The sequence below is a fragment of the Bos javanicus genome, chromosome 19 (genome assembly GCF_032452875.1).
Source record: "Bos javanicus breed banteng chromosome 19, ARS-OSU_banteng_1.0, whole genome shotgun sequence".
NCBI lineage: Eukaryota > Metazoa > Chordata > Mammalia > Artiodactyla > Bovidae > Bos > Bos javanicus.
Window position 1 is genome coordinate 17,096,248 of NC_083886.1, and position 71,589 is coordinate 17,167,836.

Genomic DNA, 71,589 nt, shown 5'->3' on the forward strand with positions numbered 1-71,589 from the left:
TCAATCCCTGGTCTGGGAAGATCCTGCATGCCGCGGGGCAACTAAGCCCAAGGGCTGCAACTACGGAAGCCTGCGTGCCCTAGAGCCCATGCTCCACAACAAGAGGAGCCCCTGCAATGATAAGCCCATTTATCACACGGTAACTAGAGAGCAGCCCCTACTCAGAGCAATTAGAGAAAACGCCTGTGAGCAGCAATGAAGACCCAGCACAGCCTAGGGTAAAATGATCTCAATAAATAAATAAATAACATTAAAAATTTTTTTTTAAAGAGTGACAGAGCTGGGATAAAGTCCAGGTTACCCATTTCCTCTCTTTTCATGATGTCATTGTGGGCAAGGGAGGACTGGGCAAGAGGAGGCAGGATGCTCAGCACCATCTACCTGCTGTATCACATCCGGATCTAAAGGATCCATCTGTTGAAGGTGGATGGAGGCAGAAGAGATTGATGACAGAGTCCTTTAACCTAACACAGGCTGGTTAAACGTGTCGCATCCTACTGAATCACCTGTTTGGGGGTGGTGGGAGAAATCTCTGGTTGAGATCGGTTCCAGCTGGGAACAGTGGGGGCAGGATGGATCCCAGATCAGCAGAGGGGGAACAGTGTCTATTCTCCACACCTGCCCCTTCTCCACAATCAATTCTTGGGCCATTTTAGATAAATCTAGGTTTTCTTTGACTCTGCAGCTGGGGAGTTGGGGCTGAGTGGGGCCCTTTGGTGAAAGAGATGCCGTCTACTTACCATGACAGGTTTCTCTTTTTAACCAGCTGTTTGGGGACAAGAGCCAAGTCAGTTGGCTCTTCTGGTAGGGTGAAGATCTTATTTTCAGGACCCTATGACAGTGAATAATGAGGGCTAGATCATGCTTACATGCTTAATTGGGAACTGTTTTCCTTTAATATCTTACATCATACTATAGTTTTTTTCCTGTTGACGTGGGTCAGAGAAATTTGTTTATGGTGCAACCAATTGTGTTCTCCTCATTAGCATGAAGAATAAGTCCATGTTTTATTTCGTTTTCTTAATTTATTTTCAAAAGTGTCAACACTACTCAGAACAGTGTGACAAGTGTGGTAGGGAGTTATAAATCATTTAGTCAAGACTTTCCTTTACAATACAATTCTATATAGTTGTGCAGACATGCTAGTGATCTTTAATTTTTGACTCTGCTCTTTTCTTTTTATGTTCCTATTGACTTTATTCCAGGAAAGGCACATTAAACTCCTAGGGTCTATTAAATTATTTTTTTTCTGATAAATATTTTAGATGCTAACTTTGAGAGTAGTTTAAGCAGTAACATTTTCACTAAGACATCTCGGAAAATTTTACAAGCTTATTACAATATTCCAAGAGCGTTTTATAATGAAAGCTTTTTAAAAGGCTTTTGATTAGTCCATGACATGTTTTATTTATTTATGCAAGTTAGTACCATAACCAATGAAATTTATTGTTAAAGTGTAAAGTGTATAGCTTATTTTTTTTTACTAAGATTTTGACAATTGTATTTTTTTTTTCATGAAATTGAATAGAGAGCCAAGGTCAATGAAAACATAGTTTAGTCAGAAAATAATGTATTATATTGTTAGCACCAGGCTTTGGTGATGTGGAGGACATAAAAGACAGTGTTTGAGGCTAATAAACCAAAAAGGAAGACAGTCTCCAAAAATGGAAATATTTTCTTTTCTTTTTTTTTCTTTTATATAGTAGTAGTATTTGGGGGCTTCCTTTGTGGCTCAGTTGGTAAAGAATCCACCTGCAATGTGGGAGACCTGGGTTCGATCCCTGGGTTGGGAAGTTCCCCTGGGGAAGGGAAAGGCTACCCACTCCATTGTTCTGGCCTAGAGAATTCCATGGTCCATGGGGTCACAAAGAGTCAGACAGAACTGAACGACTCTCACTTTCTTACTTAGTAGTAGTTAGACTAGTAAGTCGGAGATGGCAATGGCACCCCACTCCAGTACTCTTGCCTGGAAAATCCCATGGGTGGAGGAGCCTGGTAGGCTGCAGTCCATGGGGTCGCTAGAGTCAGACACGACTGAGCGACTTCACTTTCTCTTTTCACTTTCATGCATTGGAGAAGGAAATGGCAACCCACTCCAGTGTTCTTGCCTGGAGAATCCCAGGGGCAGCGGAGCCTGGTGGGCTGCCGTCTATGGGGTCGCACAGAGTCGGACACAACTGAAGCAACTTAGCAGCAGCAGCAGGAGCCTGATGAGTCACTTAGAACAACAATGATTGTGGGAAGAAAATGCATCCTTCTGATTTGTTTGGACAATGCCTTTAAGTCAAAGACTTTGGAACGAGGAAACCGTAACAATGGGATTTTGGAAAATCATGTTCCAAACCAGGGCAGAGGAGACCCAAAGAGGGCAGTGGGAGGTTCCAGGGAACAAACCAATGGATGGCCATCCAATATGAGGCCAAAATATCGCAGGAGGGCTGAGAGGGGCAGGGCAGCCTTCAAGGCCTATAACTTGTGCAGTCTCTGCTACTGCATACTTGAAATGTTTAGTTTTTAAACAAGGGATTCCCTCATTTTATTTTGCACTGGACCCTGCAGATTATGTGAACATCCTGGTCAGGGATGCAGGCTTGGTGGAACACATGGGCTACAGACTTTTTCTAGGGCTAGCAGTCAAGCCCTGACTTCAGATGCTCCCATGTGAACTTGGCTCTTGAAACTCACCCACCCCTGAAAAAGTTGAGCCAGCCAGCCAGAGTTAAGAGAGAGGACTTTGCCAATTTGCAATCAGAGCATTGCAAAGAGCAGTTGTAAGATGTATTAGACAAACCAAGCAGGGAGGGAGGAAACACGGAATACTCTCAGAAACCATAGACAATGAATGGGGCTCTGTGCTGCAAGCTTTCTCTAGCATTTCCATGTTAAAAAGATCCTAGCACAGAGGCATTGGGAACCCAGTTTTAAGGATAATAGCCCAGAGGTTCAGGAAGATGATCAGAACCAACGGTTCTAGTGTTAACACAAGTTCATGTGCCCAACGCATAGTGAGGCCAAATAAACTGAAACTTTGGAGTTTTGAGCAGAAAAAGGTTTATTGCAAGGCCTTGCTAGGAGACAAGGTGGCTTGTACCCTCAAAAGCCAGGTAGGTGGTGGGAGGGAGGTTCAGAGGGAGGGGATGTATGTATACTTATGGCTGATTCATGTTGATGTTTGGCAGAATCTAACAGTGTTGTTAAGCGATTATCCTTCAATTAAAAATAAACACATTAAAAAAAAAAAAAAAAGCCTGGAGCTCCCCGAAAGGTTTTGGCAAAGCACTTTTAAAAGCAGATGAGGATACCTGTTTTAGAAAGTGTATTTTCTTCACTTAACAAAATGCCATCTATATTGCTTGTTAAATCACTGAACTCTCCTTAAGCTGTGGTCTTTCTGATTGTTCCTTTTATTAGCTCAGCTTCTCAAGATACTCTGGAGTATGAGGTAGAATTTCTGTGTCAGATTCAAAATGCTGTACACATTTTAAAGAAAAATCCCCTAATTTACTTATTCCACATTCCACCTTTTAAATGAATAAAGTGATTATTATGCCTAAGTGTGAATAATGTTTAAAAAAAATAAAAAGCAGGTGAGGTGGCGGAGGGGTGCAGCTTACAACTTGTGCACAGCTTGTGCACAATTCTCGGATTGGCTGATGATGAGGAAACAGGGCGGAGTCAGGGGTTAACTTTGTCAGTCCTTGGGCTGCAGTCCATGGGGTCGCTGAGGGCAAATAGGCTCCAGGAGGCCTGGGCCTATGTGCTCCTGGTCAGCACGTAATTAACATCTTCCATTAGGTGAAGCGGTGGGAGAGAGTTCACATCTGCAAAACAACTCAGGAAATCTGCATCAAATACTATTATCAAAGTACGTCAGAAAGGAGCTAAAGCAGAGGACAAGGGGGAAGGCCCCATAGGCTCCTGCTCAGTTACGCTAGTAAGTGGTGACCTGGATTAAAATGCAGGTGTCTGGACCCCAAGTCCAGTGCTTTCCCCACTACTCCAGAGGACAGAGGGGAAGGCCAGGGGACCCAGATGTCCAGACTCTTCAGGCCAGAACATCCCAGGCCCAGCTCCACCTCTGAGCTGAATACACTGTCTGTGACCAAATCAGTTCACTCCAGACACCAGGAGGCCAGACCAGGCAACAGGGGTGTCTCTTTGGGTGGCCAGCTCTCAGCTGAGCCTGGGAGCCAGGCCTCAAGGGTGCTGATGGAAAAGTGTCCCTGCCTGGGCTCCCCTGGGCTCCCAGGGCTGTGGTCCCAAGATGCAGTGGGAAAAGGGCAGTGGCTGAGGTGAGGCCCGGGCTGTCCAGCCACTGCCCCAGGGGAGAGGGCTCCTCAGGGGACTTTCCTACCAGCCTGTGGATGGGAGGCCTTGGTGGTTCGGGGGGGACATATTTTGGGGTCAGACTGTCGCCACTTCCTGCCCCTGCATCCTTGCTGTGTGGGGTGCAAAGGCTGGGGCTTTTTCCCACCAGTCCCCTGCAGAGGGGGCACCGTGCCCTGGCCTCCAGGTGTGCCACGGGAATCCTGCAGCACTTTCTGCTATCTTAGGGGTCCCTATTGGGTCCCGCTTCTCTCTCTGAACACAGCCCAGCTCTGTAGTCCTGAGCATAAAGCCAGAAATCACAGAGGAAGAGCCCCGTCTGCGAGTTAAGGCGGGGCTGTCTTCAGGGGTCCTGGTGTGGCAGCTCCCTTGTCCTCGACTTCTGGCTCCTCATCTGTAATGTGAGATGAGATGTGTGTGTGTGTGTGTGTGTGTGTGTGTGTGTGTTAGTAGCTTAGCCATGTCCGACTCTTTGGTACCCCAGGGACATGGCTCCTCTGTCCTTGGAATTCTCCAGGCAAGAATACTGGAGTGGGTTGCTATGCTCTCCTCCAGGGGATCTTCCCAACCCAGATATTGAACCCAAGGCTCCTGCATTGCAGGCAGATTCTTTACCATCTGAGTTACCAAGGAACCCAGTGAGATGCGATGGTTCACCCCAGTTGTCCTGGTAGTCCTCCTGAGGGCCGGCTGATTTGGCTCACACTTGACCCCTGAATACTCACAGGAACTTTACAAAGCGCATATTTTGGGTTCAGGGCATGACAGCTTAACAACCACAAAACTGAGGTGACAAAACATTCAAAATCCAAGTCTAGGTCTTGCCTACCAGGCCTCTGAGCTTCTGGTTTTGTGGGAGCTTTCTAAATTTTAGATGGGCCTGGCTCCTAGGGTGAGTGGTGGGTGCTTGACTCCACAGACTATAGCCCACCAGGCTCCTCTGTCCATGAGATTCTTCTGGCAAGAATACTGGAGCTGGGTACCATTTCCTCCTCCAGGGGATCTTTCCAACCCAGGAATCAAACCTGGGTCTCCTGCATTGGCAGGTGAATTCTTTACCACTGAGCCACAGGGGAAGCAGCTCCTAGGGTGGGTGGGATCCAAATCCTTAGAGGCTGCGATGAGCCCTGCTAAGCTCTGTTTCCCTTGATCGTCATCAGAAAGGGCAGGGGGACTGCCCCAGCAGTTCCCTCAGCTGTTATGGCCTGTTAAGGCCTGATCCAAAAGGCTACTGTTCCATGTCGGATGGAAGAGGGGGCTGTTTAGGATGTAGCTTGTGGCTGGGGCTCTGTTTGCACTTGGAGACCGAGAACATCATTTAATGCCAAACCAGAGAGGGTCTCAGTAGCCATCCAGTGAGGCTAGCAGTAGGGCTGGATTATCTGGAGAGCCCTCTCCTGATACTCCAATGACCTTGAACTCAGAATACAATGGTCCACGGTGAGGTTCAAGCAAGTGTCTTTTGATAAAAGCTTCCTGAGTCATCCTAATATGAATCGCATTTCCAGGGAAAGAGTCACTGATTTAGGCCAACCTCCCCAAGTGGCCCAGTGGTAAAGAGTCCACCTGCCAAGCAGAAGACATGGGTTCAATCCCTGAGTCGGGAAGATCCCCTGGAGAAAGGAATGGCAACCCACTCCAGTATTCTTGCCTGGGAAATCCCATGGACAGAGGAGCCTGGTGGCTACACTCTAATGAGTTGCAGAGAGTTGGACACAACTTAGTGACTACACAACAACCCCACATTTAACTTATTTTTCAACAGTGTTTTCCCCTTTAATATAGTAAATAGGTTACTTCTCCAATGGAAAAAAAGTTATAAAATTGGTTTGATCAAGCATTATCTTATAAATTTTCTTACTAAGAATACAATTAATCTACAATTGTAAATAACTTATTTCAATTCACCATTATATCAAAATTAAAAAGACAAGACCAGTAGTTTTTTTTTTTCAAAATTATATATTTTTATTAAGGCATTTTTCCCTCTATGACTTTTCCCACATTCACTAATCTCAAATATATCTGTTAAAAATTTGTTTACGTAAAGAACTGAAATACATCATTTTGTGTATTGGTTAGTATTTCTATTGTGTCTTTTAAAAATCCTTTACATGCCCACATTATCCATGTTCGATTATAAATCTATTCTAATCAGACAGTGAGACTGTGCTTGTCTAAATCTCTTTGTAGCAGAATTGGTTAGTGATGCTAGTTATCAAAAAGTTATCTCTCTATATACAGAAAACCATATCATTTTTATCAGCTCAGTAGACCACAGAGCTTTCCACAAATAGCTCTGGGCCCCAAGGCCAGTCTGACTATTGGTTAATGCAAATAAGCATAGAAAATGGAGAACATAGGCAAAACACTCTCCGACATAAATCACAGCAGGATCCTCTATGACCCACCCCCTAGAATATTGGAAATAAAAGCAAAACTAAACAAATGGGATCTAATTAAAATTAAAAGCTTCTGCACAACAAAAGAAACTATAAGCAAGGTGAAAAGGCAGCCTTCAGAATGGGAGAAAATAATAGCAAATGAAGCAACTGACAAACAACTAATCTCAAAAATATACAAGCGACTCCTGCAGCTCAAGTCCAGAAAAATAAACGACCCAATCAAAAAATGGGCCAAAGAACTAAAAAGACCAGTAGTCTTGAAAGAAGATAAAAATTAAGTAGAAACAGCATAGGAATGGAAAGAAAGATAAAGCTCACCAAAGATAAATAAAAATGACTGTTACCAAAGTCCAACAAAGGAGCCAGCATAGTGTGTTAAGAGTGTGGGCTCTAGTACCACACTCTTATTAAGGTATATATACAGTGTTATGTATGTATAACATAGAATGTATAACAATGCCACATTTTAGGTGGGAGAACTAAGGCCCAGAATGGGGAAGTGACCTGCCCCAAATTTCACAGAAAACCAACGGCAGAGCCCAGAAACCCTGTCTCCTGATTTTTGACCCTTTTTCTGCAGAAGAACCACACCTCCTTACCTGTCACAATTCCTGGATTCTTTCTTTTTTTTAGATTTTTAAAAATAAATTTAATTAGAGGACAACAATATTGTCTTAGTTTCTGCTCTACATCACCATGAATCAGCCATAGGTACATACATATGTCCCCTCCCTCTTGCACCTCCCTCTCAGCTCCCATCTCATTCCACCCCTTTGGCGGCAGTTTAGTCAATAAATCGTGTCCGACTCTTGCAACCCCATGGACTGTAGCCTGCCAGATTCCTCTGTCCATGGGATTCTTCAGGCAAGAATACTGGAGTGGGTTGCCATTTCCTTCTCCAGGGGATCTTCCCGACCCAGGGATTGGACCCAGTTCTCCTGTTTTGCAGGTGGATTCTTTACCAACTGAGCCACGAGGGAAGCCCCTCCCACCCCTTCAGTTGTCATGTAGCACTGGGTTTGAGCTCCGTGATAAATATAGCAGATTCCCATGGCTATCTATGGAGAAGGCAATGGCACCCCACTCCAGTACTCTTGCCTGGAAAATGCCATGGACAGAGGAGCCTGGTAGGCTGCAGTCTGTGGGGTCGTGAAGAGTCAGATACGACTGAGCGACTTCACTTTCACTTTTCACTTTCATGCATTGGAGAAGGAAATGGCAACCCACTCCAGTGTTCTTGCCTGGAGAATCTGAGGGACCGGGGAGCCTGGTGGGCTGTCGTCCACTGGGTCGCACAGAGTCGGACACGACTGAAGCGACTTAGCAGCAGCAGCAGCATGGCTATCTATACATATGGTAGTGTATATGTTTCAATGTTACTCTTTCAATTCGTCCCTCCCTTCTCCTGGGCTCTTTCAAACCCCCTGGTCCTACCACCTTCTTCCATTCATTGAGTCCTGCAGGTTCCGGCACAGGCCCTCCGTGCAAACCACAAACCTGGCCTCATCCCAGGCCTGAGCAAAAGATGACTTAAGGCTTCCTTAAATCATGACTTAAGTCATGACTTCCTCCGCTGACAACAGGCCCAGGTCCCAAGGCTCGAGCCCAGGAAACAGGGGCTTGTGAATATGGCCCAGGTCCTCCAGGCTCCATTTCCAGACTCTCCCTGCAGGCCCATTTCCTTCCCCACTGCCAGATGCATCCGCTCCACGTCATCCGTTAGCAAGTCATCCAACAATTATTCAATTTTCCTTAAGGGATACGCCACGTTTAATTCTCAAACAAGCCTGTGAGCAAATGGCATTATTTCAAGATGAGGCTGAGAGGTTAAGAAAGGAAAAGAAGTCACACAGATGGTGTACAGAGGAGCTGGGGCTGGGGCCAGGCAGAGCCCACTCTCATAACCACACACAGCATGCTATCCAACCCCCACCCCCCCACCCCCACTCTGGTAAATTCCACCTTCATCCTTCCAGGCCCAGTCGAGATGCCACATTGCACCCCAGTGAGCGCCTCCTTCCCCCATCCTGGACACATGCAGAGCCTGGTCTGCATATTACAGCAGCCCTGACCATCGGTACCCACTTGTTGGTTGGCATATCTGTTTCCCTTTCGAGACCCTGGCTATGTGGTCAACTCTCCTTTCTCGCCTGACTGCCTGAGTACCAAGCAGGCCCTCAGAAGATGTTTGCTGAGTGACTGAGTGAGTAAGTGAATAGATGAATGAATCAGCACATCAGAAATTGGGATCTGTCACCAGCATCCCACGTGTGGAATGGTGCCCATCAACACACTCGGGAAGTGGTCCGATTGCGTGCGCTACGGGGTCCAGAGAGTACAAACCAGCAAAGGGTTTGGGCCAGAGCTGTTCACCCTAATATTGCCACTTGCTCCCCGTAGGACTCCCTTCACCTCCAGGGCATCAGCTACTCGTCTGCGGCAGGGGGATGACAAGAGTCACTGTGAGTCCACCCTGGACGGGGTGCTGGGGCATGAAATGGGAACCATGACAGAGGCACTCCTGCCCTTCAGGAGCTTCCAGACAAGAGAGGGGTGTGGACCACCAGGCAATTCCTAGAGTGCAAGGTGGCTGCTGTGGGAAGTGAGCCTGCTTCATGCTGTCACTCAGTGGTGGGGTGGGGTCGGGGGCAGCCTGCACAGGGTCTGCCAGATAAAACTGGAACAAGCATCTCAGGCAGACGGGGCAGTGAGTTCCCAGCGTATGTGGGGCTAGAGCTCTGGGGACCACATCGTCCAGGACTGTGTAAGCTGAGCCAAGACATTTGGACCTCACTTCTGAACAATGGGTTGAGTGGCTGTCACTCAGGAGCTCCATGGCTGTGGACACAAATTGAAAAGCTGGTACATGGATGGACCTGGAGACTGTCATCCTGAGTAAAGTAAGTCAGACAGAGAAAGAAAAATATCATATGACATCCCTTATGTGAGGAATCTGGAAAGAAATGATACAAATGAATTTATCTACAAAACAGAAACAGGCTCATAGGCACAAAGAATAAACTTATGGCTGCCAGCAGGAAAGGATGGGGAGAAGAGATACTAGGCAATTTGGGATGGACTATACACACAGCTATATTTTAAATGGATAACCATCAAGGATCTACTGCCTAGCACAGGGAACTCTGCTCAATGTTACGTGGCAACTGGGATAGGAGGGGAGGCTGGGGCAGAATGGATACATGTATATGTACAGTTGCTATCCAACGGGACAGGTCCCTTTGCTGTCTACCTGAAACTATCACAGCATTGTTAATTGGCTACTCCAATATAGAATAAAAAGTTAAAAAAAAAAACCTAGTGACCATCTCTGCTGTGTCATTCTTTGGGCATCCCCGGGTCGCGGCTGCTACAAGAGACGCTTGATGCCTCGTTCGCTTTGTCCCTGAGAGCTGGTTCACACAGGCCTTAAAAGCACAAAGGGGCTGAATGTTAGAGAGACGCTGGGGGACAAGGGAACCCAGGCAGAGGGTAAGAGATGCTGGAAAGCACAAGAAAGCGTTTTCAGTTCAAGGGTTTTAAGTGCTGGGGGCACTGTGGCTGGGCTTGTGCTTACGGGAAGCAGCTGGGTGCAGACGTGGGGATACTGCTCCTGGAGGGGACACTGAGTTCCTGGGCACCCAGTAACCCAGGATTAGAAAGAAACCAGGATGCGGGTCTGGATAGGGAAGTGGTGCCACTGCCTGGGTCCTATAAGGAAGCCCCAGGTGGTCCAGGACTGAGGGACAGAGAGGGAGGGGGGTGTGGTTTTATTGAGCCTCTACAATGTGTCAGGCCCCGGGGTAAGCACTTCCCTGTACTCTGCAGCTTGCAGGACACGAGGTCTATTCTCAACCACTGACCACAGCTCCCAGGATGTGCCTCCTGCAGTGAGCTATAAGCCCCAGGGGGCAGGCCTGGTATCCGTCTTGTGCCTGCTGTGTCCCCAAGACCTGACATATTTTAGGTACTCTACGGTGATTTTTTTTTAATCTTAAACTTTTAATTTTGTATTGGAACATAGCCATTTAACACTGTTGTGATAGTTTCAGGTGGACAGCAAAGGGGCTTGTCCCTACATGTACATGTATCCATTCTCCCCCAAACTCCCCTCCCATCCAGGCTGCCTGCCACATAACATTGAGCAGAATTTCACATGCTCTCCAGTAGGTCCTTGTTGATTATCCATTTTAAATAGATCAATGTGTACAGGACCACCCCAAACTCCATAACTATCCCTTCTCCCCGCCCTTCACCCCAGGCAATCCTAAGTTCATCCTCCAAGCCTCCGCAGTGATTTTGGATGATCCAACTTTCTTTTCCTCTCTCCTCCTTCCTGCCTTTCTTAGTTTTCTCTCTCGCTTCCTTTCTTCCTCCTGTGTTCCAAGACAAGTTGAGCCATCTCATTGAATCCTTTAAAGAGCCCGAAGTTAGGTTATGGTTGGGGAGTTTATTTTGAAAACAACAAAGAGTTTTACCAGACCTGTTAGGCAGTAGATTTGAAGAAGGAAGGAATTAAGGCTCGGAAGTGTTAAGTTACTTACCCAAAGTCACACAGCTAAAAAGGAGTGGGGCTGAAATCTGACCCAGTTTCTTCTGAGGCCAAACACACTTCCTCCCTGAATGAGAGAACTCAGAAAATTTGGCCCCAGACATGGACAATGGGAGGCCAGGATTCCCACAGGTGTGTGATGTCAGGCAAACGACACCTCCCACCATTGGTTTCTACCGGGTCTGAAGAATCAGGCTGAAAAGTAACTAGAGAGGTGGGATGCAGGGCCAGGCTCCAGTGCCCCCAGGCCAGCAGGGTTTAGGCAAGAACCTGGGGAGGAGGGAGGAGGTGATCTTAAGATGAACTCACACCATTTGAGCTCTGTCTGACCTCTACCCATCCTCAGTAAATTGGTCCCCACTTCACCAAAGATGACTAATAAGAAAACCTTTCTACAGGCACACTGTTAGTTTTTAAACTTCTAACTAAGAAAAGGGTCGTTCTCATGAGAAACTGATTCAATGCTGATGCTGCAGACCATTTCTTATCTCTCCATCATCTATGCAGTTCTGACCCATCTCATTCAAGGCCGTGAATTTTTTATTGAGTTATTACTTGGCCTGTATTTTGTGTCAGGCCTGGGCAAGAAGAGATGGCATTGGGGTTGGGGAGGTATCGTGTGGGATGCTAGATTTCCGTGTGGTAGGCACCTCAGGCGGTACCTTTTACTGCTGCAGGAGCTGGGAAACGGGGAGGCGTGACTAAGTCTTTCTGTCTTCTCTTTTCCTGTCCTGGGTTTGCGGTGGCCACAATGAGGGGGAGGAGGGGAAGTGAACTGCTGGAGGGGCAGCCCCGTCCTTGTCTCGAGTGGGCTGGGCAGCAAACCCAGAGGAGGGGAGAATGAAAAATTTCCTGGGTGGCCACCTGGCTCCTCACTGTGTCCCAAGTGAGTCTAAAGGATCTGTGGTTACCTTTGGCCAACTGACGACGTCCCTTTATCTCCTTCCTCTTTGAGACCCACTAAAGTGACAGTCAAGGAATAAAAAAGGATCAGTCTGTGAGGGCACAGGGAATAGGAGAGCGACTACAGTGTCTTCGAGATTTCAGCTGCTTTAAGTACTTTTTGGGTAGCAAGAAGCAGCTGGTCAATGAAAGAACTGATGGAGCAAGGCAACCATTAGCTCTGGTCCTTCATGAAAGTGTGTTCTCAGAGGTGGCTGCATGTGGTGGTCAGATGGCCAGACGCTTCGGGGTCCACCATTCCATCTGTGCAGTGAGGTCTCAGTATAACCTTGGCAAAGTCAGTTTCTTCCTTCTGAGACTCATTTTTTCCCATCAGTAATAGGAAGAGACCTTACTGAATTCTTATCTGCTGGTGCCTGAACTACCTTGAGTTTCCCATTCCCGCCCCCCAACATGTACAGGCACATTTGTTTTGATGCCACTTCTGAAATGGAGTGAAGGTATTTTTGCATTTTTTTTCCTCTCCCAGGACACTTTTCAAGCCACCTGCTGCAGGTGGTCTTCAAGGGGAATTTCATCTCTGACATGCCAGGACTCCCACCCAGGTGTTAGGATGAAGAATACATGGAATGGAGGGGTTGTGAGGATGTAAGACCTTCATGTGGAAGAGCCAGGCACAGAGGGGCTTCAAAGGGAGCCAAAGGACTCTTGGCTGGGGATGGCAGAAGGGGCTTTAAAGAGACGCTGGTGTTTGCAATGGGTAGAAAATTCACAGAGGGAGACAACGAGGAGGGCCCTGTGGGTGGAGCTTACAGTGGCAGCAACTCCTGGAGATAAGAAAGCATGTGACATCTGCAGAGAGTTGCAAATATTGTAACTACAGGAATCCATGGAGACATCCCCTGAGTTACAAATGGCCAGGTCAGCAGTTTGCACTTCAGCCTACTGACCATGGGAAACTGTCAAGTTGGCATCGTGATTTTTTGAATAATTAATTAGTTCATTAACTTGACTGTAATGGGGCTTAGTTGCAACACCCAGGATCTTCGTTGTGGCCTATGGACTCTCTAGTTAGTTGCAGTGCATGGGCTCAGTTGCTCCACAGCATGTGGGATCTTAGTTTTCTGATCAAGGATTGAACCCTGATCTTCTTAACCACTGGACCACCAGGGAAGTCCCAGCCTTGTGACTTTTAAAAAATTTATTTATTTTTAATTGAAAGATAATTGCTTTACGGTATTATATTGGTTTCTACCAAACATCGACATGAATCAGCCATAGGTTTACCCATGTCCCCTCCCACTTGAACCTCCCCCCGACCTCCCTCCCCATCCCACCCCTCCAGGTTGTTACAGAGCCCTGGTTTGAGTTCCCTGAGTCACACAGCAAATTCCCATTGGCTATCTATTTTACATATGGTAATGTACGTTTCATGTTACTCTCTGTACATTCCCCCCTCTCCTTCCTCCCCCCACCCCCACCCCCGTGTCCATAAGTCTATTCTCTGTGTCTGTGTTTCCATTGCTGCTCTGCAAGTAGGCTCATCAGTACCATCTTTCTAGATTCCATATATATACGTCAGTATACGATATTTGCTTTTCTCTTTCTGACTTACTTCACTCCGTATAATAGGCTCTAGGTTCATCTGCCTCGTTAGGACTGACTCAAATGTGTTCCTTCTTATCAACCTTGTGATTTTAATACACAGATATGGGCCAGCTACCTTTCTTGAGCACCTAGTATGTGCTACTTATTCCATGCATCTGCACTGTACACCAAGTCTTCAAGACCTGGCCACTCGGTCGCTGGGCAGTCACATATCTCTCTGGCCATTTCCTCACTGTCCTTCATGCCTAGCTGTGTTTACACAAGCTCCTTCCTCTATGGACAGGCCCCTTTCCACTTAACAGCCTTCCTGCTGGAGACTTTGCTTGAAGAACATTCCTCTGGGAGGCCTCTCTGCTGTGGGCAGTTCCCAGGCCTCCCCTGCGCCCTCCACATGGCACATGCCCTACTGTTCTTGCACCAACTGGCTTTTCCTTACTTATCTGTGAGTCAAAGGGCAATGACTTTCATTTTCTTGTTAGCTGTCTTCCCTGAGGCTACCCAAGGACCGAGAACAGGGCAGGCTGTTGAAAATATTGTGATTGGGAGAATAGAATTTGCAGCTATCTGGGCCAGGCCCTTGACATAAAACATAGCAGATCTTATTTTTTAAATTTACTTATTTTTTAAAATTACTTATTAGTACTTATTCGGCTTTGTTGGGTCTTAGTTGCAGCACAGGGGATTTTTAATCTTCATTGAGGCGTGTAAATTCTTAGCTGTGGCATGCGGGGTCAGATTCCCTGATCAGGGATCAAACCCGTGCCCCTGGAACTGGGAGCACAGAGTGTTAGCCACTGGACCACCAGGGAAGTCCTAGCAGATCTTACTTAATGCTCCTGCACACCCGTGAGACTTGAGTTGCTCTTCCCATTTTGCATGAGAGATGTGACTTAGGTGAGTTTATGCATCCGCTGATTTGCAGATGTGGTATTTAAACCCAAGTGTGTCTCCTCTGTGCTGCTGCAGAGCTCCTCTGCTCCGTCATGTTCCTGGGACAGTGACTCCATTGATGGATGAAAAGACATGAGGTCAGAGGAGACAGAGGCCACTTCCTCTCATTCAATGTTCTCTAGGCCCTACTCAGCTGGGACAGCTTCTACTCGGCCTCTCAAGATCCTTATCTGCACCTGTGCCTGGGGAATTTTTCCTATACCTCTCACACCTCCCAGGAGAGTTGGAGAAAGGCGTTTTCCACGTGGTCACTGGACGTGAGTAACTGTGGCTTCCCCACCTCTGCACCGGGGGTTGGAAAACCCCACCCAGGTCTTCTGATAAAAGCCCTGGGCCCTGAAGGATAGACCAGAGGAGAACTCTTTGCTTCACCAGACTCACTGAGACCCTTGCTGTGAGGTCTGAGCCGGACAACCTGAGATGAAGCTCATCATCGCCGCACTGGTGTGCCTGCTGCTGGCCGGGATGTGGTTACAGGATGTGGACGCCAAGAGCAGTGAGTTTGACTGGAGTCACTTAGGGGAGGGCGGAGACTCAGACGGGCACTCTGGGGTTGCAGGGTGGGGGAACAGGTTCACCTTGAGCTCCCTGCCTCCATCGCCACTCCTTCGGGAAGAATTCTCCCCGAAGAGGAGGAAGGGAGGTCTTGGATGGGGGCAGGGGGCCAGCAAAAGAAACGTGAATCTGGAGTCCACACTGACCACTGAGCAGCTCGCTTCAGTCAAAGGAGGTCTGCTTCGTCTAGACCCTGCAGCCTGATGGATGGAAGTGGTGAGGTCATTTAGGCCAGCTGGAGGCCTGAGGTCCAGAGGAGGGACTGATAGGGGTCTTGCCTCCACCAGGCAGAATCTGAGGTCAGGACAGATTGGCTAACCTTGGGCAAGTCACTTGACCTCCCAAACTCTGGTTTTGCCATCAGTAAATTGGGATTTGATTATGCCTACCCTCTAAAGCTGGTGAGAGAATACTGACCTAACGACAGACAAATGACATAGGCTTTGCAAGCAGTCAAACTAGGAGGTCCGAAATGCAAGTCCTTTGAGGGGGTTGCAAACCGGCAGAGTGGAACTTGGGGGTCAGAGCTGTGAGCAGGGTAGAGGACCTTCTGGAGTGGCTGGGGGTGGGGGAAAGCTTGGCGGTTCCCAGAAGCTCTTTCCTGATCACTTCTTCAAGTTTAAGCTCCTAGCAGTCTCTAATCCTGCCCCAAATAGCAGACTGCAGTTGAATCAGACTCACCAGGGCCCCAGGGCCCTTGAACCCAAATGTGGGGGCAGAACCATGCACTAGCGGGGGGATGTCATAGCTAGAAGAACCTTTAGAAATCAGTTTTAAAAGTCTTGTTTTACAGCTGGGAGGTCTGGAGTTCAGAGGAAAGGCTCATCTTGATCAAAGCCACACAGCTGTTTTGTCGGAGCCTGGGATCTGAACCCCAGTGTCCTGATTCTGCCTGAATACAGAACGAGGTGGCTGATGACACACTAGGGTCCTTTGGATGTGGCCCCAAAGCCTGAGCCTGTCCTGGAAGCGTTTTTTTCCCCCTCCATCCTGGGTGAGAGGAACTCAGAATGGGTTGAGAAATAAATGCAAGCCATTCTTGTGCTTCTCTTCTAGTGCATGTGCCATCCTCCAATTGCTGTTTCAGAACGGTGAAGGGAAAAATTTCTCCGAAGAAAATCCAGTGTTACAAGAACATCAGCTCCACCTGCTCCTACAACGACCGTCTGATGTAAGAAATGTATCCTCTTCCGTCCCTAACTTGATTCTCCAGAGAACAGAAACTGGCCCACCTGGGATTAGAGCAGCAGACGCTAGATGGCGATGTTCCACTAGATAAAGGTTGTTTTTTTTTTTAACCACGCCATCGAGCCTGCCAAAACCTTGGGTGCAGAGCCAAGAGTGGACTCTAGGGGGAGCACCTGTGCTCCCGCAGTGACATGGGTTTCTTAAAGCTCCAAGGCGCCAAGTATTGTATCTTAATATTTTATGCCCAGAGCTTAAAAGCTCCAGGCACCACTGTGTGATGGTACGAGTGAGGGAGGTCTCAATTAGTTCCTGTCTCTAGATTTGCCATCCTATAACCTTGGGTGACTCCGGGCAGATAACTTTTCTGAACCTGATTATCTGAGTAGCTCTCGGCACTCCTGAGCTGTGAAGTGGCATAATCACGATAGTTGCATCACAGGGTCCTTACCAAGCTCCAAGGAGGTATCTTACGCTTGACACGCAGTGTCTGTGAGACATGAGACACTTTCAAGTGTATTATCTCACTCAGCTAACTCTCCTGGGGCACGCATTTTCATCATCATGAAAACTGAGGTTCAGGGAATTAAAGAAATTTGTCTAAGGTCGTGCAGATAATTAAAGGCAGAACTAATCTATGGTTTTTGGACAACAGCCAAGTTTGGGAGGTGGACAGATCAGAGAAGAAACACATGCGCACACACACATACCCCCAAAGCAATGATTGCTGCTAAGTCGCTTCAGTCGTGTCCAACTCTGTGCGACCCCATAGACAGCAGCCCACCAGGCTCCCCCGTCCCTGGGATTCTCCAGGCAAGAACACTGGAGTGGGTTGCCATTTCCTTCTCCAATGCATGAAAGTGAAAAGTGAAAGTGGAGTCGCTTAGTCGTGTCCGACTCCTAGCGACCCCATGGACTGCAGCCTACCAGGCTCCTCCGTCCATGGGATTTTCCAGGCAAGAGTACTGGAGTGGGGTGCCATTGCCTTCTCCGAAGCAATGATTAGGGGGTTGCAAATGGATACAGACACATGAAAAGATGGAGCAGGTGAACTCTCAGAGATATTCCAGGAGAGGATTTGTTCCCATGCTAAGAAGTTGCCTACAGCCTTTGCTGTTCCCTGATACACTGAATCCACCAAAAGGGTCCAGGAAATGTGATTTAAAGAACTACCACCCCACCCCCGCTGAAGCTGGGGTGTTCCTCCCAGTGTCCACATCATAGATCTTATGGAACACTTCATTCTACAGGAGAACAGCTCAGGGGTGCCCAGGAGCGATGTGGGGGTCATGGGGTGGGGCATGATGTGTGTGTGGCACCCAGGGCTGACTCAGGTGACTCAGTCCCTCTTCTATTCTCTGCCCACAGATTCAAGCTGACTGGAGGCCTACAGTCTTGTGTCTTGCAAAAAGATTTATGGGTTCAGGCTTATTTAAAGAGGATAAACCTCTGCCAGTGAAAGGAAATGTGAGCTGATCCCTTCTCATCCTGGACTCAGGACACCACGTGGCTTCACTTGTCTAACTTCACACCAGTCCTTCTTCCCCCATCTTCACCCGGTCACGCCAAAGGGTCTGCTGGGTTCTAATAAGCTATGTTGTTGCACTTTATATATTTAAATTCTAGAATCTTTAAGTTCTGTCCCCCACCCCCTCTGCGCCTCTTAGACCCCACAGGGATTTCAAGGTGCAAAGTTGATTGACATTGAGGGGCTGGGCCCAGGGGGTGGAGAGGAGGGAAGCAGGTTGGAATTGGTGCCCTGGGAACTGACTTCTTTTATTATTATTTAATTTTTGTTGGAGTATAGATGCTTTACAATGTTGTAGTAGTTTCTACTGTACAGCAAGGTGAATTCTTGACACTGTGGAACTGACTTCTTGTCAATAGAAGCCAATAAATGACTCAACACAACTCTGCTGACTGTCTTTGTCCTGGGGGAATAAACGTTGATTTGGGTTGTGATGTAGATGCTCTGCAGGGCTGGGTCCCCATTTGCATGCTCTCCGCCCCTGCCCTGCCCTGCCCAGAGGGTTTGGAGGCTATTGTTATCCAAAAGTCACAGCTGCCCTAGCTGGGGGGGGGGGGGGGGGAGGGGAGGCAGGCGGCGGGGAGGGCATGCAGGGGGGTTGCCATCTGCCTGTTGCTAGCCCTGCTGTAGAGAGGAGGTGGCTAAGGGCTGGAGAGATTGACACCTACAGGCCTGAGGACACGTAGCAAGTCAGGAGCAAATCTGGCCTTAGAGCTCAGGGTCCCTGCTGTGGTCAAGTCATGTCCTACTGCTTGCTAACTGCTAAGTCGCTTCAGTCGTGTCCGACTCTGTGCGACCCTATAGACGGCAGCCCACCAGGCTCCCCCGTCCCTGGGACTCTTCAGGCAAGAATACCGGAGTGGATCGCCATTTCCTTCTCCAATGCATGAAAGTGAAAAGTGAAAGTGAAGTCGCTTAGTCGTGTCAGACTCTTAGCGATCTCATGGACTACAGCCTGCCAGGCTCCTCCGCCCATGGGATTTTCCAGACCATGGTACTGGAGTGGGGTGCCATTGCCTTCTCCGTCGAATATGCCTTTGTTGTTCAGTTGCTGGCGATGCTCTTGGCAAGTGCCCGTTTGTAGTTGACACTGGTCTCCCTAGTGTCCCTAGAGTCGCAGGTTACACACGTTGGAGCATGTGATTGCCCCTTTTAAAGGGACAGGGCCCCTTCTTCCTCTTTGTCCCCTGGGGGTTCACCTGTTTCTTCTCGAGACTACCTCCCTCCTCTGGATGACCTCTGCTGGCATCTCCATCAGACATGGACTCACCTGCCTGGACCCTCCCCAGAAAAGATCCTGCTAATTAACTCTCCAGGCCCTGTCCAGTGGACACAGGGTCCCTCTGCCATGCTGTGCCAGGCAGTCACTTGGCACATGGGGACTTGGAAAAGAGTTCTACCCTGGAAGGCAGTGTAAGCAACTTTTGGCAGAAAAGAGCTCTCTTCAGGAGGCCACTTTTGTCTTGTCACTGTCCTTAAACCAGGCATCCCATGCTCTATCATCTCCAGCCTTAGCACACCTTTCAAATCTTTTGATCATACAATAGGTTACCTAACTTGTTGCTTTTTCCATAGATCAGAGAAGTAGAAATAAAGAGTAAGTAACAGATAACCAGATCTCTTCCCCAGTTCTTCTCATTCCTTCAGGCATCTCGAGATTCGATGTCAAAAGATAGCATCTAAAAAAAGATCATGAGCAGTCGACAAGCATTGCACACCATGGGGGATGGTGAGGACTCTGACTGCCATCCCATCCCAATGATTAATTGAGATGACTTTCCTGTTTCCCTTTAGAAGCTTTCATGGCTGAGCAGAATCTTCCGAGATGGTTTTGGGGGGGACCCTGAGTCCACCATCTCCCCAGATTGCTGGCATGCTGATTAAAGGCAATTTTCCTTTCTGTCAACACTTGAGAGTTTGGTTTTGTAGGCAGCCTTTGTAGGCAGCCCTTTCATAGTGGCTCACAGTCTCAGGTTTCATGGTGATGGGATTAGTTTCTGGATTGTCTTTAACCAATCATTCTGACTCAGAGTCCTTCCTGGTTCAGCCAAGATGGATGCCAGCGAGAAGGATTCTGGGAGGTGGTCGGACACGTGGTGTCACTTTTTGACATTTCCTGAACTGACTCCATGGACGTGAGTCTGAGTGAACTCCGGGAGTTGGTGATGGACAGGGAGGCCTGGCGTGCTGTGATTCATGGGATCGTAAAGAGTCGGACACGACTGAGCGACTGATCTGATCTGAACTCTCCCAGTTGGTGGTGGCTTATTAGTTTTGTGTTCCTTACTGCAAATGGTTACTATGGTGCCTGGCCAGGGTGGGCGGTTTCAGTCAGTGTGCTTCCCCTAACACCCTCTAGCCAACCCTGTCCTGCCCTTGGGTCCTGCTCCAGACTACTCTTCTAGCATCTCCCACCCTCCGCCCTCCCCATTGCTCCAAGGCCTTCAGAGCTGAGTCCAAACTCCCATCTTGACATTCCAATTCCTCTGTAAGCACGTCTCAACCTTCCTTTCCAAAGATCTGCGGCTTTTCCTTTCTGAATCCTACATGCCAACTATCTAGGGGTGTTCGCTGCAAGCCCTCTCCCCTCTTTTCCATCCGGCATCTCTTCCACAGCAGTCTCTGCTCTGCCAGTGCTACACCATCCTCCAAGGCCCATTGTCTCCAAGTCCCACGTTAGATATCAAATCCGATACTAATCAGGGCTGTGTCATCTATTTCCCCCTGGGACTCTAGTATACTTAATGGCTGCATTACTCCCGGGTGGAGGACTACTCAGAGCTGGGAGGCAGGGGCGCAAGGAGACCCGTTGGAAGCTGATGCTGGGGACGGGAGCCATTGTTCTAGAATATCCTGAGCTGGTGAGCCAGACCCTCTGTGACATACAGATGAGCCCAGTTAAGTCACACAGTCAGGGAGGGTCTGGCTACACCTGTTAAGTAGCGCGCCTCAAAGCGCCCCCTACTGGATGGGAGTTATCCATGAAGAAAACACTACTGCTGTATTGGAGATTTTATTTATTTATTTATCTGGCTGCACTGGGTCTTAGGTGCACTGTGCAGGATCTTTAGTTGCAGCATCTGAAATGCTTAGCTGTGGAATCTGGCATCTGGTTCCCTGAGCAGTGATCGAAACCAGGACCCCTGTGTTGGGAGTATGGAGTCTTAGCCAATGGATCACCAGGAAAACCGCTGCATTTGAGGTTTTAAACAAAGTGTATTTTCTGCAAAAAAGTCAGTGGTCCTAAAACTGTACACATCTTTCCATAATAACTTCCCTGTTGGCTCAGGCAGTAAAGAATCTGCCTGCTAATGCAGGAGACCTGGATTTGATTCCTGGATCAGGAAGATCTCCTGGAGAAGGGAATGGCTTACCCATTCCAGTATTCTTGCCTGGAGAATTTCATGGGCAGAGGCGCCTACAGTTCATGGGGAGGCAAAGAGTTGGACATGACAGAGTGACTAACACTTCCACGCTTTTCCATAATAATATATTAAGCAATACCTCACACTCACCAGGCACTGTCCTTCTTAGATTGCAATGGCCCTTCAAAGCCATGGCTCTCTAGGCATGTTCACTCCCCACTGGGGAGGTAAGCAGGAGGGAGACCCACTGCCCATAGCTTACAGGAGAAGGAGTTGGGGCTCCTGACAGGAATCAAGTGGCTCAAGACCTTACTTTAAAAAAAGAGATCACCAATATTCAAAATAAGTCCTCAACCAGCCACAATCCAAATAATACTAAATATTATTTAAGACATGGTATATTTTGTATCATGAAACCAAAAGGACTCCATTTGAAAATTAAGGTCAAATTAGTCCAGGGTAGGGACAGGAGGCCCTGGGGACTGGGGAACATTTCTCATCCTCTGGTTTGGTCTTAGTGTGGCCAGAAGAGTTCAAGTCTTCAGGGTATGATTTTTTAAAAACACATTTAATATTTGAATATTTAAATATTTAAAATATTTATTTATTTGGCTGTATCGGATATTTGTTTCCCCATGAGGGATATTTCATTGTAGTGCACAGACTCTCTAATTGTATTGCACAGGCTCAGTAATTGTGGCCTGTGGGGTTAGTTGCTCTGTGGCATGTGGATGTGGGATCTTAGTTCCCGGACCAGGGATTGAACCCATGTCTCCTGCATCGCAAAGCAGATTCTTAACCACTGGACCACAAGGGAAGTCCCGGGTGTGAGTTTTTGATCCAGGCTTTTCACATAATTCTCCTTTGGGTTGGCACTGGTTGGTTCTGAAGCTGTGGATGAGGGTGGGCTGGCAGGGTCAGGTGACATGCTGGAGGGCTTTATCTCAGGGATGACTCCTTAGACGCTAAAACCTGTCAGGCCCACCTGCTACAGGGGAGGGGTCCTCTCTGGGACAGGAAGTCAGAGGGGAGTAGTAGGGAGAGACCCTCTGGAGGTGGTCACTGTGCTTGCCAACTGCCCTCCCCCCAGGAGAAGCTGGCCAGGCATCCACCACAGTAACCACAGAAGTGTGAGCTGACACCCATTCAGGGAGCAGGATGTGGGGTGTTACCAGCCCTCTCTGGGCCTGTCCCTGGTGTAATAATAGGAAGTTTTGGATTACATAGTCTGGTTGGATCTTATCCCCTGAGTGTAATGCCTCAAATTTGTCTGATGTCTGTCTGGTGAGGCAGAACTTTGAGGGGATAGAGAAGAGGATGTGGAGTGGGGGAGGGGTAAGATAAGGTGGGAGTGGAGGGGAGCAGAATTTTTCTACTTACATGACAGCTTCCCGGGGACCCTGGCTGCTGACAATGCGATCGCTCTTCAGCTTCTGAGAGGGAATCTTCTGAGGTTTCTTTAACCAAGAGGAACCTGCTGTTTCTTATGGTTAAATGGGAAACAGCAGGTGACCAGGACATGGAGCGTGTCTAGAAATAAAAGTCACAAAGAAAAAGCATTGGAGGAGATGCCAGGTTGTTCTTAGCTTGAATGCGGCAGGGGAAGGCGAGCACAGAGGTAGAAGTGGGTCTCATCCACCCCAGGTCCAGTGCTCCTGCCCACTGCCCTGAAGGTGGGGTAAGGCCAGGAACACGTGCCTCAAGATTTCTGAGGTTGATCCGCATGGAGGGGACACATCATTGCTGATTGAGGAAGGTCGGTGTGACGGGACTTGGATATGGACTCCAACCTACAGGGTTTGGAAAGAGTCATTGTATCTAGATGCCAAGTTATGTCTGACTCTTTTGCCACCCCATGAACTATAACCCACCCAGCTTCTCTGTCCATGGGATTTCCCACACAAGAATACTTGAGTGGGTTGCCATTTCCTTCTCCAGGGGTTCTTCCCAACCCATGAATCCTACCCGCATTCCTACAGTCACAGGTGGATTCTTTACCATCTGAGCCACCCGGGAAGCCCTTGGGAAGATTAGCTGGCATCAAAAAACAGGCCTTGGATTTGGAGTGGGCAGTGTAGGCTTTATTCTGGCTCTGCCGTGGCCTGGAGGTGGGAGGGGGCAGGCAGGATGTCTGCCGTCCCCAGCATGGGCTCTCGCTTCTGTCTCCAGAATTAGAAGTTGAAACCTTGAGGGTCCCTGGTGCTCTGATAGGGTGGGAAGTGAAGGGCTTTGTTTTAGGCTTTCCTAGAAGACGAGAAACTGAGAGTGAGAGAGGAAGGGAAGAGGGAAGAGAGATTGAGCTGACCTGGCTGAGTCAGCACCTGGGTGCTGAAGGCATCTGCTGGGAGCCGCAGACCCAGAGATGCTGTGGAGACCTTCCTGTGGGAAGGGGCGGATGCCAACGTCACCCTGAAAGCTATTGGTTTCTGATTTTGTCTCAGCCCTGCGGTAGCTCTGGCTGCCCTGCCTGCCTGTGTAAGTAGCAGAGAGGATGGGGTAGCAGGGATCGCAGAGGGATGTTTGCCTGGCTGGGGTCATGGTCAAGTCAAGATGGAAAGGGTCTTGAGTCTGCTAAGCTGGAGACTGAGCTGCCAAATTGTTTTCCAGGAAATGCAAGATGGAAGTTGTGAAAGATGTAGCCGGGTAGGCACTGCCTCCGCCTTAGCTGCTCAGACCGCAGAAAGGAAGATGGAACACGTATGTGCTGGCAATAGCCCTAGGAAGTGACCCTAGGAGCTGCTGTCTCCAAATGAAACGGGAAACCATAGAAAATACCTCTGGTGCTAGGGACTTTCCCCTATTACGTATTTAGTCCTGACAAGGTAAGTACCATTTATAGATGCGGACACTGAGGAGCAGAGAGCTTAAGTAACTTGCCCAAAGAGTCATGGGGAGTAAGAGGTGAGGTTGGGAGAAACAGCTGTAAGTTTACATATAATCACCAAGAGTTTCATGTCACTGATGTCTTTTTCCAAGATAAGTGCTAAGTAGAAGTCTCTTGGGCGTGCTCAGTTGCTCAGTCATATCCGACTCTTTGCGACCCCACCGACTATAGCCCGCCAGGATCCTCTGTCCGTGGGATTTTCCAGGCAAGAGTACTAGAGTGGGTTGCCAGCAGGAAATGTGGATTCAATCCCTGGGTTGGGAAGATCCCCTGGAGGAGGACATCTCATACTGGAGAAAAATTAAAGCTGGCCCCTGGTGACTGGGCTCCTCCCATCACATATAGGTGCTCCCTTCTCCTGCTCAGACCTAAAGGGATATGGTTTGAAAACCACTGATTTGTCTAGGTCCCTTGTTTTCAGGAAGGTTTGTTGATGGGAGAGGATGGGGAACAGAGCAAAGATGTTGGCTCCTTGCTCCTGAACCTAGCTCCCTCCTGCAAGGAGTCTGAGCTAGGAATTTGGGAGTTGGGTGAGCGGGTGGGGAGTTCCAAAAGGCACGGTGGCAAAGAGGGAAGAGCTTGGACTCTAATGGAAAACCTAGCAAGTCTCTTAGCCTGGATATTTCTATCCCCACGCTCACTCCTGCCTCCCAGATTTTGCTTACCTTTTGTACCTGCTCGGAATAGTCTCCCGTCCAACCTCCGTTCTTGCGAGTCTTTCTACTCTAGCAAAACAAGCCCAGTGACGTTAAAGGAAATGAAACAAACAGCTAAGATTAGTGAAAGGAAATGAAACAAAGAGCTAAGATTAGCAGAGGAAGGTGGTTCTTTGACAAGCCTATGATGAAGATGAAAGTCTCCTGAGGCTGATCAGGAGAAAAGGAAAAAACAGCAGCACCAGTAGGGGCGGTTCCTCCAGAGTCCACAGATCCCAGGAGGAAAATAAGAACCTTCTGCCAGTAACTTTAGTTTCGATGAAGTGGATGGATTTCTTAAAATCTGACTTACCAGATTGCAAGAAAAAAATGTTTAATTCTTAAACTATTTAAAAAGTTGAGTAATGAAAAATTTTCCACAAAACATCCTCCAGTCTCGGAAAGCTTTAACAACTCTTTCTCCAAGCATTCCAAGAGTTACTGATTCCTGTCTTACACAATTGCTTCCAGAGAATATCAAACGTGTGCGCTCTTCAACTCATTTTGTGAGTCTTGGACATAAAAGTGTGTCAGGAATTACGTGAGAAAAGATTGCAAGCTTGTCCTGGCAGACACACATTCCATTTCTAATATTCCATCCTCTTCTCTGGCCCAGAAAGTCAGCCTGTGTGGATCGCATCAAAGAGCTTGCAGGTCTCCTGGCTTCAGATTGGGTTTGGACACGGGAGCCCTTCAGGGTGCTGGCGAGAGGGAGTCATTAGGGTGAAGAACTGATTTCTCTGCCGCCTTCCTGTACCTCTCCCTGGATGCAACCCTTGATCAATGGTTTTCCCTTTCTCTCCAGGTGACCCTCTCCACTCTCTTCATCCGTGTTTGGGAGAGCTACATTGTCCTTGTGCCTTTGGGTCCAGGGGTGGTCACCATGCTGTTACTAGCCTCAAAGAACCAAGCAGCTTTATGGTTTCGCCACACTCAGCCAAACATTCGATTGCATTTTTATTATTAAACTCTCCTCAAATCATTCCAACATCAGTGTCATTCACTTCTTCCTGACTGACATAGTTTTGGGTACCAGAAGTGGCTCCTGGCAACAGAACGTCCAAATAGGATTCTGGAACTGGGTTGCTCATATATTTTAGGAGTATAATAATGGCATGTGCTGGCATCATGATTACTTAAATTATCTCCAATAGTAGGATGGCAGACTGAGTTGTATCAAGCCCTCCAGGTGATTCTTAATGGGCACTAAAATTCGAGAACCAGACGACTACAGCATATCCCATGGCCATCCCTGATCTACAGACAATAGATACTAGAGGGCTCTTAAGGACACTGCCCTTCTCTCATGGCCCCATCAAGGCATCTCTTAATCCGTATAGTCAAAGCTATGGTTTTTCCAGTAGTCGTGTAGGGATGTGAGAGTTGGACCATAAAGAAGACTGAGTGCCAAAGGATTGATGCTTTTGAATTGTGGTGCTGGAGAAGACTCTTGAGAGTCCTGTGGACCGCAACAAGAACAAAGCAGTCAGTCCTAAAGGAAATCAACCCTGAATATTGATGGGAAGGACTGATGCTGAAGCTGAAGCTCCAATCCTTTGGCCACCTGGTATGAAGAGCCGACTCACTGGAAAAGACCCTGATGCTGGGAAATAGTGAAGGCAAAAGGAGAAGGGAGTGGAAGAGGATGAGACGGTTGGATGGCATCACTGACTCAATGGACATGAAATTGAGCAAACCCCAGGAGATGGTGAAGGACAGGGAAGCCTGGTGTGCTGCAATCCATCGGGTTGCAAAGAGTCAGACATGACTGAGCGACTGAACAACAACAGAGGAAGTGTCCTCTGGCCTTCTCATAGAGTGCAGTTAGGGATGGCTGGGTAGCTTGCACATAATAGATACTTTTCAATAGCTCCACTTCCCGGAGCCTTTGGACACCTTCCTAATGTCCCAGGGAGTTCTGGTATTTCAACTTCATCAACTGCAGGCTTCTTTTGAAGTCTAGATTCCAATCAGCCAATGTAGCTAAACAGTCGTCACTCCCAACTACTTGTGCTAATGCACTGAATTGTGAATTCTGGAAAAGCACATTCATACCAATGAATTTGACAAACTGAGTCTTATATGTTAATGTCCTCTTACAGTGTAGTGCTCCACATGCCCCGCCCCCAATCTTTCCTCCAAATTGAGTGACTGGGGGGACTTTCATACCCTTCCAGCAGGAACTCCTGTCTGTCCTTCCCTCTGTTTCAGGACCTATTATCTTAGAATACGTTTAGGAACCTGGGGTCTGGAGTCAGCCAGACAGGGACCTAAATCCTGTATTCACTATTTACTTTTTATGTGGTTTGGAGCAAATTGTTTACCTTTCTGAGCCTCTAAGAGGAACTGGTTGTTAATTATTACATCATTGTGATGCTTCAAGAATCTAATAAATAATGAATGCGTGGTAAGTGCTCAGTCCAGTGCCAATAATTTTTATTTAAAAATTTTTAAAAATTTTTCATTAAAGTATAGTTGATTTATAATGTATAGTTTCTGGTACACAGCAAAGTAATTCAATTATACAGATATATAATACATATAATATGAAAAAGAATATGTAATTATTTTTATATTCTTTCCCATTATGATTTATTTCATGATATGGACTATAGTTCCTTGTATTATATAGTAGGAGCTTGTGTTTATTTATTTTATATATAGCACTACTAATTTCACTATTAATTTACTAGAAATTTTTATCTACTAATTTCACACTCTTATCTCTCCCATATCTTTTCCCTTTTTGTAACAATAAGCGTGTTTTCTGTGTTGGTGAATCTGTTTCTATTCTGTAAGTTCATCAGCACCATATTGTCGATTCCACATATGTGATAGCATATGGCATGTTTTTCTCTTTCGGAATCATTGCATTTAGTATGACAATCTCTAGGCACATCCATGTTGCTGCAAATGGCATTGTTTTATTCTTTTTTACGGCTGAGTGATATTCCATTGGGTGTGTGTATATATATATATATGTGTGTGTGTGTATACTTGCCACATCTTTATCCATTCTTCTGTCGATGGCCATTTAAGTTGCTTCCAAGTCTTGGCTACTGAAAATAGCACTGCTATGAACATTGGGGTGCATGTATCTTTTCAAATTGGGGTTTATTCCAGCTACATGACCAGGAGTGGGATTGCTGGATCATATGGCAACTCTTATTTTTATTTCTTTAAGGAACCTCCATAGTGTTCACCACAGTGGCCATATAATTTACATATCCCCCAACAGTGTAAGGAGGGCTCCCTTTTCTCCATACCCTCTTCAGTATTTGTTATTTGTAGAATTTTTAATGATGGCCATTCTGACCAGTGTGAGTTGATACCTCCTTGTAGCTTTGATTAGCGTTTCTCTAATGATTAGTGATTTCAGTGTTGACCACCTGGTGATAATCATGTGTGGAGTCTTCTCTTGTGTTGTTGGAAGAGGGTGTTTGTTATTACCAGTGTGTTCTCTTGGTAAAACTCTATTAGCCTTTGCCCTGCTTCATTCCATACTCCAAGGCCAAATTTGCCTGTTACTCCAGCTGTTTCTTGACTTCCTACTTTTGCATTCCAGTCCCCTATAATGAAAAGGACATCTTTTTTGGGTGTTAGTTCTAAAAGGTCTTGTAGGTCTTCATAGAACCATTAAACTTCAGCTTCTTCAGCATTACTGGTTGGGGCATAGGCTTGGATTACCGTGATAATGAATGATTTGCCTTGGAAGCGAACAGAGATCATTCTGTCGTTTTTGAGATTGCATCCAAGTACTGCATTTTGAACTCTTTTGTTGACCATGATAACTGCTCCATTTCTTCTAAGGGATTCCTGCCCACAGTAGTAAATATAATGGTCATTTGAGTAAAATTCACCCATTCCAGTCCATTTTAGTTTGCTGATTCCTAGAATGTTGACGTTTACTCTTGCCATCTCCTGTTTGACCACTTCCAATTTGCCTTGATTCATGGACCTGACATTCCAGGTTCCTATGCAATATTGCTCTTTACAGCATCAGACCTTGCTTCTATCACCAGTCACATCCACAACTGGGTATTTTTTTTGCTTTGGCTCCATCCCTTCATTCTTTCTGGAGTTATTTCTCCACTGATCTCCAGTAGCATATTGGGCACTTACCGACCTGGGGAGTTCCTCTTTCAGTATCCTATCATTTTGCCTTTTCATATTGTTCATGGGGTTCTCAAGGCAAGAATACTGAAGTGGTTTGCCATTCCCTTCTCCAGTGGACCACATTCTGTCAGACCTCTCCACCATGACCTGCCCATCTTGGGTGGCCCCTCAGGGCATGGCTTAGTTTCATTTAGTTAGACAAGGCTGTGGTCCGTGTGAATAGAAAACTACTGTGATTATGGTTTCAGTGTGCCTGCCCTCTGATGCCCTCTCACAACACTTACTGTCTCACTTGGGTTTCTGTTACCTTGGACGAGGGGTATTTCCTCACCACTACCCCTCCTGACCTTGAACGTGGAGTAGCTCCTCTAGGCCTTCCTGTTCCCACTCAGCCGCCACTCCTTGGACTTGGGGTTGCTCCTCTCAGCCACTGCCCCTGACCTCGGGAGTATGGTAGCTTCTCTCCCAGCCACCCCTGACCACAGGGGTGGTGTAGCTTGTCTCGGCTACTGTCCCTGACCTCTGGCATGGGGTCAAAGATGGAGAAGCTCTATACAGTCAGCAAAACAAGACCGGGAGCTGACTGTGGCTCAGATCATGAACTCCTTAATGTGAAATTTAGACTTAAATTGAAGAAAGTAGGGAAAACCACTAGACCATTCAGTTCAGTTCAGTTCAGTTGCTCAGTCATGTCCGACTCTTTGTGACCCCATGAATTGCAGCATGCCAGGCCTCCCTGTCCATCACCAACTCCAGGAGTTCACTCAAACTCATGTCCATCGAGTCGGTGATGCCATCCAGCCACCTCATCCTCTGTCGCCCCCTTCTCCTCCTGCCCCCAATCCCTCCTAGCATCAGAGTCTAATCCAGTGAGTCAACTCTTCACATGAGGTGGCCAAAGTACTGGAGTTTCACCTTTAGCATCATTCCTTCCAAAGAACACCCAGGACTGATCTCCTTTAGAATGGACTGGTTGGATCTCCTTGCAGTCCAAGGGACTCTCAAGAGTCTTCTCCAACACCACAGTTCAAAAGCATCAATTCTTAGGCACTCAGCTTTCTTCACAGTCCAACTCTCACATCCGTACATGACCACTGGAAAAACCATAGCCTTGACTAGACAGACCTTTGTTGGCAAAGTAATGTCTCTGCTTTTGAATATGCTATCTAGGTTGGTCATAACTTTTCTTCCAAGGAGTAAGTGTCCTTTAATTTCATGCGGATGTGACTGGTGATAGAAGCAAGGTCCGATGCTGTAAAGAGCAATATTGCATAGGAACCTGGAATGTTAGGTCCATGAATCAAGGCAAATTGGAAGTGGTCAAACAGGAGATGGCAAGAGTGAACGTCAACATTCTAGGAATCAGAGAACTAAAATGGACTGGAATGGGTGAATTTAACTCAAATGACCATTATATCTACTACCGTGGGCAAGAATCCCTTAGAAGAAATGGAGTAGCCATCATGGTCAACAAAAAAGTCCGAAATGCAGTACTTGGATGCATTCTCAAAAATGACAGATTGATCACTGTTCATTTCCAAGGCAAACCATTCAATATCTCGGTAATCCAAGTCTATGCCCCAACCAGTAATGCTGAAGAAGCTGAAGTTGAATGGTTCTATGAAGACCTAGAAGACCTTTTAGAACTAATACCCAATAAAGATGTCCTTTTCATTATAGGGGACTGGAATGCAAAAGTAGGAAGTCAAGAAACACCTGGAGTAACAGGCAAATTTGGCCTTGGAATACAGAATGAAGCAGGGCAAAGGCTAATAGAGTTTTGCCAAGAGAACGCACTGGTCATAGCAAACACTCTCTTCCAACAACACAAGAGAAGACTCTACACATGGACATCACCAGGTGGTTAACACCGAAATCAGATTGATTATATTCTTTGCAGCCAAAGATGGAGAAGCTCTATACAGTTAGCCAAAACAAGACTGGGAGCTTACTGTGGCTCAGATCGTGAACTCCTTATTGCCAAAATCAGCTGAAATTGAAGAAAGTAGGGAAAACCACTAGACCATACAGGTATGACCTAAATCAAACCCCTTATGATTATACAGTAGAAGTGAGAAATAGATTTAAGGGACTAGATCTGATAGATAGAGTGCCTAATGAACTATGGATGGAGGTTCATGACACTGTACAGGAGACAGGGATCAAGACCATCCCCATGGAAAAACACCATTTAGGTATGACCTAAATCAAATCCCTTATGATTATACAGTGGAAGTGAGAAATAGATTTAAGGGACTAGATCTGATAGATAAAATGCCTGTTGAACTATGGACGGAGGTTCGTGACATTGTACAGGAGATAGGGATCAAGACCATCCCCATGGAAAAGAAATGCAAAAAAGCAAAATGGCTGTCTGAGGAGGCCTTACAAATAGCTGTGGAAAGAAGAGAAGCAAAAAGCAAAGGAGAAAAGCAAAGATATAAGCATCTGAATGCGGAGTTCCAAAGAACAGCAAGGAGAGATAAGAAAGCCTTCCTCAGCGACCAATGCAAAGAAATAGAGGAAAACAACAGAATGGGAAAGACTAGAGATCTCTTCAAGAAAATTAGAGATACCAAGGGAACATTTCATGCAAAGATGGGCTCGATAAAGGACAGAAATGGTATGGACCTAACAGAAGCAGAAGATACTAAGAAGAGGTGGCAAGAATACATAGAAGAACTATACAAAAAAGATCTTCAGGACCCAGATAATCACGATGGTGTGATCACTCACCTAGAGTCAGACATCTTGGAATGTGAAGTCAAGTGGGCCTTAGAAAGCATCACTACGAACAAAGCTAGTGGAGGTGATGGAATCCCAGTTGAGCTATTTCTAATCCTAAAAGATGATGCTGTGAAAGTGCTGCACTCAATATGCCAGCAAATTTGGAAAACTCAGCAGTGGCCACAGGACTGGAAAAGGTCAGTCTTCATTCCAATCCCAAAGAAAAGCAATGCCAAAGAATCCTCAAACTACTGCACAATTGCAATACTCATCTCACACGCTAGTAAAGTAACGCTCAAAATTCTCCAAGCCAGGCTTCAACAGTACGTGAACCATGAACTTCCAGATGTTCAAGCTGGTTTTAGAAAAGGCAGAGGAACCAGAGATCAAGTTGCCAACATCTGCTGGATCATGGAAAAAGCAAGAGAGTTCCAGAAAAACATCTATTTCTGCTTTATTGACTATGCCAAAGCCTTTGACTGTGTGGATCACAATCAACTGTAGAAAATTCTGAAAGAGATGGGAATACCAGACCACCTGATCTGCCTCTTGAGAAATTTGTATGCAGGTCAGGAAGCAACAGTTAGAATTGGACATGGAACAACAGACTGGTTCCAAATAGGAAAAGGAGTATGTCAAGGCTGTATATTGTCACCCTGCTTATTTAACTTCTATGAAGAGTACATCGTGAGAAACGCTGGGTTGGAAGAAACACAGCTGGAATCAAGATTTTCGGGAGAAATATGAATAACCTAAGATATGCAGATGACACCACCCTTATGGCAGAAAGTGAAGAGGAACTAAAAAGTCTCTTGATGAAAGTGAAAGAGGAGAGTGAAAACGTTGGCTTAAAGCACAACATTCAGAAAACTAAGATCATGGCATCTGGTTCCATCACTTAATGGGAAATAGATGGGGAAACAGTGGGAACAGTGTCAGACTTTATTTTTCTGGGCTCCAACATCACTGCAGATGGTGATTGCAGCCATGAAATTAAAAGATGCTTACTCCTTGGAAGGAAAGTTATAACCATGAAAGTTATGACCTAGATAGCATATTGAAAAGCACAGACATTACTTTGCCAACAAACGTCCATCTAGTCAAGGCTATGGTTTTTCCAGTGGTCATGTATGGATGTGAGAGTTGGACTGTGAAGAAAGCTGAGTGCTGAAGAATTGATTCTTTTGAACTGTGGTGTTGGAGAAGACTCTTGAGAGTCCCTTGGACTGCAAGGAGATCCAACCAGTCCATTCTAAAGGAGATCAGCCCTGGGTGTTCATTGGAAAGACTGATGCTAAACTGAAACTGCAATCTTTGGTCTCATGCAAAGAGCTGAGTCCCTGATGCTAGGAGGGATTGGGGGCAGGAGGAGAAGGGGACAACAGAGGATGAGATGGCTGGATGGCATCACCGACTCGATGAACATGAGTTTGAGTGAACTCAGGGAGTTGGTGATGGGCAGGGAGGCCTGGCGTGCTGCGATTCATGGGGTCGCAAAGAGTTGGACACGACTGAGTGATTGAACTGAACTGAACTGAATGATTAATGATGGTGAGCATCTTTTCATGTGCCTATTTGGTCATCTGGATGTCCTCTTTGGAGGCACTAACTGGCATTCTCTGCCTCTCAGTCTGGGTATCTCCATAGAATGGCCAGATTACAGAGGAAGGGAACATTGACATTGTGACTGGGGAGAAGGAAGTCCATCCACCACCCCTGAACACGATGCAGGTCAACTTTCCTCCCTTCTTTCTTCACACCACCTTCTCTACTATTTCTGTCTTGACTTATAATATCTCATCCACCTACAACTTTCATCTTTCTTTCTTTTTTTTTTTAAATGAGCAATGCTTTTATTTATTTTTGGCTGTGCCGGGTCTTCGTTGCCACACAAGCTTTTCTCTAGCTGTAGTGCGTGGGGGCTACTCTCGAGTTGTAGCGTGTGTTTCTCATTGCAGTGGCTTCTCTTGCTGCAGAGCACAGGCTCTAGAGCAACTGGCTCAGTACTTGTGGGGCTCAGGCTTAGCTGCTTCGAGGCATGTGGGATCTTACTGGACCAAGGATTGAACCTGTGTCTCTTGAATTAGCAGGTGGATTCTTTACCACTGAGCCACCAGGAAAGCCCCCAACATTTGTGTTTCTGTCTGACCCATATAGGAATTACTTGAGGTCTGGCTTATGCTGTATCTGGCTTCACAGATTTCGTAGGGGATCAAATCTTGCTCTGAGATGGATGGCTGATGACCTTCCAGGTCAAACTCTCCTACATCTGCTCTAGAAAACAGATTTCTTGTCATGTTCTCGACCAGCATATTGTCAAAATGAATACTTACCAAGGATCCAGGGAGCCTAAAAAGACATAGTGGGAAGATTATCGTGTAATTGATCTTTCTAGCCAGACAGGGGTAAAGCAGGATTGTCATAGGCAAGCTGAGGTGTGCAGTCTCCCTACCCACTGGGCTGTTAGTTTTAACCCGTCATTGCTTTGCTAATTGAGGTGCTTATAGTGTTTAGTTTTTGCTGCCTTCTTTTTGGGAGAACTCCTAGGATAAATACTTGATGCTGTCCCTTCCCATGACTAAATAAAAAGCGCAGGCAGGAAAGACTTCATATTTGGCACACTCTCGTGCTGTGAACAAAGAACGGGAAATTTTTCTGTCCACAGGCTGGTGGAGCCAAGTTTGGTTCAGTAACAAATTCTCCTCCCCGTTCAATGTAATCCCAATTATTAATACAATCAAAACAAGAATTTTGTGGAGACTGATAAGCTAATTCTGAACTTTTAGAGGAGAAGTTAAAAAAAAAAACAAAACAAAAATAGTTAAGACAACTTTGAAGAAGAACAAATTTGTTGGGCTTACACTCCCAGATATTAACAGTTTTTAGAAAGCATTAGTCATTATGACATAGTACCATTGCTCTAAGAATGGATGAATGTGCCAAGGGAACAGATTAGAGTGCAGAAATAGAACCATATGTATACTGATGTTGAATATATATATATCAGAGTTTGCCCTCTGGAGTAGCTAAAGAAAAAATACGCTTTTGAATAACTGATCAATCCATTATTCAGTGTGCTGAATCAATTTGATATTTATAAGGAAGAATAAAATCTTGATCCCTAACTTTCAGCACACTGGGAAAAAAAAATATATACGTATAAAATCATGTTCAGGTAGATTGTAGCTCTAAATGTGAATGACAAAAATAATGCTTTTTGAAGACAACATAAGAGAATATCGTTGTGACATCTGTTTTGAAAAAGTTTGCTTACACAGAAAACAAAAGCATTCACCATAAAGGAACATGTTGATAAATGGACTGTTTTAAAATCAGGAAGCTGTATCATCAAAAGATAGTGAAAAAGAAAATCACAGATTATGAGAAGATGTTTCAGTTCACATGTTTGTCAAAAGATTCCGATACAGAGTGTAGAAAATGCTTCCACAATTTCATAATAAAAAGACAGGTAATCTAAAAATAGACAAGATCTACCAAGTCTATCAAAAATGGGTATAGGATATGATGAACTGGACCTTCATAAAAAAGATACCCAATAAACATTTAGCAAGATGTTCAAGCTTATCTGTCATGAGTAAAACACAATGGAATGCCCAGCTAAATTAAACCATGATTTTATGGAATTATACACATAATCAGAATGGCTAGATTAAGAAGAATGGCAGTACCAAGTGTTGCAATATCAGACATGAACTGACTCAAACTCTCATACATTGCGGGTGGGAGTGAATGTAAATTGGTGAAACAGATTTGGAAAATATTTAAGCCATATCTGGAAAAGTGTTTGATGGCTGAGTATATGCTTAATATATGCATATCCTGTCAACCATGTATGTATTTCTGTCTTTTTTATTTCTGTCTTTCTTATCTATATATCCATATTTATTTCTATCTATCTATCTATCTGCCATCTACCTGCAAAACTGTAAGTTCACACTGATAACTTTTAATTGCAGTCCAACCCCACAGAGTTTTTCTAGCCTCCAGCATTCTATATTTCTCCATAGAAGCTTCTCCAACAGTAAAGGAGTTGGCTTCCACTATCTTCAATACATCTACTTATTTGCTAAGTCCTTCTTCAGGTCACCATTCTCTTAAGTACACGGCTAACTCAGTCCTGGTGCTATGGATCCTAACTTGTGGACTGCTCTCCTGAACCCAGTCCTACCGAACATGCTGGCTGAGTGCTCCACAGTCTTGGCTCAGCCCTGGTCCCAAAGAACTTACTGGGATACCTGATCCTGGTCCCAGCTTCAGTCTTGGTAAACACACCAATGGAATGCCCAGCTAAATCCCTGGCCCTGAGCTAGTGAACTTGCCTGGAGAAATCCAGGCATCGCCTGGAGGAAGGAGAACAAATATTGAAGGTAAAAAACAATGAATCAATAAGATAGAGCTTGAGATGAAAACGTCTGTCCAGGTAGCTCCTTTGAGAAGTGACCCCAGGGATGAGGACTGAGAGGCAGCCCAGTGAGATGGAAAAGGAGACAGCAACACAAGTATGCATAATTAAGGTCAGAATAGTGGGCGATGAGGACAGCTTCTCCTGGAAATACTCGATGAGTGTACAGAATAGCTCCCAGAATCAACTGCTGGAAGGAAGAGTGGCAGAAGCTTTTAAACATCTGCTCTGTACTTCCCTGGTGGTACAGAGGATAAGAATCCACCTGCCAATGCAGGGGACACAGGTTCAATCCCTGATCCAGGAAGATCCCACGTGCCGCAGGGCAACTAAGCCCATGTGCCACAACTACTGAGCCCAAGCTCTAGAGCCCAGGAGCCACAGCCACTGAACCCATGTGCTGTAACTACTGAAGCCCTCGCGCCTAGAGCCTGTGTTCTGCAACAAGAGACGTCACTGCAATGAGAAGTCCGTGCACTGAAATGAAGAGCAGGCCCAGTTCACCACAACCAGAGAAAGCCCACATGCAGCAAAGAAGACCCAGCACAACCAAAAATAGACTAATTAATTAATTAAAAAAATCTGCTCCACTCTTCACAGGTGGAAAGTTGTCACCCACGGCGTTTGTTCCCCTGAACTGTGAGCATCACACAAATGTGTAGGCTGAGCCAGCTCCTGACCTGAGATGGCATCCAAGGAGAAGCCGGTGGACAGGAAGCAAGAAGCGAAGAGACACAGAGCAGATGTTGAGAGAGTGAAGTGAATCCAGGCCTGCAGCAAGCTGCCTGCCCGAGGCATGGATGAAATCAGTAGTGAACCCAACAGGATGCTCGTCAGCTTCATGTGACCTCACCAGTTCTTTGCCCCCAGCTGACAAAGAAATGAGTTGTGTTCACAGAAATGAACCCATTAGTAGAAGGATGTGGATTTTCAAAACACAACTATTCCAGTTGAGGCACATAAAGCATCAATACCTTAAATAAGGTGACATATCACTTACCACATTTATGTTTCATGTCATTAACAAAGTTCATTGTGATTTGAAATACGGCGACACAATCCCGAAGTGCCTCTGGGGAAGTGACACTTGGGGAAGACAAATGGACTGTGTCTTCTGCTGTAGCCTGGTGACAGTTTAAGATGAGTCTCATGCCTTTGGAATTTAGGACTTGTGTCCAGGGAGTTCATGAAACCCTGGGCCCAGATCTTTGGAGCCAGCTTGACTTTGAGACTGCGAAAGTGCGTGGTTAAGAATCAGATGGAGCCTTTCTGGTTGGAAAGCACTCTTTTTACCCAGCTGACATTTAGATGCCTTACTTTAGACACCTGGGGTTTCGGTGTGCTACCTTGGGCTTCCGTGGAAAGCTTATTTTCAGACAGGTGATATATCTGACTTGGGAGTTTTTGCCACTAGGCTGGGCTCATGGTTGGCTCGGTGGTTTTAATTCTTGGCACTTTCTTCCTGACCCTTCCCTAGCCAACAGGCATGACCAACTTCCCAAGAGATATGGCTCCTACGGTAGGAAGTTTATGAGGTCATCTCCCAGATCCTTTTACTTCCTGCCTGTGATACAGAGCTACTTTCACTTTTATATGGAGCATCTTAGTGCCAGAGAGAGAAACTGACTTCCTGTAAGTGACTCAGAGAGTCAGAACCAGTTCTGGGATCAGAACCCAGGTCTCTTGCGTTGCCACGCTTCCATGTTTGTACTGGAATCAGGGCATCTCTCCAACCTGTGACAGGCTCCACAGACCTGGATAAGCTGGACAAGAGTTGTCTTCCTTCAGGAGGGGTCTTGGTGTTTGTGCCTCAGTACAGTGGGCCTCATGTCTGAAAAAGGAGCCAACTGTGGTGGCTCAGATGGTAAAAAATCCACCTGCAATGCGGGAGACCTGGGTTTGATCCCTGGGTTGGGAAGATTCCCTGGAGAAGGGAACGGCTAACCACTCTGGTATCCTTGCCTAGAGAATTCCATGGACAGAGGAGCCTGGCAGGCTACAGTCTACGGGGTTGCAAAGAGTTGCACATGACTGAGGGACTTTCACTCACTCACTCATGCTCATGAAGTACAAGAGAATCTTGACCTTAAGAGGCTGTTAAGGAAAGGAGATTCCATGCCTTCAAAAGGATTTTGCAAATTCTTGGGACTGGGGTTGAGGGTATAGTGATGGAGATGAATTCATTCTGTATCACAAAGGTAACAGCCCTGTGGATAGTCGATTTGCAAGATCATAAAAGAAGGGTCTATGTTTTGCTCAATTACTCTCTTCTTCTATAGCATTTAACATATCACTCTATCTGGCCCATTCTTCCTCACCTCATCCCACTCGCACCGTGCACCATTTATAGTCCCACCATTTCTCTGCTCCATGGCAGCAGTCTGCTCTCAGACCTTCCCTCTCATGCTCCATCTTGTATTCAAACACGAAGTTATTCTTCCTGATGCTCACCTCTGCATGTGAGATTTTCCTTCTCTCCTATTTCAGAACTCAGTGCATCTCTATTATCTGCTGAAGTTCTAATCTGAAATTCAAGAGCCACTACAATCTGGCTCCAAACTGAATTTCTAAAACCTCAACTCCTCTGTTTTCCTAGAGCCCAGCCAGTTGGGATTCCTTCCTCTGGCCCACTCCCCTCACCTCCCTCCTCTATCAGCTCTGAAGAATCCTTTCCTTTTCCATCACATTCAAATCTCTCATGAACTGTCTGGTTGAAGACTTATATCCAAGGAATAGTCTTAAGTGGATCTCTGGGCTATAGGCATCTAGTTTCCTCTTGGATTCGATTTCATTCCTGGGATGTTATTCTAGGTTTGAGAATGAACGAAACAGAGAAAACCTGGGGTTGTGGGAAAATGGTTAAAGACTGTTGCAAGAGATCAAGAGAGAGACCAGGCAGAGGTCAATGCGCAGAGAAAAGAATTGGGAACCTAGATGCTATTACGGGCGAGTGACTCAGGGACTGGAGCCAGAAGACTGGAACAGCTTGGTCATTCTAGGTTCTCCCTAATCCTAAATTGAGTCCAAAAGATGTATTAGAGGATGGCTTTTACACTCCAAATTGTCATTCCTCACTACCATTTTCTCCCTCCCCACCAAATGTTATCCCATGAAAAATAAGACCAAGTAGCTTGAAATTATATGTATTTTTTTATTTGAAAATTCCATAGTCATGTAATAACATTACTTTCCATCACAATACTACATAGCACACATCCACTTACAGGAGCACTGATTTCCTAAGATTCCAAAAGTGTTTCACTCTGATAATCAGTGGAAGGACCTCACCATCCTACATGCAGTAGGATGGGAAATAGCACCATCTTGCTATGAACTTAATCAAGCTCACAGGAAACTCATCACCAGATGTTGTATCTTATATTCATTAGGATTTATGGCAGATAAAGTAAAACAACAATAACTTAAACATAATTAAATATCATTTAAGAAACTACGTGTTTAAATTATTTAAAAAAAAAACAACTCTTTTTGGCCATTATAATACAATAATACATCTGGGGAAGGTTGGGAAGAAATAAATAAGATTTTCCAAGACTCTGTCTCTCAGTCTAGGTATGAAGGTTCAAGGCTTCGGTGTTCGGGACTTTTGGTCCAGGAGCCTTATGGATGTCTGGACCCACTTCTGCTTGGGGTCAGCACAGACATCCCTGTCCGCTTTGGTCTTGAAGCTGTGGGGAAAAGAGGGCAGAGTTAAATGGAGTGTCTTGAGAATTTTTCCCAGGAGTTTGATCCATTGGCCCCTAAAGCTGATTAGCCCTTGCTCCCTGGTTGAGGAGCCTGAATGGGGACAGGAAGAAGGGGAAATAGGAGGAAGAAACTTCTTTTCCAGAAAAGAAGTTCTGCTGTTACTGCCCCAGGGGAAGCCCTCCAGACCCTTGGCTAAAGGAACTTGGATGATCTGACCAAACTCCTAGAAGAGGAGCCCGGAGTGTGTATATTTTCCTTCTTGTGGGTTCAGTTTGTCTATGGAGTAAAGGGTCCTTTGGCTTAGGTGTTTCATTTATCTGACTCATTTGGACGCATAGAAGTCAGATAGAGCTTTTGGCTGTGGGTGCCAGGGCATGGTCCACTTACATCACAGCTTCCTGGGGACACTGGCTGTTGGTGATTCTCGTGTAGCTGTCCAGCTTCTTGAAGGGGATCTTCCCATTGATCACACTAAAGCAGCAGGTGATTGGGGTAGAAACTGAATCTGAAAAACATTTTGCAAAGAACCAAAGAGTTATGATGTGTTGTAAGTACACATGTGTCAGAGAAAATAAAGAAGATAGGAGATAAAGCTAGTGCTTGAATTCTAGCTAGGACCCACCACTCCCACGTTCAGAGCCTTAGTCCAGATCCCGCAGGTAAAATGGTACCTGTGAGTCAGTTTCTTCTACTGAACTGTGGGGTCTCTCATTGTTGACTGTAAATGGGGAAATCTTGAGTAACAAGATTAATCCTTGTAGTGTGATTTCAGAGAGTCTGTTGATCCAAAACCTCTGAACCTGGGAAGATACTTTCTAAGAACTTGCTTCCCAGCTCTGTCTCCATGGGCTTAGAGCCAACCTATGTCACATGCTGAGATAGATGCCTATGGGTCTTTATCCTTCACAGCCACCATTCTGGAAGTTACGCTGGACCATAATCCAACATTGGAAGCCTCCAGCAAGAATTTCTTCCTCTCTACCATTGCCTGAAATGTCTTTTTCATCCACAATGAGAAATGGTCCTTCCTTCTCTGCCCCATCCAAATACAAGATGAGGATTGTTGAGAGTGCATTTAGTGTGCCGAAGGTCAGGCAAGATAATGGAGCCTGGCCCCAGGGGCCTGAGCTTCTAGCTCTGGTCCTGCCTCTGACCAGCTGTGAGGTGCCAGCTCTTAATTCTTCTCTTGCTTTCACCTTCTCCATCTTTGCAATGGAAGCTATGCAGCAAGCATGGGGTGACTTATGCCCGGGGTTAATAGCTGGGGTAATGAAAGCGTTAAGGCTTAAGAAGAGAGGAGCCTTACCTGGCTGAGCGAGCACCTGGGTGCCGAAGGTGGCTGCCACGAGCAGCAGACACAGAATCCCAGCGGAGACCTTCATGTTGGAGGGTGAGCACGGGGGCTTCAGCCTGAGAGTTGGCGGTTGCTGAGTTGGTCTCAGTCTGTGGAAATCTGGCTCCTGTGGCTGATCTGCCTGCCTTTTATAGGGAGCAGAGTGCATGGGTAGGGTGATGTTTAAGGAAGGACCGAAGAAGCCCCTGAATGTGCTGAGTAAGCACCAGATCTTGGTGGTGATTTCCGAACACTGAGAAAAGGAAGTTGTACAGTTTCCATCATCTGTTTGGGCTGTGGGGCAGAGGTGGAAGGATATGTGTCCATGCCAGTAAAATGTACAAAGTGACATCATTAGACTATTAAGAGCTCTGATTTCTTTGAAACGGAACATGATCTATTGGAAAGGAAGAATGGAAGCTGAGTTCCTAGTGGGATGGAAAGAATCAATGGCCTGGGGCCTCCTCAGGGTCCAGGAGGTCGGGGAAGGGGCCCTAAGTCTTTGCCTGGGCTCTTTGTCTGTCTCTGGTCTCTGCCATCCTAAACCAGCTATGCTCCTTTAGAATCTCACACAGGTAGCTTGATAGAATCTTGGCAGAATGGTAAATCCAGGCATCTTCAAGTTTTCAGGCTCTGGAATGTTCTGTTGTGAAGCCTAAGAACTGGACAACACATACTGATCTTATAGGGTTGTTGTTGTTTTAGTCGCCAAGTCCTGTCTGACTCTTTGTGACACCATGGACTGTAGCCCATCAGGCTCCTCTGTCCATGGAATTTCCCAGGCAAGAATACTGGAGTGGGCTGACATTTCCTTCTCCAAGGGATTTTCCAGACCCAGAAATCAAACCTGCATCTCGGGCATTGGCAGGTAGATTCTTTACTACTGAGCCACCAGGGAAGCCTACAATCTTGCCGAGTGGTGATTTTCAAATATTTTATCAGACACTAAAGTTTCTCTCCAAGTGAAATGATACAAAGAAGTCCAGTATTTCATGCAGATTCAGATAGAACAGGTCTGTTTGAAAAATGCCTTTTACTTTTGGTGTCCAGTGTTTTGCCCACTTAAAAAAGTGGGTTGTTTGTTGCCTTACAATTGACTTTGAAAAGTTCTTTTTACATTTTGCATTCAAATCCTTTACCAGATATGTGCATTGCAAATATTTTCTCCACAGGCTGTAGCTTATTTTCTTAACAACAGTTTTCACAGAGCAAAAGTTTTAAATTTTAATAAAGTTCAATTTATCAATTTTTTCTTTCATAGATGTTGCTTTTGGTATTCTAGCTAAAATCTCTTCATCAAATCCAAGTTTGCATGTTGCCTTTTCAATGAACATTTCCAGACTTTTCACTAATCATTCAATATTCCCCAATAATCTTGAATGCTAAATATTCCATAAGGGCCCATATATAAAGTCACCATAATTAAGTGAAGCCTTTCTCTACAGTTGGAAATTATACCATTTTCACTTTTTCACAATCATAAACAACAATTATGAGAAAACTGATGCAACATAATCATTACTGTCTCCAATTCTATAGCTAAAATATTAATAAATCAAGTTATATGGCTATTATTAAGGCTCTTAATCAAATTACAGCATTATTACATTGCTGGAAGATTTCCATCTTCATTAAAATGTGAGTTTATTGTTCTTAAAAATATTTGACAATTGCTAAGAAAAAGATATTTATCTTGTTAAAGGGTAAAACTAAGCAATGGAATCGTGGTTTCCTTCGTGGTGTTGACATCATGCAGGAGCCTTTTTAGAGGCAGACATGTTCTTTATCTTAACTCAGAGGAGTGCTTAAGCAGTTGTCTATTTAAAATTCATGAAATTGTACACTTAAAATGTCTGCACTTTATTGTACATAAATTAAATTTCCACATAAAGTAAATAAAAGGCACAGCACTATTTTGCTTACATTCTAATGTATTTGTTGTCTTTAGCGAGAGAGTTAATTATTTTTTTCTTGTGATTAACTCATTCATGTTTCTATAACATATGGCCTTTTATTGTCCTTACTGATTCCAAAGAGACTTTAGAACATTTATCTCATGCATTTTCCTTTTATTATACTGTGCAAACTTGTAAGAGTAGAGAAATTGCAGAACATGGGATAAATCACTGTCATCAGAATTTCTTCTGACCAGAAGGGAACTTGAGTTCTTCCAGACAGTCCTCTTGCCAGATGTACCTTGTAGCCCTGATCTCTGTGGGAGTGTGTTGTCTAAGAGGTCATTTGCACACATTTTTTTTGTTTAGAAATAAAGTCACTGTCTCAGAGAATACTTTCAGGGCCCTGTTAATTTCTCCTCTGAGCTGCCATCATCTGGAAAGTACATCCATAAGCAGATGACACAAACGGTAGCAAAAATGATATTGTTGAGAATCAACAAGCATTAGTCAAATGAAGGGAATTAAGGGTCAAGTAACTCAATTCTAATCCTGATGGAGCCAATAACGAGCCAGTGACCTGCCCAGTGTGACCATGGATAAATCTGGATTCTTAAATTCATTGTCCTTGTCTATAGAAGAGAAGGGTTTGACAAGTTCAGGGATGACAAAGAGTTTTCAATAATTTGTTAACTTAATAGATTGATGGCAGATAAACAGAAAGGTTTGTTGGAAGAAAAAAAAAAAGAACCAAACAAAAGCTCCAGTGAGGCCTTACTTTGGGTTATTGAATGCAATGCTGTGATTGATTAGTGATGTCTGCCAAGGATGCAGCAATAGGAAGTGGTACTACCTGTGTAACACAGATGTCGTTCCTGGATTCAATCATATTTAAGCTCTTCTGTAACTTAATTATCTATGTTTGGGAAGTATCCACTGGGAGACTAAGAAGCTAGCATGCCAAGAGAACTGGCAGAGAAATGTGCTTAGCTGTCAGCCCTAGGAGAAGGCGAATAGCGTGGTGGGTAAAAGTCTGGATCTGGAAACAAGGAATACTAGTTAATATCTGTGCCAGAGATTCTTTACTCACCTATTGTTTACTTATGTGGAAATGGGGTTTATTGTCAATATTAAGTGAAAAGTAAAATAAAGTAAAGTGACGTCACTCAGTCGTGTCCGACTCTTTGCCACCCCGTGGACTATGGCCCACCAGGCTCCTCTGTCCATAGGATTCTCCAGGCAAGGATACTGGAGTGGGTTGCCATTTCCTGTTCCAGGGGATCTCTCTGATCCAGGGATTGAACTCACGTCTCCTGCACTGCAGGTGGATTTTTTTACTGCTGAGCCAATGGGGAAGCCCTCAGTAACATATGACGAATGATCAATAAGTTAGCTGTTATTAATAGTCAAGTAAGAAAGGTATTGTGTCTAAAACGCGCTAGAAAGGGACCCACAGTGCGGTCCCTGGTCTCTTGTATTAGTTCTTCCTAAAATTGTTTCCAACTAAGATACGTGGTAGAAATAGACCGCCAGGAATGTCTGGATTGTAGATGAAGGGGGAAAAAAAAGAGACTCCCAGAGGAAGAGAAGTGTGGTCCTGGGATCCTGCCATGAATCAGATGCATGGAGTGTTGCGGGGCCCACAGTGGAGATGGGGGTCAGACTCCAGGGCTGACATACCAGGAAGCACCGAGGTCTTAATTCTTCAAGGAGCTCAGAGACCTCAAGTGGTGAGTCACTTTGATTATGCAATTTCCCTCTATTGTTTTGTCCTCAACCTGAATTCTAGAAATCCCAACATAAAAAGTTAAAACGAAACTTTAGGCCATGCAAGTTCAGCAGCTGTTCTTTCCAGTAGCATGGTCATGCTGTTGTTTAAGGAAGTGGTAACCCTGCCTTCTCTCTTTTCTCCTCAGCATCCTCCCAATGTGCATCTTCCTTAAGCAGTTTTGACAGCTCACTTAGGGCTCAGTGGCTGTGAAGGGGCACTGGAGATCAGAAACAACCTCTGTTAATCAGATCAGATCAGATCAGATCAGTTGCTCAGTCGTCTCCGACTCTTTGCGACCCCATGAATCACAGCATGCCAGGCCTCCCTGTCCATCACCAACTCCCGGAGTTCACTCAGACTAACATCCATCAAGTCAGTGATGCCATCCAGCCATCTCATTCTCTGTCATCCCCCTCTCCTCCTGCCCCCAATCCTTCCCAGCATCAGAGTCTTTTCCAATCAGTCAACTCTTCGCAAGAGGTGGCCAAAGTACTGGAGTTTCACCTTTAGCATCATTCCTTCCAAAGAAATCCCAGGACTGATCTCCTTTAGAATGGATTGGTTGGATCTCCTTGCAGTCCAAGGGACTCTCAACAGTCTTTTCCAACACCACAGTTCAAAAGCTTCAATTCTTCGGCGCTCGGCTTTCTTCACAGTCCAACTCTCACATCCATACATGACCACTGGAAAAACCATAGCCTTGACTAGACGAACCTTTGTTGGCAAAGTAATGTCTCTGCTTTTGAATATGCTATCTAGGTTTGTCATAACTTTCCTTCCAAGGAGTAAGCGTCTCTTAATTTCATGGCTGCAGTCACCATCTGCAGTGATTTTGGAGCCCAGAAAAATAAAGTCAGTCACTGTTTCCCCATCTATTTGCCATGAAGTGATGGGACCAGATGCCATGATCTTCGTTTTCTGAATGTTGAGCTTTAAGCCAACTTTTTTACTCTCACTTTCATCAAGAGGCTTTTGAGTTCTTCACTTTCTGCCATAAGGGTGGTGTCATCTGCATATCTGAGGTTATTCATATTTCTACCAGCAATCTTGATTTCAGCTTGTGTTTCTTCCAGTCCAGCATTTCTCATGATGTACTCTGCATATAAGTTAAATAAACAGGGTGACAATATACAGCCTTGATGGACTCCTTTTCCTATTTGGAACCAGTCTGTTGTTCTATGTCCAGTTCTAACTGTTGCTTCCTGACCTGCATACAAATTTCTCAAGAGGCAGATCAGGTGGTCTGGTATTCCCATCTCTTTCAGAATTTTCCACAGTTGATTGTGATCCACACAGTCAAAGGCTTTGGCATAGTCCATAAAGCAGAAATAGATGTTTTTCTGGAACTCTCTTGCTTTTTCCATGATCCAGCAGATGTTGGCAACTTGATCTCTGGTTCCTCTGCCTTTTCTAAAACCAGCTTGAACATCAGGAAGTTCACGGTTCACATATTGCTGAAGCCTGGCTTGGAGAATTTTGAGCATTACTTTACTAGCGTGTGAGATGAGTGCAATTGTGAGGTAGTTTGAGCATTCTTTGGCATTGCCTTTCTTTGGGATTGGAATGAAAACTGACCTTTTCCAGTCCTGTGGCCACTGCTGAGTTTTCCAAATTTGCTGGCATGTTGAGTGTAGCACTTTCACAGCATCATCTTTCAGGATTTGGAATAGCTCGACTGGAATTCTATCACCTCCACTAGCTTTGTTCATAGTGATGCTTTCTAAGGCCCACTTGACTTCACATTACAGGATGTCTGGCTCTAGGTCAGTGATCACACCATCGTGATTATCTGGGTCATGAAGATCTTTTTTGTATAGTTCTTCTGTGTATTCTTGCCACCTCTTCTTAGTATCTTCTGCTTCTGTTAGGTCCATACCATTTCTGTCCTTTATCGAGCCCAACTTTGCATGAAATATTCCTTTGACATCTCTGATTTTCTTGAAGAGATATCTAGTCTTTCCCATTCTGTTGTTTTCCTCTACTTCTTTGCATTGATCTCTGTTAATAGAGGGCCAGAAATGCGTACCCTGCTGTGGAAATAGCAGGGCTCTTACGTACTTTGTTTTATTTTTGTGGTAATTGTTTTGCTTTGTTTTGTTTGTTTTTTACTGCTTCCCTCATTTTTAAAGAATTTTTGTTAGCGGATAGCTGATTCACAATGTTGTATTAGTTTCTGCTACCCAGCAAAGTGAATAAGTTATACATATACATATATCCACTCTTTTAAAGATTCTTTTCTCATATAGGTAGTTATCAAGTATTGAAGGGTTCTCCGTGCTATACAGTAGGTCCTTACTAGTGATCTGTAGTAGTTTGTATCTGTTGATCTTAAGCTCCCAATGTATCCCTCCCTTGTTGCTTCCTCCCCTGGTAACTGTAAGTCTGTTTTCTACAGCTGTGACTCTATTTCTGTTTTGCACATGAGTTCATTTGTAGTATTTTTTTAGATTCCACATATTAGCAATCTCATATTATATTTGTCTTTCTCTGTTTGACTTACTTCACTCAGTATAACAATCTCTAGGTCTATCTATGTTGCTGCAAATGATATTATTTCATTCTTTTTTATGGCTGAGTAACATTCCATCATATATATGTGTGTTCAACTCTTTTGTGACCCCATGGCCTGTAGCCTGCCAGGCTCCCCCATCCATGGACTTCTCCAGGCAAAAATACTGGAGAGGGTTGCCCTTCCCTTATCCAGAGTATTTTCCAGACCCAGGGATCAAACCTGGGTCTTCTGCATTGTAGGCAGATTCTTTACCATCTGAGCCACCAGAGAAGCCCTGTACATATGGACCACATCTTTTTTACCAATTCCTCTATTGATGGACATTTAGGTTGCTTCCCTGTCCCGGCTATTGTAAATAGTTCTACAATGAACATTAAGGTGCATGTATCAGTTCAAATTGTGAATTTCTCTGAATATATGTCCAGAAATTGGATCACAGGATTGTATTGTTTGTAATGTGTGGAAATGTGGTTCTTAAGGAATATGACTAAATGGGAGAGGATCTCAGGAATCAAAGTTTCTGCTTTCATTTTCCAGCTCTGTCCCAAGTGTCTTCGATGGTCATAAAATTATAGAATGAGTTAGAAAAAAGTGCATTTAATTTATTCAATCCTTTTCCTTTGAGAGAATGAATTATAGAGGTGAAATGATTTGTCATAAGTTGTACAACTGCTCTGTGACAAGCCAGGGCTGGTAAATGAGCACGTCAGAATGAAAGCCATTATTCACCTTCGAGTTAGAAGACAAGAACGAGGCAGGAAAATACAGAGAGGTGCCCAGGAACCCCAAAGACCATCCAATGCACCAGTCCCCAGTTCTGCCTATCACATCAGAATGCCCTGGGCAGTGACTTCTATGGAAAGGCTGCCTTAACCCACTCTAACATACTCAGAATCTTTGGAGATAATGCCTCGAATTCTCTTTGAAGTGTTCCGGTTGGCTTTAACCATGACCAGTTTGGGAGGCATCAGGAATCAAGATCATCCCCAAGAAAAAGAAATGCAAAAAAGCAAAGTGGTTGTCTGAGGAGGCCTTACAGATAGCTGTGAAAAGAAGACTCGAAAAGCAGGGGAGAAAAGGAAAGATATACCCATTTGAATGAAGAGTTCCAAAGGATAGCAAGGAGAGATAAGAAAGCCTTCCTCAGCAATCAATGCAAAGAAACAGAGGAAAACAATAGAATGGAAAAGGCTAGAAATCTCTTCAAGAAAATTATAGATACCAAGGAGAAATTTCATGTGAAGATAGGGTCAATAAAGGACAGAAATGGTATGGACCTAACAGAAGCAGAAGATATTAAGAAGAGGTGGCAAGAATACACAGGAGAACTGTACAAGAAAGATCTTCATGACCCAAATAACCACAATGGTGTGATCACTCACCTATAGCCAGATATCCTGGAATGTGAAGTCAAGTGGGCCTTAGTAAGCATCACTATGAACAAAGCTAGTGGAGGTGATGGAATTCCAGTTGATCTATTTCTAATCCTAAAAGATGACGCTGTGAAAGTGCTGCACTCAACATGCCAGCAAATTTGGAAAACTCAGCAGTGGCCACACGACTGGAAAGGTCAGTTTTCATTCCAATCCCAAAGAAAGGCAATGCCAAAGAATGCTCAGACTACCACACAATTAATTGCACTCATCTCACACGCTAGTAAAGTAATGCTCAAAATTTTCCAAGCCAGGCTTCAGCAATATGTGAACCGTGAACTTCCTGATGTTCAAGCTGGTTTTAGAAAAGGCAGAGGAACCAGAGATCAAATTGCCAACATCCGATGGATCATGGAAAAAACAAGAGAGTTCCAGAAAAACATCTATTTCTGCTTTATTGTCTATGCTAAAGCCTTTGACTGTGTGGATCACAATCAACTGTGGAAAATTCTGAAAGTGATGGGAATACCAGACTGCCTGACCTACCTCTTGAGAAATCTGTATGCAGGTCAGGAAGCAACAGTTAGAACTGGACATGGAACAACAGACTGGTTCCAAACAGGAAAAGGAGTATGTCAAGGCTGTATATTGTCACCCTGCTTGTTTAACTTATATGCAGAGTACATCATGAGAAACACTGGGCTGGATGAAGCACAGGCTGAAATCAAGATTGCCGGGAGAAATATCAATAGCCTCAGATACGCAGATGACACCACCCTTATGGCAGAAAATGAAGAAGAACTAAAGAGCCTCTTGATGAAAGTGAAAGAGGAGAGTGAAAAAGTTGGCTTAAAGCTCAACGTTCAGAAAACGAAGATCATGGCATCTGGTCCCATCACTTTATGGCAAATAGATGGGGAAACAGTGGGAACAGTGGCTGACTTTATTTTTGGGGGCTCCAAAATCACTGCAGATGGTGACTGCAGCCATGAAATTAAAAGACTCTTACTCCTTGGACGGAAAGTTATGACCAACCTAGACAACGTATTAAAAAGCAGAGACATTACTTTGCCAACAAATGTCCATCTAGTCAAGGCTATGGTTTTTCCTGTGGTCCTATATGGATGTGAGAGTTGGACTATAAAGAAAGCTGAGTGCAGAAGAATTGATGCTTTTGTCTCTGGTGTTGGAGAAGACTCTTGCGAATCCCTTGGACTGCATGGAGATCCAACCAGTCCATCCTAAAGGAGATCAGTCCTGGGTGTTCATTGGAAGGACTGATTCTAAAGCTGAAACTCCAATACTTTGGCCGTCTGATGCGAAGAGCTGACTTATTTGAAAAGACCCTGGTGCTGGGAAAGATTGAGGGCAGGAGGAGAAGGGGACGACAGAGGATGAGATGGTTGGATGGCATCACTGACTCAATGGACATGAGATTGAGTAAACTCTGGGAGTTGGTGACGGACAGGGAGGCCTGACGTGCTGCAGTTCATGGGGTCGCAGAGTCGGACACAACTGAGCAACTGAACTGAACTGAAATGAACCTGGTTTAAATGCTTTATTTACAGATATATACACTGAGCCACGGAATGGTAAGCTGATTTACTCAGAGTCACTCTGACAATTTAGCAAAATCCAAAACCGGAACTCAGAGATGCCATCACTATGCCCAGTTATACACTGGGCCTGCTTCTTTGCTCCCTGGCACAGGCAAGGTCTTCGTTCTAATAGAGACCCCAATGTCCTGTGTCTGTAAGTTCACATACAAAGATAAGCATTTGTGGGCCCAGTTGGAGTGTAAATGATCTCAAAGAGGATTACCGTATAGGTCTTAATAAGAGGAACACGAATAGCTTCTATTTCAACTTGGGAATATGTAGTTTAACCCCTCAAGCCCTTATATCACCATTCCCCACTCAATGCTTAATAAGTGATAATAACAGAAGACCTTTTGAGGCTATCTACAATGTCTGTTCTCGTCCTTTATAATAAATCCATGGAATCAATTGGAATTTTGATGGCAACAAGCTGTTCAGTTGCTCCTGGTGCTTTGGGGCTACCACTGGGATGTGGATAGAAGTTACCCCAACCCTAAGCCCCTGGCTGGTTTGGTAGTATGGATTCTAGGCACTGCCTTATCCTAGTCTGTCTCCTCTGGTGGCCAAGGCAATGTGGTCTGTGGTCTGAAAGACACAGCTTTAAGAATGAGAGGTGAAAGGGACTTTGTTTGATTCCTATATTTTTGAAGTATATACATTATTTCAGCTTTATTGATGGAGCAACCGAGGAACAGGGCAAAGCAGATATATGTCCTATGTGTACAAAATAAAGCACCCAGGTCTCGGGCTATCTAGGCCAGCCTCTTCCCAGGGCCCTGATTTCAAGTGTAATGCATGGAACAGTGAGATATAGCATGGCACAGCAATTGTGGGCCCAGCTGGAATGTGAATGATTTCAAAGAGGATTACTTAATAGGTGGCCTCTCATCCTGCTTTGAATAGTTTCCTCACTAATAACTGAGTGGAGGGTGCTGATTCTGCTGTAGTCTTTCTTCATGTGGCCTGTTGGGATCTTTATCAATCAGAAACATCCCTGGTCGCTGCGGCAAGTCAAAGGGTCATGGAGCTCTTAAAAGCTTCTCTCTGGAGCCACAAAAGGGGTCATATCCCTTGCCTATCTTCAAAATGGAATGGGAGAATAATCCTACAATTGGTAGAAGCACAAACACTAGAAATATGAATGGTTGTCTCTAGTCCATTACATGTTCCCTGTTACCCACATCAGTTTAGTAACTATTAGCTGTTGTAAAGAAATGACTGCTATGGGACATTCCTAGGTTTAACCATTTTTAATAATTCCCATTAAAAACAGTCCATCCTTTATTTGTTTATTTTGGCTGAGCCATGTTTCATGAAGGATCTTAGTTTCCCAAACCAGGGATTGAACCTGTGTCCCCTTGCAGTGGAAGCTCAGAGACTTAACCACAAGACTGCCAAGGAGGTCTCAAAACAGTCCACTCTTTAAATTTTTTTTTTTTTTTAATTTTAACTTGAGGCAAAGTGGTGAGTCTAAGTGGCTTCACATTTAGCACTCTAAATCAAATACGTTGCACATTTTTTGCTCCCCTGTTCCCCAGCTGACTTTTATCTAAATGTCAGGGAACTACACTAATGATTGCCATATCAAGTTATTCACTTCAACTCAGTGAAGTGGGAAATGATCATAAAGCCCTTAATGCACACAAGTGTTAATTGGTCCTTCGAGGGATATTTGGATTTTATTATTTATAAAGATCACAATTAGGCTTATGAAGGCTAAGAGCCCCTGGGTGAATAGCTGGGAAGCCCTGTGAAGGACTCATTGTGCTTTTACATGTTCTGTGTCATGTACCGGACAGCCACTCTTTTGTATTTCTCTGTGTTTTTTTGTTTGTTTGTTTTGGTTTGGGTTTGTTTGTTTTAGCTTTTGGCTGAACCCCAAGGCATGTGGAAATTGAGTTTCCGACTAGGGAACAAACCCATGTCCTCTGCATTGGTAGTGGGACACTTAACCACTGGAACAACAGGGAAGTCCCTCTATTTGTGTTTTTAAAAAACTTGACCTGGATGGGAGGGGAGTTTGGAGGAGAATGGATCCATGTCTATGTATGGCTAAGTCCCCCTGATGTCCACCTGAGACTATGACATTGTTAACTGGCTATACTCCAATACAAAATAACAAGTCTTTAAAAAATTGAGAGCTGTCTAGCTGATTCAATCATATATATTATGCTCCATAACATTCTGGAGCTCACTTTTTTTTTTATGTCAAAAATAACTTTTTTTCCTACATTTTTAAAGATAGGAATGTATAACATTCAGTCAGTTGTAGAAACTTTAGGGTGGTATCATAAACATTAAAGTACTCTATCACGGGAACGGAATGAAAAATGTAGAACACCCCTCTCAAGGCATCCAGACATCAGCCGGCACGGGCGCTTAGCAACGCACTGCGGCCGAGTCGGAGCCTTCTGCGCAGGCGCCTGCCCACTAGCCTATGTCAGCAGCCCGGGCTGCGTGCCCACACTAGGGACCACCGGTAAGAAATTGTTATTGCAATCTACAGCTCCCAAGTGTTCAGTTTTAGCTTTCTGGTCTTTAATTGATTGCTTTTCCCATTTCAATCTCCAAGGTCCCTCAATCACACAGACGCAGAGGGAAGGAGTCTTGTCTGTTTACTGGGGCAGCTGCCATCCAGCATTAGGGTACTTCTTCCTGAATCTGCCCTCGAACTTCAGATCTGTTTCCTCGGGCGCTGCCCTTCTTTCACTTGTCTGATACCCTGAGAGGATTTGTAACATTTTCAAATGTTCCTGAGGCTTCTGAAATGTTTCCCAGGCCCAGACTCTGGCGTTTTCCCAACTCAGAGGAACACCCTTGCAGGACTTCTCATGATTTTTCAGGTGATTGCCTGCTCTTTGCCGGAAACAAAATATATGCAGAAATACCAAAAGGGAAGGACAAAACACATCTGCATTTAGGGTGGTGACCGACTCGTCCTGGTTTGGCCTGTGATTTCTTGTTTTTAGCACCAAACGACTAGTGTCCCAGGAAACCCCTCAGTCCTGGGCAAATCATGAAGATTGATCACCCTACCTGCATCTTAAATACTAAGATTGAATCTGGCTGAAACTTGTTTATGTTACCCCTTTCTTCTCTCTTGATTTCTCTGTGTGTGTGTATGTGTGTATATATAGCAGTATGTATGCATACATATGAAAGTATAGATGTGTTTTGGTATATCTATACACATATATGTGTATAGATACACATATATATCCATATATCCATGTATATACACACATATATAGACATAATGCATATGGGATAATATTTATAGCTTTCTTTCCTTAACACTGGTCATGTACTCTTCTGAGTCATTAGGTATTCTTCAGTTGCTTGAATTTTAAAGGCTTCATAGTGGTCCCTTTTACATAGCACACGCATACCATAATTAAAGTTTTTCACTGTAGTTGGATATAGATATGATTTATATCTTCACCTTTAAAGTTAACATTTTGAGCTAAAAGTCAGTTTAAAATTCTGACCCACATCTTTATTTCTTTCTGCAGCTATGGAATTAGCATATCACAATGCACGAAATGTTGATGCTTTTAACATGTATTGCCCTATCGCTTTCTAGAAAGTTTTACCCTGGACAACGTTTACAATTTGTGGTAAAGAGAATCATGGACTCCTCAGATGTCCAGTCCCCAGTCCTGAAACCTGTGAGAATGTTATCTTACGTGGCAAAGGGATCTTTGCACATATGGTTCGAGGTTCAGAACTTGAGATGGAGGAGCAGCCAGGTTATCCAACCTAATCACACAGTCCCTGAAAGTGGATACCCTGTCCTACGGTATCAGAGAGATGAGACAGAAGGAGAAGAGATCCCAGCTGTGTGTGAGAGACACTCGACATGCTGCTGCTGGCTTTGAAGATGGAAGAACAGGGCTGGGAACAGCCCTCTGCTGACAGTCATCAAAAAATAAAGATCGCAGTCCAATAAACCAAAAGAACCAAATTCTGCCAACACCCTGAATGATCAAGAAAATTGATTATTCTCTATAGCTTCTAGATAAAAACACAGTTCTGCCAACACCTTGATTTTAGTCTGATGATACCTGGATCTCACCTTCAGAACTGTAGGATAATAAATTTGTGTTGTATAAATCACTGATTTTAGTGGTACTTTATTATGATAGTAGTAGAAAACAAATGAATTATTCTTTTAAAATGTGTGATGCTTTATTAATAAAAATATGATTTTACATACAGGCCAAACTAACCTATAGTGATAGAATTCAGACTAGAGTCTCCCTTTTGGGAATATTTAAAAAAAATTATTTTCTGTTTTTTTTTTTTAAGTTGCTATTTTATTTTAATTAATTTTTTCTTTTCTTCTTCTTCTTTTTTTTTTTTGTTGTGCCATGCAGCATGCAGCATCTTAGTTCCCCAACCAGGGATCGAACCCATGCCTCCCTTCATTGGAAGCATGGAGTCTTAACCACTAGACCACCAGGGAAGGCCCCTTTTGGAGATATTAACTGGCAGGGACCTGAGGGAGACTTCTGGGGTTTGGAAAAGTTCTACAAATGATTCGAGATGTGGCTACGTGGAGTGTAGGTGCAAATGTGCCAAGTCACTTCAGTTGTATCCCACTCTTTGCAACCCCATGGACTGTAGCCTGCCAGGCTCCTCTGTCCATGGGATTCTCCAGGCAAGAATACTGGATTGGATTGCCATGCCCTCCTCTAGGGGATCTTCCCAACCCAGGGATCCAACTTGTGTCTCCTGAATTGGCAGGCAGGTTCTTTACCACTAGCACCACCTAGGAAGCCCCACATGGAGTTAAAGTTCCTCAGTGGTGCAGAACTCTTTGGACCCCATGGACCCCATACAGTCCATGGAATTCTCCAGGCCAGAATACGCGAGTGGGTAGCATTTCCCTTCTCCAGGGGATCTTCCCAACCCAGGGATCGAACCCAGGTCTCCTGCATTGTAGGTTAATTGTTTACCAGCTGAGCCACAGGGGAAGCCCGAGAATACTGGAGTGGGTAGCCTATCCTTTCTCCAGCAGATCTTCCCAACCCAGGAACTGAACCAAGGTTTCCAGCATTGCAGGCAGATTCTTTACCAACTGAGCTATCAGAGAAGCCCCACATGGAGTGTAGACATGTGTAAAACAGACTTATCTTCATTGAATTTTATTTTTGGAGAGTATTACTTCAATTAAAAAGAAACCACTCCATTGTTTAAACTTTTATGCATGGGTTGGTTCTTTGTGTACATGTTCATTGGTTTGAGTTTTTTATCTTGTAAATTGATAGTCTCCTTAGCTTGAGAATTCACTTATTTTTCCCTTATTTATAAGAGACTTTAAAACTCTATCTCTTGTACATTTCATATTTTGAAAACACAGTATCTCCTCTTAATACAAAAGTTATAGAACACGAAACATAGTCTGGACCTCAGGATTTCCCCTTAGAAGAAGGAACTTAAGCCTTTCCAGAATGGCAGCTTTTTTAAACTCTGGGACTGTCCCCGCCAATTGCATCATGTCGGATACACAAAGTAAAGCATGGTTTGGGGATGCTTATATTTATATTTAGTAGCGGTCCACACGCAAGGCCACTAAGGAAGCTGGGAAATTTTTCTTCTCCAGGGAGATGGCATGACGCGGAGGTGCATCTGGAAGCAAGAGCTGGAAATAGGATTAAAACTCTTTTATCAGGACAAGTGGGTTCATCAAAATGCAAGGGATTAAGGGCAAGCAGGCATAATCCTAGCTTGCCTGCTAAGTAGCTGTGTGGCCTAACCGGATGCCATTAAGCCCACCTGCCTCATCTATGAAACACGGGGATGCTCACGGTCAGGGATGGCGAGTTAGTTTCAGTGCAAACATCAGCCCAAAAGGATGATAGTAAGGATAACAAGGTCTTGTGCTGGCCTCTGAGAAATAGTAATGAGGCTCTTTACTGATGTCCTCCAAGGACACAGTGTTAGGGAGGACCCCAGTTTTGTGACATGTCAGGCATTTCTGAACCAGGAGATACCTGCTGCTGCTGCTGCTGCTAAGTCGCTTCAGTCGTGTCCGACTCTGTGCGACCCCATAGACGGCAGCCCACTAGGCTCCTCTGTCCCTGGGATTCTCCAGGCAAGAACACTGGAGTGGGTTGCCATTTCCTTCTCCAATGCATGAAAGTGAAAAGTGAAAGTGAAGTCTCTCAGTCGTACTCTTAGTGACCCCGTGGACTGCAGCCTACCAGGCTCCTCTGTCCATGGGATTTTCCAGGCAAGAGTACTGGAGTGGGGTGCCACTGCCTTCTCCAGGAGATACCTATGTTCCATCAATTTTATTCTCCCAAGATCATCTTGAAATTGGACTGAGATTGGACATTTAGGACATTAGGAATTAGCTGGGAGGTGTTCTTTCCTGTGTAGCTCCATCTCAGAAACAGGAGAGTGTTTAAGATCATGAACTCTGGAGTCAGATTGCCAGGATTTGGCTACCCAGATGCTTATTTCAGATCTCGGCACCTCAGTTTCCCTACCAGTAAAATGAAGGCATAAAAAGAGTTGACACAGGGGAGCACAGAACAGTGTGTCATAAGCATGTAGTAAGTATGTCCTGGGGCTTCCCAGGCAGCTCAGTGATAAAGAAGCCGCCTGTCAAGGTAGGAGATGCAGGTTCGATCCCTGGGTTGGGAAGATCCCTTGGAGAAGGAAATGGCAGCCCACTCCAGTATTCTCGTCTAGGAAATCCCATGGAAAGGGGAGCCTGGCGGGCTATAGTCCACCGGGTCGCAAAGGAGTTGAATAGGACTTAGCAACTAAACAACAACATCAATGAAATATTTACTGAATCAGCAGCTATGAATATTCATCATGAGAGGGACGCAGTGACTGGAGGGTGCGAGGGAGGTGCCAAGGATGTGGACCACTCGAAGCGTTCCTGGAACTGTCTTCACGTTTCTTGGCAAACAGGTAGTAGACACGGACCTTGCAGAAGACCTGTGCTATAGATGGGGAAATAGAAAGTCTCCTGGGAACAGTGGAGAATGGGCTCCTCAGACCCTCACTTGAACCAGAGGTGCAGAAGGCTCTGGACCCCCAGCAGGAACAGGAGACAGATCCCAGTGGGGACAGACACTGAGAGGCCCCTCGCTCAGGTTCTATGGGAAGTTCAAAGACTGCCATCAGCAAATTCCATTGATTGCACAATTTCCCTCCTTTAGTTGTGGTTTCCATCTGGATTTGGGAAACTTTCGTGTGAAAGCCAAAACGAAACTCAAGACGGCTCAAGTTCTGCAGCTATTTTGGCCAGCTGCCAGACTGCCCTCCCTAGGACAGGATCCATACATTGTTTTTTTTTTTCTTTTTCCTCTCTCTCTCTCTCCTCTCCCGGGGGCATCCTAGTTTGCTGTTAACTAAAGCACAGTCAACAACAGCAGTGCTTGTCATTTAGGAGCGGGAAGATGGCAAAGCTGTGGTCTAGACAATAAGCTGGTAGTGGGCGGGGATAAGTTAATTCTGGGAAAGAAATGAGGCCGCTACAGTGGAAGCTGGTGTCCACCTTCTTAAATGACTCCCAAGACACACATCAAGGTCGGGTGGACGAATAGCCTTGGAATCTCAAGCCTGGGCTACATTTTACAGCGTTGCCCTCAGATTTATTCAGAGATCACAGAATCACAGAAACAATGGAGAGAGGTATTAGGAGAAAGACATCAAGTGCTTTCCAGCAGGTGACTAGTCTGTATGAGCCAGGCCTGGAGGTGAGCAGTGGCCATGTATGAGAGTCAGGTCCTTGCCGAGACTACCATGCAAGGGCAAATTCAAGGCAGAATCCAAGCAGCAACAGCCCAAAGGAACCTCAGCAAGCCTCCCGGCTGGGCCTCAGGTCCCTAAGGAAACTGATCAGAACCTCAGAAGGGACACGCGGCCAGAAGCCAACAGGCTGACTCAGCATCTTGGGATAGGTTCTGGAAATCCACGTTTTTAGAAGGAATCCTGCTGATTTCCATTCACAGCCAGTTTGGAAGCCATGGATCTAGGGCAGAAGCACATTCATGGGTGGGTACACTGGGTCTCACGGAAGGAAAATGATTTGTCAGTGACTCAGTTGACAATTTCGTGCAGAGGCGCAGCCTAAGGAAGATGTGTGCACGTCCATGCATCCGCGTTTGGTCACCAGTCCCTGATGGGAACTCTTCTCTATCAGAGGCCCCAGAGTCTCCAGGGCTTAGAGTTTACAGGTTCAGCGGCAGGAGTGGAAGGACAGACGGGCCGAGGACTGTTTAAAAATGAAAAGCTATAGCTTTACGAACAGAGTGCTAGCAGATTCTATCTGTGGTAGTACACACGGAGCCTAACTCACTGCTCCCTGCCTCTTACCATTCCCCACCTTCTACCCAAGACTTGCCCAGCACCAGAGGGACTTCTGAGTATGGACCCATATGGTAGCATCTTAGTCATCTGGACTCCGAGTCACCGTGTGCATCTCCACTCCATTGGAGGTTTAAAGCGAAGTCGTTCAGTCGTGTCTGACTCTTTGCGACCCCATAGACTGTAGCCTACCAGGCTCCTCCGTCCATGGGATTTTCTAGGCAAGAATACTGCAGTGAGTTGCCATTTCCTTCTCCAGGGGATCTTCCCAACCCAGGGATCGAACCTGGGTCTCCCACATTGTAGGCAGACGCTTTTACCATCTGAGCCACCAGGTTTAAAGGTCACTCTCTTTTTTAAAAAAAGATTTACTTATTTGGTTGCATCAAGTCTTAGCTGCAGCACACAGGGTCTTCACTGCCTCTTGGGGAATCTTTCCTTGCAGCACATGAACACTCGCTGCGGCACTCTGGCTCAGTAGTTGTGCTGAGGCATGTGGGAACTTAGTTCCCCAACCAGGGATTGAACCCAAGTCCCCTGCATTGCCAGGCAGATTCTTAACCACTGGACACCAGGGAAGTCCCTATGGGTCACTCTCAGTGGCCGTTTGGGATGGGATCTTGGTAGCGGAAGAGACGCACAGGACTACTGGACCCAGCCTGAGGATGAAAGAAGATGCTAATTGCTCCCAGAATTTGGGGGCCTTCTTGGAGGCTTTGGTGAAACACGTCTGTGTCTAGGCAGGCAATGACTGAGCCAGGTGTGGGTTTATAGTAACCCAGGCCCCTGATGAGCCCTGAGTGCAGATTTGAAACCTGGTGCCTTCCAGCTCCTCCCAAGACACGACTCCTCGGACTGAGGGAAACGGAGATGTCCCTTACCAGACTCTGCCTACTTCCTACCTGTGGTACAGTATCATCTGCACTGAATGGAGAGGGAAGCGGAGGCCCAGAAAGAGAAGCTGATGTGCCTAAGTGCACAGGCAGTCAATGCTGCTCTTGTGATCAGCACCACCACCTCCTGCCTCCCAGGCCTGGACATTTGCAGCTCCGCGTGCTCCCGAGTAGACTGTTACCTACCACAGTGCTCTCTCCCCAGACTGGCAGGTGGGCGCCCTCTAGTTGATCCTAAACTTTGATGGGGAGGCTAGTTTCCATACAAGTCTGGGTTCCATTTTTCAAAGAAGAGCAGACCAAGCTCATAGACTGCAGAGGGATCTTAGGGGACCATTCAGAAAGAGGAGACCCTGTCCCTTTAAGTGCTCGTTCCTAAACCTTTGCAGCTGGACTCCAGGGGATAGTGACAAAGGGAAGAAAATTTGGGGCAAAGGGCTGACATGCTCGTAAATGCCAGCTGGTGTCGGGGGAGCTGGCTCTAGACTCTACATCACTGATCCTTCTCTCTGTCCTCACGACTGGAGATTGTCCGGAAATCCCCTACAGGCTGGCATATCTCCTCTACCTCACCATCACTTCTTGCCTGGATCATTGCAGAGACTGGCTCTCAGATCATCCTTTCCACACCCTAACCGGCCACAGCTCTCTCCTCCACGAGCTCACTTCTGATTATGGCACTGGGGCTTCCCTCCTGGCCAAACATCCTCCATATCTCCTTATCACTTTCAGAATTGAATGCAAACTGTCCACCGTGACATTCAAGATCCTCTAAAGTAGGGGTCCCCCACCCCTGAGAGCTAAGGCCTGATGATCTGAGGTGGAGCTGATGTAACGATAATAGAAAACAATACGTCTAACGTGCTTGAATAATCCCGAAACCATCCCAGGCGCCTGGTTTGTGGAAGAACTGTCCTCCATTAAACCTGTCCCTGGTGCCAAAATGACTGGGGACTGCTGCTCGAAAACATGACTCCAAGCTCATTTAGAAATTCTAAAATTGCTAAATTTTCCTCCTTTTCCTGGAGCAAATTCCGGCAAACTGAGATTCCTGCTTTTTGCCTGCTCTTCTGCCCATTCGGAACAAATTCTGTAGAACCCTGTCCTCTAATCTCACCCCACCTTTTTTTTTTTACTCATTTTTTTTTTTTAAATTGGAGGATAACTACTTTACAATATTGTGTTGGCTTTTGCCATACATCAACAGGAATCAGCCACAGGTGTACATATGTCCCTTCCCTCCTGAATCCCCCTCCCATCTAGCTCCTCATCCCATCCCTCTAGGCTGTCACAGAGCCCTGGATTGAGGCTTCTGTGTCACATAGCACTTTCCCACTGGCTATCTGTTTCACATATGCTAATGTGGTAATGTGTATACTTTTGCGCTGCTCTCTCAGTCCATCCCACCCTCTCCTTTCCCACTGTGGCCAGAGTCTGTTCTCTATGTCTGCATCTTCACCCTACCCTTTAAGACAGGTCCTCTTTATGTCTCTTCTTCACTGAAAAGTGTCACTTAACTATAAAATCTCTTGTCACCAGCCTTCCTCTGAGGTCTCAGTTCACATAAGATCAGTATTTCTCTGGGACTGAGCACAGATGGAGGGGAGTGACTAGTGAATAAAATGGAAGTGCTGGCAGCTCAGTTATGTCTGACTCTTTGGGACCCCACAGACTGTAGCCTGCCAGGCTCCTCTGTCCATGGAATTCTCCAGGCAAGTATACTGGAGTGGGTTGCCATGCTCTTCTCCAGGGGAATCTTCCCAACCCAGGGATCGAACCCAAGTCTCCCACATTGCAGGCAGATTCATCCGAGCCACCAGGAAGTGACTAGAGGCAGGAGAAAGTCATTGCAACAGATCAGGAAGGGCTAGGTAGGTTTCACTGCGTGGGAGAAAGGGGTGAGCAGATGAGGAAGGAAATGGCTATGGGCTGGTGCTGGACAGATGACTGGAGTCCTGGAGTCTCAGCAAGCTGCTGTGGGGACTGGAACCCCAGTGCTGAAATGGCCCTGTCTGTTCCAAACCTTGGCGTGGAAAGCAGCTAAGTCAAAAAGCCATTCATTAGTGGCCTGGCCCCCACCTTCCTAAAACCATGGATTCTTCTGGGTTTATCTCAGCTTCTCTGCTCCTCTGGCCATTCTGGCACAATTGCTTTTTTACAATTGTAATTCATTATTTTATAGGAGGAAGAGAGTAAGGAAAAATAGGAAAGAAACCTTTCCTTTGGCAGGGTCATAGTCAAGGAATGATGAAATGAGACCTGAAACCTGCAGAGTCAACAGTGGAGTCCTGGGGAGGTTTCCTGGAAGAAAGAAGGGGAACCAGTGGGTCAGGACTGGACATATCTTCCATCCGGCACCAAGACTAACAGGGCTGAGATAGGAAGAGGAGGTGTAGTCATGCCCAGACTAACAACAGAAAAGGTTCTGAACAGGGTCATCTTAGGGGCTCCACTTTCTTTTCACTGAAAATCTTTTTGCAGTTAAAGGAGTTGAAGAAATGAAACTGGTCATAAGAGAGATAAGCAGATCCAAAGTTCCTCCTGTTGGGCTGAATGAAGGACTTCAGGAATCCTGGTTATCAAGCTCTTGAATCTTAGCGTCAGAGGCGATGAGAGCTGGATGGCAGACAAAGATGTTGGAGTGCTGTGGTTTTCAGACCTCAGCATGGTTGTCTGAGTTTTTCTCCAAGTGAGATCATGGGCAGAATCCCATGACCGACCAGGGCAAGTGGAGTGGTCTGTGAGGCAGAAGCTGGAGGCCCTGTCCCTCACACCCAGGCTTCCAGAGTGCTCAGAGTGAGATGCCCTGATCCAGTCATCCCCGCCTCCCTCCCCTCAAAACACACACACTTCAAGAACCTGTGTGAACACAGCCCACACGTGGTTTCTACTTGCTGGGGATTGGCTCCCTCTAGTGGACAGTTGGTGCAGAGGCAGGGAATCGTGTATGCCTGGCGTCAGAGAAAATCGCTGCACCCAATACTGTTAGGTTGTTTAGTTACTAAGTCATGTCCGACTCTTTTGCCATCCTGTGGACTGTAGCCCACCAGGCTTCTCTGTCCATGGGATTTACCAGGCAAGAATACTGGAGTGGGTTGCCACTTCCTGCTTCAGGGGATCTTCCCAACCCAGGGATCCCACCCAAGTCTCCTGCATTGACAGGTGGATTCTTTACCTCTGAGCCACCAATATTGGCTTGGAAGTATTTCATGGACATTTGTCCAGATCTATAGATAACACATGAATGTGGAGGACAGCCAGGGACCCTGTCTGGAGGAGACTGAACACCTCTTGTGGAGGTCAGATCAATAGGTCAAGAGCTGTGACCTTCAACTGATGCATTCCCCTCCCTCTAGAAACTTCCTCAAAGTCTAGGCCTGAGTGCCCCTGTCCTGGGACCAGGGAAAATGTCCACTAGACCAAAGCCCTGTGCACATCCACATGAGATGTAGAGAAGAGTGAGGAGTTAGAAGCTATATCTCAGCTTCTGACTTGTGGAAATGGGGCTAATACAACTTTGTGAGGGTTAAATGCACTGGCGTACAGAAAGGGTTTTGAACAGTGGCTACTGGCACGTGGTAAGTTCTCAATAAGTTTAATAATCCTTAGTTTTGGGGGACTTCAGAGAGAATATGGCCGGAAATGTCTCTGGGAAGAGACTCAAAGTGAAAGACAATGTATTTCTCCTAATTTCTCCCCCAAATTCACTCTAGGTTCCAAATCGAGACATGTGGCAAAGGAGATGGGTTTTTTTTTTTTTTTTTCCAGAAAACCTGTGTTATGGGAAAAGAAACAAGAGGAATGCCAGAGAGAAGGGCAAGGTCCCAGATATCATGGACAGGATCAGATGTTTTCCACGCTCCAGGCTTCAGAGAATGTGACCGATGTATTCTAGGGACAACGGCTCTGAGTGATGCTGGTGTCATAGCTGGTGAGCATTCGGTGCCACAAGGCTGCTATTTCCTTTTTTTTTTTTTAATGTTTATTTATTTATAGGCTGCACTGGATCTTGGTTGCAATGAGCAAGATCTTTAGTTGGGGTATGTGGGATCGGGTTCCCTGACCAGGGATTGAACCCAGGCCCCCTGCACTTTGAGTTCAGTCTTAGCCACTGGACCACCAGGGAAGTCCCTATTTTCTTTTCTTTCTTTTTTTTTTCTTTTTTTGATGTGGACCATTTTTAAAGTCTTTATTGCATTTGTTACAATATTGCTTCTGTTTTATGTTTTGGTGTTTTGGCCAGGAGGCATATGGGATCCTAGCTCCCCAACCAGGGAATAGAAACTTCACCCCCTGCACAGGGAGTGTCAGTTGCTCAGCCATATCCAACTCTTTGTGACCCCATGACTGTAGCCAGGGGAGTCTGTGATGAGGAATAACTCTGATGGGGGCAGGATATAAGTCCCTTGCTATGGAAACAGATGTCCTGGCTTTTTACCTGGTCCCTAAAAGGATATCAGGTGAATGATCAGGTAGAAGTGCAACCTGGGAATCCAGATTCCCAGATTTGTTTTATAGCTCAGACTCAGAATTCATCTGAAGAGGAAGTAAACAGGACCCGAGAATTCATTTTCTTCTACCCTCCCCTTTCTTGGAGAGCCACAAAGTCCATCAGGCCATGCAGGGTATTAGAGGCCGATGTGTCCCAGGATCTAGGGAGAGGGGATGGGAGATGGTAAAGCTGAAGGATCATCAGCAACAGGAGATGGAGCAGAGGGCTAGCTGGAACTTCACTCAGGCCTGACGTTGATGAAATACACATTTGCGTCTATGAAAGGTTGCAACTTGAAGGTTCATATCTAGGGAAGTTACTGTACATTATACTCTCTCAAGTGCAATTTTCCCTTCTACAAAAGAGAACCAGCTGAGGTTTGGGATCAGCCTTTCCCAAAGTTTCTTGGAACTTCTTGAAAGAGTCTATAAACTCATTTTCGTGTAAAGCTCAGCATTGCAGCTGACACAATAAAAATGCAATAATGATGGCTGCTTTTATTGAATTTGTTCTCCATGCCAAGGACTATAGAGTTTATGCATGTTATCTAATTTAATCCTCCTGGCCAACATCTGAGATGAGTGCTTTTGTGATGCTCATTATAAAGATACAAGAAGTGAGGCTTAGAGAAGCCAAAAGCCTTCCTCATACAGGACAAAGCCCAGAAAAGGGAGAGCTGCCTCTCTGTTCAGACATGCCCTTGAACTGTGCTGGAAACATGTTCGCACACACACCTTTTTTTTAGTGCTATTTGTCCATTATTTCATGTCATCCTCTAGTAGCAGGCCTCTTGATCCCCAGTTTACCTGGGAGATTAAATGATTTTCCGGAGAATGCACAACCAGTTCAGGCAAGCCAGAGCTGAAGTGAGTCTAGTAGGTAGAATAAGATCTTCCACTCTAATACATTAGACAGAGTCTTTGGGAAAGATGACTTAGAACCTGTGCTTTTAGACATAGAGAACAGGCTTGTGGTTGCAAAGGAGGAGGGTAAGTGAAGGAGGAAAGGATTGGGGGTGGAGGATTAGCAGATGCAATATGCATTCTTTATTATATTCTTTTCCATTATGGTTTATCACAGGATACTGAATATAGATCACTGTGCTATATGGTAAGACCTTATTATTTATCCATTCTATAGTAATAGTTTGCATCTGCTAGAATGCATATATATATATCTATCTTCCCTGTGGCTCATCTGGTAAAGAATACATCTGCAATGCAGGGACCTGGGTTAGATCCCTGGGTTGGGAAGATCTCCTGGAGAAAGGAAAGGCTACCCAATCCAGTATTCTGGCCTGGAGAATTCCATGGACTGTATAGTCCATGGGGTCACAAAGAGTTGGATACGACTGAGCAAATTTCACTTCATATACACATATATACACACACACATATATACATATACACATATATACATATACACATATATCTTCCCTGGTGGCTCAGTGGTAAAGAATCCATCTGCCAATGCAGGAGACACAGATTCAAGCCCTCAGTTAGGAAGATCTCTTGAAGAAGGAAATGCCAACCCACTCCAATATTCTTGCCTGGAAAATTCCATGGACAGGGGAGCCTGGCAGGGTACAGTCTGTGGTGTTGCAAAAGACAAGATTTAGCAACTAATATATATATGTGTGTGTGTGTATAATATATATGTGTATAACTGAATCACCTTGCATGTATATAACTTGCATGTATATATATGTATATAACTGAGTCACAACAGCAGAAATTAACACAATATTGTAAATCAACTATACTTCAATAAAAGAAATTTGAAAAAAGTACCTGTGCCTTTACGTCCATGGCAATTCTAATGCACAGTCAATGAGAAGTCATAGATTTAGTTCAAGCGTCCATTTTATGATTGGGTACACTAAAGTGCAGGGAGGAAATGTAAATTTCCAAAGTTGCCTTCCAGACTAGCTGAAGAACCAGCCCAGCCAGAGCTCAGACATGCCTCAGGCCCAGGCCTGCTTCTTTATAGCAGCTGCCAGGCTGCTCTGCCTAGAGCCCTCTCCTCTCATCAGGACCTGGGTGATCATTCCCCCAACTTCAGCAGCGTTGATGACCAACAGGTCTGCGCTAAGTGCCTCTCTAGGAATTGTCTTTGGCTGTAGGGACAGGCCTTCCTCAAAGTCACCTCCTCTTTTCTGGGAGTAGTCCCCACATCCAGTGATGGGTGATACAGACAGATAAAGGCCTATTCCCTTTTCTTTATTTGGAATAATTCTAAAGCATCCCTGCTCCAGAACACCTCACAGGATGAGTCTGGGGGCACACTGGGATATCCCCTCTGAACTAAGAGAAATAACGATAGCCTCCTTTGCCTCCCATTGTTGAAAAATGAGGCACGGCGCCTGGGGGTCAGCTTTTCTGTGCATGGGGAGACTGCTCTGACTACGTGGACAAAGGCTTCCAGTTGTGACAGGCACGGAGCACCAGCGGGTTCTAGCAGGTCTCGATGTGGGGCAAGTGATCCTGTGGCTTGTGCCATTCAAACAGCCAGACCCGGATATTAGAGGAAAATGGAGTGGGGAAAGGGCTTCCCAGATGGCTCAGCGTCTACCTGCCAAGCAGGAGACTCAGGTTTGATCCCTGGGTCAGGAAGATCCCCCAGACAAGGAAATGGCTACCCGCTCCAATATTCTGGCTTGGAATATCCCATGGATGGAGGAGCCTGGCAGGCTACTGTCCATGAGGTGGTAAAGAGTCAGACACAACTTAGCAACCAAAGAGCAGCAGCAGTGGGGGAAGAAACTGACTGCGCCCCATGGAGTCCAAGACTGTCAGAGAATCACAAAACAGACACCTGGGCTTTTGGACCAAGGCCATGCCATCTAAAGAGGAGAGTTTACATCCTCTGAAAAAAAAAAAAAAAGTTCCCAGTGTGTTACTGGCAACTGCAGAGACAGAGAGCCTGGCCAGATAAATTCAAGTGAACTTACAGCCAGAACTGCTCATCATGAGCTGAGTTCAGTCAAACCCAAGTTATAACTCCAGGTGGGCCCAGCAGCAGCCCCCCATCCATCCTGAGATGGAAAAAGCACCTGTGGATCGAGCAAGGACAGAGAGCCTCCATCCTAAGGATCTTAACCTCATTAGCGTAAGAGCTCATAATAGCTCTCATGACCAGAAATCCCAAGGGTTTTAGGAGCTCAGTGCCAGGAACATATATTTCTTGTTATTAGTATCATAGTGTCATATACACATATGATACATATGCAATTACATAGTATCATATACAACTTCATGACCAGCTGCAGCAGTGACGTGTGTTCACCCCTAAGAATTTGCTTCCCAGAGAAACCATCTGATAGCATTCCTGGTCCCTGGTGGGGGGATGTGTGTAACCAAAGCAGGACCCTATGGGGCCTTCCCACTATAGACCCCTCACCTCAGGTCTTCTGCTTGCCTTTTGTTCTGTAGAAAAACCAGTCAAAGAATTGTTTTACTCAGAGAAGTGAGAAAACGCAGAAAGAAAGGACAGCAGCCAAGCAAGGCAAAAATAATAATAGTTCAGCCATTAAACAAAGCCAAGGACCTTTAGTTCCTCCTCGAGGGCTTTAGATACTCTTCTGAGCCAAGTCCTTGGGCTATTTTGGAGACACTGAACCTCAACCAGCTGAAAGAAGTTAACTGTACGATTCGCACGAACTCATAGACCCCAGGCGGATGGGAACCAGAAGGTTGATGTTGTTGACTCCTGGTTGCCTCACCACCAACCAATCAGAAGACTGTCCATGACCGGATCACAGATTTTCCTCAGGGCCCACTGTCAGTGGGTTGCGAGTTAACCCTTTGTGTAACTGGAGGGCGAGTGAGACTCTTGTTCTTTTTGTTAATACAGGGAAGGAATAAGGAATCAAATAGATGGTCCTACAAGATCTTCTGCTCTGAGAGCACTTTCTTGTGGAAAACATCAGTATCCCACCCACAGGGGCAGGGGAGTTTGAACGAGGGCTCTGTGCTCACACTCTCACAATCAGACGAGGGTTAAGCACTCAAACTCTCAGTTTGAGGACAGTTTGAGATGGAGAAAAACAGTGAAGCATTCTGACTTTTGGATATACAGCTCCAAGATGGTTAAGATCATATCTAAGGAAAAATTTCAGTGACCCAAGATTCTTGCCCATGTTCATACACAGCAATACACTGTTAATAAAATCGTTAACTTGAGGTCTTTGTTTTTCATAATTAACAGTAATCTTTTACCAAGATTTATGCTTTTTTTTTTTTAAAAATGTGGACAATTTTTTAAAGACTTTATTGTATTTGTTACAATATTGCTTCTGTTGTTTCTTTTTTATGTTTTGGTTTTTTGGCCACAAGGCATGTGGGATCCTAGCTCCTCAACCAGGGATTAAAACTTGCACCCCCTTCATTGGAAGGTGAAACCTCAACCGCTGGACCACCAGGAAAGTCCCTAGGTGTGTTCTTGACTACATGCATTTCCCAGGTTAAAAATTCATATCTATATCTATATCTATATCTATATCTATCTCGTGGTTCCCCCCTTTCGCTTTGGAGCAGTTCTTTAGAAGTATCTGAGAGGCTGTCTCCCAGGTTCGAGTCCTTAAAGTCCCTGAATAAACTCACTGCCCTTGCATTGCGTGTTTCCTCTCAATCGACACCTAAAACATCATTATTCTCATTATGGATAGAGTAATCAAGCCCAAGGTAGCACAGTGAGAGAGCCCAGTCACCTGCCTCCCAGGTAAGTGTTCTTCCTGATGCCTCATGCCACCACTTACATTGCCAAGTGTCCTGACTACCACATATAGTGGCCCAAGGGGACCTTGGCATGAACGTTGCCCCTTGGAGTTGTGCAATGCAGTGACCCTGCTGGATGGAACGCCGTTTGTAATGGATCACTGGCCGTCCAGATTGGCAGCATCAGACTGAGTAGAGTTGCACCAGCAGGGGGCGCCTGTGACCTTTTTCTACCCTAGAAAAGGTGGGTCTTTGTGTCCGGGGATCACATGACTAACAGAATGCCAGTTGATTTCATATGGTCCAAGGAAGTCCCGGTTGGAGCTGCTGACATAGGAAGTGGGGATCCTGTCCACTTTATTGGCAGCTCTTGAGCTTGGAAATTTGGGGTGTAATGGGAAGAGTGATGGAGGGAAGTGCATTTTCTGGGTCTTTAATTGCAGCTTTGTGGAGTTTTGGGAGTTTCTGCATCACTAATTCTGTTTCTCCATCCACAGCATTTAACATTTCTCCTGACCTAGTCACGTTCTTCTTACAGTTGCCCTCTCCCCACCCTCTTCATCTACCAGTTCCCTGGTTCCATCCCCCATTATCTTGTTAAAAGAAGAGAGCATGCCCAAATGGGGATTTAATATTTAATCTAATTGCAGTTTCAATCCCCCAGGAATGTAACCTTTAACCAGTCAACCTGGAATTTCCAGGTTGAATTTCTCACTGGACAGCCCTGGTGAGATGGTCTCCCCAACAGGCCCTTCCATTTCCCCTAGAAAGACAACTTTGCCTGAAATAATGCATTCTTTGCTAATAATTTCCTCTTTCTAACCCCTTTCTGCCTTTAAAAAATATCCCTTTCCTCAGCTTGGGTGAGCGCCTCTCTATTGCTAGATGGCATGCTGCCTGATTCATGAATCATTGAAAAAAGTCAATTTGATCTTTGAATTCACTTCATTGAATTTTTGTTGTTTAATGGATTTGGCAGCAATGGTGGGCCTGAAGGAGACTTACAGGTTCCCTATGAACCTTTTAAATTCACTGTCTTTCTCAGAAATTCTGAGGGTAAGTTTCCTCTTGACTTTGAGCATCTCTCTCTCTGCATCGAGCTCCCAATTTAATTAGCTTAGGCTGGGAGCTGCTGGTAGTTGGGATCACAATTCCCTGTTTGCTTGGAAACCAAAACTCTCGGCTCGGCCTCCAGATTCCACGTGGTAGCTTAGTCTGCGCTTCCACATTTGTTTAGAGTCAGCCGGCAGTCTCCATTCTTTGGAGTTTTGCTAGGTCACTCCTTTCCCCGTCCCCCGGTTTCACTGCTGTTGGTGTGCACAGGGCCTTTTCCCGGCCCAGGGTACAGTAGCGCCTCTCGGTTATTGCTGATATATTAACGTGCACGTGTGTTTGTCTTGTGTAAAGTGTGTGTGCTCAGCTGTGTCCGACTGTTTGCGATCCTATGGGCCGTAGCCCGCCGGGCTCCTCTGTCCATGGCATTCTCCAGGCAAGAACACTGGAGTAGGTTGCCACTTCCTCCTCCAGGGGATATCTTCCTGACTTGGGGATCAAACCCATGTCTCTTGCATCTCCTGCATTGGCAGGCAGATTCTTTTACCACTGAGCCACCTGGGAAGTCCCTTATTTTGTGTAGATAAAGACTGTAGCTAACAGGAATCTGGGAGGCCAAAAAGCTGAAAAAATTGGTGGGCACAGGTGAAGCACATAAGAGCTGTGAAAACACCTGCCCCCAAACCCATAGACTTCTGTGTTAGGGTAAGTTGGTCATGAAGTGGGTCACACTGACCCACTAGGTCACTCACCAACCTCAAGAAATTTTCCATGCAACCATATACACTGTAAAATACCACATAATTTCCAACTCAGCAGCACATTGCTTTTAGGTATTAGTCCATCTCCAGGAAACCCAAAGTCTTAGCTAATGGGATCCTTAAACTCTGAAAAGTCAAGTGTACCATTTTTTCACACACCTGCTTATTTTATATCTGAAAAATATGATCCTGGAAGCTATAAATATCTACAAAAATGGCAGAATATTATCAAAAACAGCCTAGAATTGCAATGGTCATTATGGGGAACATTTTTAAAAATAATCTATCCCCCCCCAACTTCTTCTTTAAAAATAATTAATTAATTTATCTATTTATTCTTATTTTGGCTGCTCTGGATCTTTGTTGGAGAAGGCAATGGCACCCCACTCCAGTACTCTTGCCTGGAAAATCCCGTGGACGGAGGTGCTATCTGTGGGCTATTCTCTAGTTACTCTGCATGGGCTTCTCGATGCAGTAGCTTTGCTTGCTGTAGAGCATGGGCTCTAGGGTGTATGGGCTTCAGTAATTGCGGCTCACAGGCTTAGTTGCCCTGAGGATCAAACTCACGTCTCCTGCATTGGCGGGTGAATTCTTAACCACTGGACCACCAGGGAAGTCCCTATGGGGAACATTTGAATTAGATGTGATCATTCATTTAAGAAATGCAGTTGAAAGTAAGGATTCCCAAATTAAACAAGCAGAATGGGATACTTATTTTACCTGGTATGCAGAAATCTCCAAAAGCCTTCAAGATTCCAAAATAGCCTCACTGAACACGGCAACAGGATAAAAAACCCAGAAATAAACCCACACACCCATGGTCCATTAATCTTTGACAAAGGAGGCAAGAATATATAAGAATTTACAATGGACAAATGACAGTCTCCTTAGCGAGTAGTGGACAGACACATGTAAATCAATGGATTTAGAATACATT

General features: G+C 45.3%; 2 protein-coding genes across 2 annotated transcripts; one reads left to right on the forward strand and one right to left on the reverse strand.

Moving 5' to 3' along the window:
• Window positions 1–14,949: 14,949 nt before the first annotated feature.
• Window positions 14,950–18,393, forward strand: CCL1 (C-C motif chemokine ligand 1). The gene is made up of 3 exons (XM_061390394.1): window positions 14,950–15,238; window positions 16,354–16,468; window positions 17,851–18,393. The coding sequence occupies exons 1-3, from the start codon at window positions 15,163–15,165 to the stop codon at window positions 17,939–17,941; spliced, it is 282 nt and encodes a 93-aa protein (XP_061246378.1). The 5' UTR covers window positions 14,950–15,162; the 3' UTR covers window positions 17,942–18,393.
• A 20,958-nt stretch (window positions 18,394–39,351) lies between these two features.
• On the reverse strand, window positions 39,352–41,392 carry LOC133231809 (C-C motif chemokine 8). The gene is made up of 3 exons (XM_061390396.1): window positions 41,235–41,392; window positions 40,316–40,433; window positions 39,352–39,909 (listed from the first exon to the last, which is right to left on the reverse strand). The coding sequence occupies exons 1-3, from the start codon at window positions 41,308–41,310 to the stop codon at window positions 39,804–39,806; spliced, it is 300 nt and encodes a 99-aa protein (XP_061246380.1). The 5' UTR covers window positions 41,311–41,392; the 3' UTR covers window positions 39,352–39,803.
• Between the last annotated feature and the right edge of the window lie 30,197 nt (window positions 41,393–71,589).

Excerpts from the sequence above, each read along its gene's own strand:
- CCL1 (XM_061390394.1), top strand. The coding sequence starts at position 15,163 with ATGAAGCTCATCATCGCCGCACTGGTGTGCCTGCTGCTGGCCGGGATG. Across the intron at positions 15,239-16,353 it reads GGATGTGGACGCCAAGAGCA|TGCATGTGCCATCCTCCAAT; the intron begins GTGAGTTTGACT and ends CTTCTCTTCTAG. Across the intron at positions 16,469-17,850 it reads TCCTACAACGACCGTCTGAT|ATTCAAGCTGACTGGAGGCC; the intron begins GTAAGAAATGTA and ends CTCTGCCCACAG.
- LOC133231809 (XM_061390396.1), bottom strand. The coding sequence starts at position 41,310 with ATGAAGGTCTCCGCTGGGATTCTGTGTCTGCTGCTCGTGGCAGCCACC. Across the intron at positions 40,434-41,234 it reads CCAGGTGCTCGCTCAGCCAG|ATTCAGTTTCTACCCCAATC; the intron begins GTAAGGCTCCTC and ends AATGTTTTTCAG. Across the intron at positions 39,910-40,315 it reads TGTCCCCAGGAAGCTGTGAT|CTTCAAGACCAAAGCGGACA; the intron begins GTAAGTGGACCA and ends TTTTCCCCACAG.